A 72089-nucleotide genomic window follows, 5' to 3' on the forward strand; every position below is an offset into this window, starting at 1 on the left:
AAGAAGTCTGGTCACCACAGAAGTTTCAAACTGCAAAGGCTTTTGTGCATGGAAGTTGAAGAACAAACACCTTTAGTTCTAAACAATCTTAATTAAAGCAGTGTAATTAATAGCAAAACCTCATTTCATATTTTGTTTCCTAGATCCCAGTAGGTTGTCACTGAGTATTTGAGTTTTACAGGGAATGCTTACATCTTGTTTAATATAGTATGTTTTTTTAATTGCATTAATGAATACTATTCAGTAGGATATAATATGATAATTGCTGAAAAAAAATAGATTGAAAGCTTCCAAAATTGGGAGTTAAATGTATTCTTTTTGCTGACATAAAACCTGCCTATCACAAACTACAGCTACCGCCACAGTGTTTTGTGCTTTTGTGTCTACATTTAATTACATGATTGCATTTTTATTTGATCTCTGAAAACTGCTTATGTATCAAAGATATAGCATGAGATAGGTATACCTGAGAAGTGATACAGGGTATTTTCATCAAATACTTGTTCATAATTGCTTTTTAATTGTGCAAATGACTTAATAGCATTACAGGAGAGTAACTTTATCTCTTTCTACTGAAAAATACATTATGGGGAATAAACTGTTCCAGTGAGTTAGAACTCAAGGAGCTCTTAACTCCTCCTTCTCCTAGGGCTGGGAGTCTTGACATTTTGATGAAGGAATACAGTCAAATGCTTATCAATTCCTTAGAGACAGAAATCCAGAAGAAAACTGAATTATTAATCTGTGGTTAGTACACTGAGACTGATAAAAGTGTTCTGCTGTGCCACTTTTTCAGTTCAATCTAGCACCAAGTGAACCAAGTCATGCCTAAATCTCACCTTCCAGCTGTTCATTATTGTTGTTTAGTGAGCTAGTCAGCAGCCTTTTCTTTATCTGGTTTATTATAATAACAGGACAGTCCACCAAAACTTTTTTTTTTTTAACCAAAAAAAAAAAAAGCTCTATTTTCATATAAGCTTACACTTCCAGAAGTAGTCATATTTTCTTTTGAAGCTTTAACTTCTGTGCTGCTGGACACCTCAGTCCTTTGAGAATCTGGCTTGTACGCCAGTGGTGCCGTGTGATATACCTTTCAGTATGGGAAGCTGGAGAACTTACAGAACTACAGCTTGCCACAAATCTCTTTGTGGTTTTTTGTTCAGGCTCCCTTGGTGGGGGACTTTCTTGACTTTCATGGACTCTCTGGTCCAGTCTCCAAGTCCTCAGGAACAGTTTGTTGATACCCCAGGGAAAAGAAGTAGCAAGTCTTACCATTTCATCTTGCTTCCAAAGGTTTGAACAGAAATATTTATATTTTCCCTTTAATTGTGTATAATAGTGTTTTGTTTGTGCAAGATGCTAATTTGCCTCTCAAATGAGGAATCTCTTTGATTTTTTCTGTTTCCTCCAGCACAAATATTTTAAATTTTCATTGTCTGCAATTGCCTGAAGTCTTCTTTCTTCAAGGAAGAATGCAGAGGTTAGAATTTTTCACAATTAATAACTTTGCATTATTATTATTTTTATTGAAATATTATTTCAGACTAATCTTGATGTGGAGAAGGAGAGGAAAGTAGTATTGGTGATACTGTTGCACAAGTATGTGGCATTTATTTCAGGCAATTTTTAGTTTTCCTATAGTGGATAAACCTGCTGCTTCACATAACAAAGTATCCCTTATGTGAAATTCCAAGCTGTCTTGAGCTTTCAATTCTTGCACTGATATGGGAATTGAGTTCCAAATTCTTAGAATAAAAGTCTTGATAAAATCATTTACAAGTTGTTATTCAAGTTTGTTTCTATCAGTAGATACCTCTAGAGATGGTAAGGATGGTGATCAGTAGGAAGTACCTGTCTCTCTTTTATGGCCCTATAGAGCTTAGAAATGTAGTTGAGGGTACAAAGATGCTGGGCTTTTTTTCGCAGAAAGAGCCTCCATCATCATTCTTTCCATAGTTCACTGCCTTTTTTTTTTTTTCTTTTTTTTTTTTAATGTGTCTTTATTACATTATCTTTAAATTGACCATGTCATGGTATGGTCTTACAACCCCGAATCTTCATAGTGCTAGGAGCATATGAACTTTGGAGTTGATGTTGTTGATGTGAAGACTAGTGGTAGAAGGAACAAACATCCTCAGCTGGCTTTGCTGCCGAAACCATCCCATAGTAAAATGGTGCCTTGAGAACATTGTATTTTCAGTCAGATAAAGCTTTGGGAAAGGAATCCTATCTAGCAGGAACAAAACCATGATTTCTATTCTTTTTTATTGGGAATCATAATGAATTCTCATTACCCTGTGGGAAAACCAAAACCAAATCCACAACATCTAAATAAATTAATAGGGTAGGTAAACAACATCATTAAATCTGAGTGTTGCTGGACAGTTAGAAGAAATAGGAAGAACACATGAAGAAAAGAACAGTAAGAGAGTACAGAATGAATTGAGGGAGAAGTGGAAGTAATGTTTGCTTACACAGACCTTTCTTGAATAATTCTCTTTCTACTTCTTCATTCTTGAAGAAAGACTTGATAGCAAAATTTAGGGCCAGGATAAAAAGACTGCCAACATTTTGCTATTCTCCAGCCAGTCAGTACAGGACAGGAGATTCTACTTAGTCTCATTCTTTTAGTGTTTGCTCAGGAGATGAAGGATGTGTGTTAGTGTCAAACATATAAGGGAGAATTTGGTGACTGGAAATCTTTCATGGTTTAAAAAGAGGGTAGGTCTAAGCAAAGGCTTAAATAAAGAATTTTTCCTTAGTAAAATCCATGCTATCAGAAAGTGAACGTTGTGTATAAAGCACTGTTAACGCTTGTAAAACAAGCCAGAACGGCTCTTAAGGCTGGAGGTATAATGAATCAATTGCAGTGACTTGCCAAACCAAGGCTGACACAGTCTTTGGAGAAGTCACAGATTTCATGGTTCTTATGTTAGAGCACTTATTTTTGTTACTGTGATAATTTATAATGGACACATTGATACCATGACACTTTTGTCCATTCCTTCTTCAGACAATGTATGGATTTTCCATACTGTTCTTTGCCATGACAAGAAACTCCAAAAGCCGGGCTGTGTTGGATACACTGAGTCATCTTTACTTGTACCAGTTAATTAAACCTTGTCCTGAGTGAATAGAATCTCCTTCTGGCTTCATTTTCCTTGCCAGCTCTTCCTTGGTATAGGAACTTTGTGCTGACTCACAAATTCTCCTGTTCATCTGCCAGTTGTTTTGCACATGGTGCCTGAAGCCCATTTCCAAAGCTTGGAACGTACTTGAGATGAGCACCTTTGGCAATGCATCTTGTTTTGGAATCATGTATAATTCACTATCACTTTATGTTTCCAGTAGGTCTCTTGCACACCAATTTCATAGCTTCCCATTCTTTCTATGGATAGACAAGATATTGCTTATTTTATAAGCAGTTGTGGCCAAATTTATCTTCAACGCTCCTGTAGTAGTGGGATAAATACCAACATTATTTGTGACTGAAATTTTGAAGGATATTTGCTGCCTTTCAAATTGGCTGTTGGTCTAGTTGCATCACACAAAATTAGCTGAGACTCCACTGGTGATCCTGTCTCTAAGCTCAAGCTGCTTTGCATAGCATGTGAATACTGAAGCTATCAAAAGTATTTTTGTGTAGAAATGAATTGTATAGTGTTTTGTCTGCTTTCCTGAAGATCTACACTAAACTTGGGAAATTTCAGAAGATCTTAGGAAAAGCACTGGGATTTTTTTTCCCCTTATTAATTGGATAATGATTTATGCTTGGAGGAAGCACCCATGTCTGAGCTATTATATACTTTGACCTGCTTGTACATTCCTGTTTATATCTTTAACAGCTACCTTTCCCTGAAAATATCCGTTGCATCAATAGAACATTTCTGTTCATTAAGTGTAAATATCAAATGTAAAACTTGCATTAGAGAAACAAATGCATATTAAAAAAACATTGGACAGAACTAGAAGGGGGTGGGAAAGAGTATGCCATGCATTCTAATGAGACCTATTTTACAGACTGAGGCTTTTCCAGATGTGGCATGTATAACTTGCCTTTAGCCAATGTTGTGCACATTAAATATGCACTCGTAATAGGTCATACAACAGCCTGGTATAAAGCGTTCTGGACTGTAGTTTGAGTTGGAGGTCTTAGTTTGGATTTTGGGAAGAATATTGATTTTAAAAAATGCATTACTAAAATATGCCCTTAAAACTGCTCTAAGAGACAGTTTCACAGAATGAATGTCGTGTTTTTGAAGGTGTGTAGACTGGCAGAAATCATATTAAATGGAAATCAGCTCAAATTTACACCTTAAAATACTTTGCTTCATTTGTAAGGCCTGAATCCTGTTCCCATACATGCATGCATTTTTCCTTTTGATTTCTGCTTTTGTAGTAATTGAATCATTGTACTGCACTCTACATAATTCCCATTATTTATTCATCAAAACTCTTACAAAAAGTGCTCTTATTTTAACTGTAAAAAGAACATGGTTTAATAAATACTAACAGCACTAGAATAATTGCCTAAAAATTAACGTTTTTTCATGAATATACCAACTTAAATTTTAAGACAAGCCATGTCAGTACCATGTGGAAAATTCAGGTGGATGTTAATTTTATTGTGTGAATCCAATTTATAATGTATGTTCCTTGATTTGAAACCTATGGTACTTCAAATGTATTGTGAACTTGAAGAAATAATAGATCAGATAAAATCTGGAGGCTTAAGATTTGCTCTTCTTCACCCCATTGAGCTTTGTGTAATAGGTAATGGAAAATGCCTTTTCATTAGTGCAGTTGATAAATTTAAAACTTGTCTTGATTAATATTCTCTTGCAGAAAGCAGGCATGGCTGTGGATTTATGCTACAGATGTGTCTTGGTGCTTGTAATTTCTTTTGTACTAAAGATACAGCTGATAAAGATTTTATTAAATAAAAATAATTGTTGTTGAAGGGTATGGATGTTTAATATTCCTTAGGTATCTCTGCTGACAAATCAAAAAATTGTGAGAATCTTTGATACTTGACAATGACCTTCAGTGATATTACAGGGATTTATGCAAGTCTTATTCAGGTAAATGGTGCAAGGAATACAGTATTTCATTGTTCTCATGTTGATACATGATAAGAAGATAAGGCCTGGAGATGGTGAGTACTGTGGGTAACCATATTAATCTAAGTTTTCTTTTTGACTATTCTAATTATTAGCACAGTAGATTGCACCCTTTAAAATCCTTACAAATCTTCAACAAATTCTTGAAGCATTTCAATATTCTCATCATAACACAAGTGATTTTGAGATAGTCATTTAACTGTCCCACCAGCTAAAATTAATATAAATTCTATCAGTAACAAAGTAACAAAAACATATATCAATTGCAGGATGTATTGACTATATCTATGCAAGTAAGTTAAACATACCTGGCAACTTTCTTGGGCACTGAGGTCAGCTTGTAAGAAATGTCACATGGTGATGCTAGTCTTAGCCTCCAGAACAGGGGATGCATGCAGTCTGTTTCCTGGAAATCATCTCTGGAATATATTCACTCTCAAACCATATCCAGAAATTGTTTGGGAGCATGCTAGCTGGACCCCAGTCTAGAAGTGTGGCAGAGTCTTTTTAAAACAATTTGATCGTATAGATCATAATCTCCAAGTACCAGGAGATGTTCTGTAGCACTGTCTAATATATTAACAAAAATGTGGCTTATCCATCCCAATTACTCTTGGTCAGATTCTTGGCAGCAGCAGGGCTTCTAGGATTATTAGTGAGAGAAGAATATAAGTAAAGTCTTCTGAAAAGAAAGAGGGAACTTGTATTATTTATGTAATTCAAGAACTCAAGGTAAGACAATAGAGTGACAAACAGGCAAAAAAAAAATCGTAGAATATTTATCTGTTTCAACACCAAAAGCATATAAATATTTGTATATGCTAACGTGTATACTAGCAAAAAAAATTTCTTTGTCTTCTTACATTTCAGTAGCTTCATTTGCTTCAGAGTGCAGGACCTGAAGACCAATTCTGTCAGCAGTCGGTGACTAACTGCTCCACAGCTGATGGGAAATTATTCATAATTACACTGAATAATCAAAAAATGTGAAGACACTTTCATGCTTGCAGAAGCCCTATGTCTGCAAGTGAGTGTGGATACTACACTAAAAGCTAGTTGAGTTATGAGTACTGGCTTCCTCAAGGAAGGCAGGAAGAAGAACTCACTCCTTTTGCATGAACCACCAGTGTCGGAGTTAATAGAAGGTAAAGATTCTCTCTGAAAATATTACTTTGCTGTTCTCTTAAATAGATGTTAAAGAACCACTGGGATGGTTACAGCCCAGCTACTGTAAGATCTTGAAAAAGCATTGAAATCAATAAGCGTATCAAAGTCTAAAGAACATGCTGAAGGTCTGTGTGCTGTTATCTTTTTTTCACTAATCTTTTGTAAAAAATGTAAAACATTCACAGCAATTTAAGGGTTAGCACTTTGGAGCTATACATATTCATTAACTAAGAATGTTTGTTTTCCCCCCTGTTGTCTTTCTTATGGGTAGCTGAACTCTTAGGGTACTGCTTTATATTCAAGAAGTTTAATTCTTTTTTAATTCCACAGTGGTCATATCCTCCACTAAGTTTATGTTTAGCTTTTCTCTCTCCAGGTGTCATTTCATCAGTGAGTAAAATTTGGTTAATGCTACCAGTGAGATGCATTAACTGATTCAGGGACATTTTTCTATTTTCCCAATAATTTTTTTCATATATATATATATGTATATGTTAATACTTAAGACAGCATAATCCGTTGTGGCTGATCAGAACTTTGATTCCGATTTCATTCCCAATCACTCTGGCATTGATTTAACATTATTCTTGCCTTATCAGGCATGCTAGGATAAAAGCTGTCGTGTGCATTCATCTTTGTTAAAAGATGAATGAATAAGACAGGTTTTAAAAGCTTTTTAAAGAGCAAGGTGCTGGAACTGCATTCTCAATCTGCATTCTTTCCTGCTGTTTTGTGGGATGTACTGAAAGTGTCCTTTTTAGAGGTCAGATCATTTTTTTTCTGGTTGTGGAAAAAAAGGATGTAAGCCATAAATTAAAAGACCTATAGGATAAGTTCTATTCCAGCTACAGACACCATATTCCCTTGAAACTTATGACTCATCAAAAGCAAGAGTTATATCTCATTTCTAGAACTCCAGCTAGTTTAACACTTACACATTTGGAGATTGGACTTTGCAATTAATAATAATAATAATAATAAAAACTCCTTTTTTTCTGTTAACTCAGGAAAGAGAATTGCAATCTGCTGGAATGGAAATTACTTAGAAGAGGTCTTACCTGACTGTAAGTATCTACAGGGGCTTCATCTTTTATTCTCCTCTAAATTAGCAGCCAACAGATAGATGTATGACATTTTGTAACCAGCTGCCTGGTGTCATCTTTATGTCAGGAAAAAAAAGAAGAAATTAATGAGTTCCTTGGAACTGGGTGAAAAATACACTGTAACAGAGAATAATACTCAGCATGGTCAGGCAAGCATGTCCAGAATGATGGGAAAAAGTGCTCAATGAAATACCAGGTTTGAAAATTGCCTAGCTTTCCTGGGGGAACTGCCCCTTTGACAGCATCTCCAGTCTCAGGTGAAAAAAAGAGATATTCAAGGATATGTTCTTCACACTCTATCTTCTTTATAAGTGCCAGTCTGCATATATTTTTCTAAACTTGTGGCAAAGAATCCTGAGCTTTTGTTGTTAAAATTAAATTGACCCACATAAACAAGTTAAGTTTGAAATTACTTCTTTGTGGACATTAAGTAATGTTAGAGATCCGTGAGATTATGCTAAGTAACATTTCCTTGAGCCTGTCAGCACCTTTTTCATCAACTACACAAGCTGTTTTTCCAGCGGACACTCTTGTACAATACATATAGAATGGGGATTTGAGTTACAGTGTAATGTAGAATTACATTTGGCACTTGGATTAGGGCCCTTACTTCCAATTCTCCTTTGGTTCACTATAAAAAACAAAAGTGTGTGTCACATCCTTTTCTCTGTTACAGAGATTTTTGACAGGAATAAACCATATTCTTCTGTTATTCTTGTTAGCTGAAAGCTCAGTGATCAGGTGCTGTACTGTTTCCCTCATTTATTTATTCAGCACTGTATTATCCTCCATTGTCCCTTGATTGATTTGAAGTAACTTTAACATTTGTAGGCCACAGAGAAGATTAAAACATTTCTATCTGTCTTTTGAAGACTTTCTCTTAGGATTTTGAGCATGACAGTCTAGTGATGATATTCTAGATGTAGAAGAAAAGTCAGCAACTAGCTCATTAAATGGGACTTAGGCAGAACGTAGATACCAGAAACCACGACCTGGAAACTCATGGTCAGCTGTTGCCTGAGACTTGTGACACTTAAACTTTATATAAAAATTGTTTTATTATCTTTGATGCTGTAGGCACAGAGCCCATACCTTTGCATGTGCCTAAGAGAACCTGGTCCTGACTGATGAGCACAGTACCACCTGAATGGGACTCAGAAATCATAACCAAGTTTAGTTTCAATTAGCTTTAGCCATCTATAGTTCACAGTCAATGTCTGAACTGATCATGACAGATTCTGTCCGTGGTCAGTAGAATAATGCAGGGTGAGATTAATCTCATCCTATACTAAACAACCAAAATAGGTTAGATGAATCATGTATCATAAAAGTATCTTTTTCTCTCCATTAACTGGACAGGGAATCTAAGCAGATATCTCAGGTGAATCCATCAGAATTTGGTTAAGATGGAGACCACCTCTTCATATTCTTCCTTGTAGATTCCAGAGGGTTTAAATATAGGATGCATTCTCAGAACATGCATAAGAGACTGACGCAACTGGCCATTGCACAAATGCAGCTGAGACTGACACTTTCATTTAGCAGAAATCTATGGTTAGTGTCTTCATGTCAAATTTCATAACAGCTGAGTAGCCATGGTAGCCTGAAGTGGACAATAAGTTGGTTGAGATGACTTCAGAGATGCCAGTCTTCTGATGTACTTCCTTGCAAGACCACTGAGCAAGGAAAAAAGCAGAGGTAGAAGACAGATGGATTGTCTCATGTCAGTGCAAGAGGGGAATATTTCCAGTACTTCTGTGTTATAAGGCTTCCTTTTCCCTCTGCTGACAATTGATATATGATGCATTCAGTGCTGAATGACAAGATTTTCATGGCTGATGCAATTTGAAATCCACCATTGATTATTTTAAGTAATAAGCTTGCAGGTTTATCAGTTTAAGTTATGCTCACTCCTGAAACAATTGTTTTGCACTACTGAAAACTGTAATTTCTGTATTCCTATTATTTCCACTGAGATTATAAAGGTATTTCAAACTATTGATGGCATACAGTGAATCACATTTTCTCTGTATTATATAGTGAAAAGTGATTGTTTCCTAGAAGAACCTAAAATAAGTGATATTTTTAGAGTGGAATATGAATAATTAAAGCTTGAATGATAAGAAGTTACTGCTTTAGGCTGTCCCACTTGCAATCAGGAAAGAATTGGTGAACTGGTTTAACCTTTTGGTTTATGGTATCATGACACATCTCTTTGTTTGCTCTTCTGCTGCTATACATCAGTGGAACATTGCTCTGCTCTCTTTTCCCTCAGTAATTACATACTGAAAGCAGGATGGCATATAATAGCTACTATCATGATGCCAATACAGCCTCTTGAAGTCTTTTTTGTTATCTTGTTATTTATAGAGAACTTAGTCATTTTGACAAAGAAGTAAATCCCTTAAATGGTGTTATCCTTTCCATACCCAGTTATTAAATCAATTGATATTCAGAGACAGTGGAGGACTGTTGATGCATGGCCCCTGAAGAAAACCTATGCAAGATAATCATAGTTTGGGTTGGAAGGGACCTTAAAGATGGTCAAGTTCTGACCCCTCTGCCATGGGTAGGGACACCTTCCACTAGATAGTATTGCTTAAAACCCCATCCAACCTGTCCTTGAATGCTGCCAAGGAGGGATAATCCATAATTTCTCTGGGCAACTTTTTTCACTGACTCACCACCCTCAAAGTAAAGAATTTCTTCCTAATGACTAAACTAAATCTACCCTCTTTCATTTTAAAACTATTACCCCTTGTCCTATTGCTACACTCCCTGATAGAGTCCCTCTCCAGCTTCCTTGTAGGCCCCTTTAGGTACTGGAAGGCCGTTATAAGGTCTCTCCAGAGCCTCCTATTCTCTAGGCTGAACATCTCCATTTCTATCAGCCTGCTTTCATAGGAGAGGTTCTCTGACCATCCTCTGGACTCACTCCAACAGGTCCATATCCTTCTTATGCTGGGGTCCCCAGGGCTGAAATCCCCACCCAGGTGGGATCTCCCGAGAACAGAGCAGAGTGGGAGAATCACCTCCCTCAACCTGCTGGCCACACTTCTTTTGATGCAGCCCAGGATACAGCTGGCTTTCTGAGCTGCAAGTGCACATTGCCAGCTCATATTCAGTTTTTCATCCACCAGCACCCCTTGGTCCTTCTCCTCAGGGCTGCCCCCAATTCATTCTCCAGCCAGTTTGTATTTGTGCCTAGGATTGCCCTGATCCAGGTGCAGGACCTTGAACTTGGCTTTGTCAAACTTCATGGGGCTTGCACAGGCCTACCTCTCAAGCCTGTCCAGGTCCATCTAGATGGCATCCCTTCTCTTTAGTGCATTGACCACACTACTCAGCTTGGGTGTTTGTAAACTTGCTGAGGGTGCACTCCAAGAAGCATCAGAGGAAGAAAAAAAATAATAATAATAAAGCACAGACAAACCCTAACATCCATTGGTTTTGATTTTCTTGACACTTTTGTTAGCAGTGTGATTCTACAGGTAGTAGCAAATTTCAACAACATACAGAATGCCATAATGTACATATAGGTATGTCAGCATTGATAGCTGTAGGTTGGTGTCATTCTTTGCACCTAGTGGAATGCAGGGTGATGTCCCCCGGTTTATTGCCTAACAGTGAGTACTCTTGCTGGTAACGTTTTCTGCATTTTCAAGCTCTAATTCTGGGTTTGGCTAAAGATTCTGCCTGTCAGCTGTGGTGACAGGTATGTGGATATCACAGACTGTCATTCATTGTCCCCGTCAATGCCTCTCCTATAGAAATAATGTTAGTAGCGCTGATCTTGCTTTATTTTAGGTATCTACATCACAGACACCTGCTTTTGAGCCAGTCACCTTCTAGATGTGCTACTTCTAGGACACATCTTTGTATGTCTGCCATTCAGTGGAATGAATTTCACAAAGTGCTTATTCTATCCATAGAAGATGTGGGTTAAGAGACTTCAGTAAGGACTATTGCTTGGGGAAAATGTTCTTTTGGACTGATGAAGCCCACTCAGTGAGTCATTACTTTGACCATTCTGGGCTGCATGAGTGGCTTGCAGGAGACTTTTGGCAGGAAATGTTTGTCCAGGAACTGTCTAACTAGATGGCACAAACAGAAAGACATGAAAGCAGCATTAAACTCTGAACTTAGACCAGAAATTATCTAAATAGTACCAAAAATTAGAAAAAAAATATCACCTTGTTTATGCTATGAAGACCACTTCAGAGCTTTTGTCCAGTGGGGCTACATGTATGTTAGTAAATTAAACCATTTCAGGAAAACATTACTCTGTACAGAAACTAGACCGTCTGAATTATTGAGATCTTGGTGAGGTTTTGGACTGTGATGAGAGTTTTTAAATGGGAACAAGGGGAGTCACTATCAGCCAGGAACCCAAAATCTGATCCATGGTTTGCATATGGACACCTGTGGTTGTTTTACGCAGGTGGGCAGCTGAGCTCCACCACAACCGCTCTCTCACTCCCCCTCCTCAAAGCGAAAGGGGGAGAAAATGTAATGAAAAGGGCTTAAGGCTTGACATAAGGGCAGGGAGACCACTCAACCATTATTGTCATGGGCAAAAAAGACTTAGCATAGGGAGATCAGTAGAATTTGTTGCCTATTACTAACAAGCTGGAGAAGTGAGAAACAAAGGAGAGGAACTAAAAACACCTTCCCCCCATCCACCCTCTTCCACCTTCTCCCCCAAGTGGCGCAGGGAAATGGAGGAATGGGGGTTGCAGTCAGTCTCCATCTGACTTTGTCTCCGCTGCTCCTTCACGGTCATTCTCTGCCCCTGCTCCATGTGGGGTCCCCCCCACGGGATGCCGTCCTTCCTGAACTGAGCCTGCAGGGGCTTCCCACAGGCAGCAGCTCTTCAAGAACTGCTCCCACATGGTTCCGTACCACGGGGTCCATCCATCAGGAGCAAACTGCTCCAGCACGGGTCCCCCACGGGTGGCAGCTCCCCCCAGACCCTGCTCCTGTGTGGGCTCCTCTCCACGGGCTGCAGCTCCGGCCCGGGGCCTGCTCCTGCGGGGGCTCTCCATGGGCCGCAGCCTCCTCCAGGCCACATCCACCTGCTCCACCGGGGGCTCCTCCATAGGCTGCAGCGTGGAGATCTGCTCCGTGTGGGACCCATGGGCTGCAGGGGGACAGCCTGCTCCAGCAGGGGCCTCTTCACAGGCCACAGGGGAAGTTCTGCTCTGGTGCCTGGAGCACCTCCTGCCCTCCTGCTGCACTGACCCTGGGGTCTGCAAGGCTGTTTCTCACTCCGACTCATTCTCCCAGATGCTGTTGTGCAACAGTTTTGTTTGTTTGTTTGTTTGTTTGTTTTTTCCTTTCTTAAATCTGCTCTCACAGAGGTGCAAGCAACATCATTTCTTGGCCCAGTTCTGGGCAGTGTCGAGTCCCTTTGGAGCTGGCTGGAACTGGCTCTTATCTAACGTGGCAGCTTCTGGATTCTTCTCACAGAAGCCACCGCTGCAGCCCCCTGCTACCAAACCTTGCCAAGTAAACCCACTACAACACCCTATTTTGGGGAGTAGACAAGTCTATAAGTGTGTTTGTAGACTGTTTCATGCCAGTTGCTCTCAGTGCCAGGGAATATTCCTGATCATGTTTAATTTACTAATATAGATGTAGCCTGAGTGGATGGATGAATGTATTTGTTCCTAATAAAGTTAAACTGACTGCATTTTCTGAAACTTTCGAGAAAGCCTCCAACCCTTCTGGCCTATAGAACCATTCTGTATTCAGTGTCATTAGAGTGATAGCATATTTGATTATTCTTTTCATTTGTGTGTCCTTGTGCCGCAACCAAAATTGCCATTAGCTAGTTTTTCCTGTGTACATTGAGAAAAACAAGTCCATTTCAATGTGAACACCAATTTATACTGTAAACAATGTCCACTGATAAGAAGGGCTATATGAATTTAAGGAAATCATGGAGCTCTGTCCTCACTGAAGTTCTTATGTGTTACAACATGAGCTACTCTATTTACTACTCCCCATCAATTTTTACACAGGTTGATTTCTGAGTTCCTCATGTCTAGCCCTAAGAATATCCCTTCAACACAAAGGAAACAAACAATCAAAAAAACCAACAGTCCTTTGCAACCACAGGTCTGTCGACATTCATTAACACTGTTAAAAACCCATAACCTGTGGGAGATTATTTTAAAAGTTTTTTAAAAGAAATTTCATAACAGTTGGCAGTATCCAATCACAAAAAAGATTCAATCTCATTCTGCATATTTACATAACTTAAAAATCTCTCAGGTACAGTCATTTGTGAGAGATGGAGCTTCTATGAGCAATTATCAGTGACCCTTTCTTGAATACACCAATCAAATTAGCATCTCTGAGGACAAAAACATACTTTTTTTTTTTTTTAACAATGAAAATAAAAATGAAGAAGTCTCAGAATAGAAAACCGTAATGAGTGTCAGTAGTTCTCCCACTGGGAATTATTTGTGATTATGTCAACCTTTTTCCAACAAATTCAAATTCTGAGATAGAGAATGAGGCCCACAGAACTAAAAGCAAAATAAATAAATAAATAAAATAAAATAAAAATCAATCAATTTCTTAAAAAATAAATAAAATGGTCTGACAAGTGAGGTAAGGATTCAGAATTTGAACTAGGAGTGGTAGATGACTCTTACTCATGTCTAATAATAGGGAATTACGTATCTGCCAGGAAAGGAACAAAGGAGACAGGCAAAATATTTAGCATCCAACATTGAAAATGATGAACCAGTTATCTGCCTGAAATAAATGGTTTTAATTCTGCTTGTGAATTTAGTCCCACAAATTTAGTTCCTGTAGTTTCTTTACTCTTTCCTTGTTTGTTTTCACCCAGATACATATTAAGGAGAACAGAACTTAATCGTTATCGTGAGTATACCTCTAATTCCAGGTCTGTTGAGCCTTCTTTTAACTGTGAAGTTTTTTGAGAGATTTCATACTTCCAGAATGAATGCTACAAATCTCAGCACTCTCTGCCATTGTGCCTTCTACATTAAATGCACAAAGTTTAAAATACTGGTCCAGTCCATGGAGCAGTGATGAGAACCCGTGACTCTCCTCCCAGCTTACTGCACTAATAATAGGCTGAAGTTTGTTGCTCTTTCTTTATAGTTCAATGAATCATGGCGTTTTTTTTGTTTGACTGTTTGTTTGTTTTTGTTAGTTTGTTGGTTTGTTTGGTTGTTTGTTTCCACCTAGAGGTGAACAGCTTTGATAATCACAACATAAGACTAATTTCCGTGCTGCAAGCAGTCTGTGAAGTTGTGGAAAGGAAAAAGATACCAGAATGTACCCTGCAAGTAAAACAAGGTGCATAAACAGTCTCCCACATTTTTAACTTGTTTTGTATAAAGGGCAGAGATATCATGAATGTCTCTTCCATCTGCTTTTTTTTTTTGTTACCTTCTTCTTCTTCCGTCTACTTTATTTTAAAATAAAGCAAGTATTTCAAAATACAAGTTATGGGCCTTCTCCTGACCCTCTCTTTGTCACTGAGATGCCAAAGGATGGACTGCATTTTTATATTCTCGTGTTATTTGAAAGTTTTCTAACTCTGTGTTCCAGCTCATGGGTGTTGGATATCCCAGTCTGAGGTGTCAAATTCTCCTCTTGCATTTTATAAGGAAGTTAAGTTCATTATCTTGCTGCCTGCTTCTTTTTCTTTATATCATTATAAGCCATTTGTCTCTGATAATTATAATCCTAGAGGCCGTAGACTCAGAATACTGATGACTGAGTATGCTCCCATGTTTGGTATTTTAACAGTAAAATAATTTGGGCCTCATTTTGATTATCTCGATTTAATTTCACATTAATTGAATTCTTCATTGATTACAGATGCAAAAAGGTAGATCTTTGTTACATTAATCAGGATAATTTTGTTTCTGTTTTTGTTAACTAAAATTGAATACTATGAGCTAGAAAACCTCCATCCTGCTATTTCTGTAGGCAAGAGGGAGTTTTCACTTAGAAGGGAACCAGTGTAACAGTTCCAAGGTTTGTCTTTGTTTGGAGTCGCTGCTGAGATGGCAAAGCTAATAAGCTTACATGATGTGATCATTAGTGTGACAGCAACTTGTACAGACATGATCAGCCTTTCTGCAGCCTAGCTCTCATTCATGCTGCTGGTGGGATAACTGCAACAAAGCAAAACTCAGCAGAGGGCTGCAGACCATGTACACATGGTACAAAGGAAAAGTAGAGTGGAACTGAGGAAGGAAAGGTCGTATAAAGAGACAAAAAGGAAACCAAGCCATCATGTTTCTTAATTAAAATTTTAATTGTCAAAGAGTTTAGATAAAGTTCTTTTTTTTTTTTTTGATCTCATTATTGTTTTCCATATTTGCTCTTGATTATTTTACCAATATCCCTAAATCTGAACTTGTTTGATTTTCAGTTTGGAAAAAGAAATAAAAATGATTAGCACAGTATAAATAATATTAAGACTTCCTCTCCTCTTGCTGTTTACTGGGGGTTTGGCTTTCTAAATCTCAGCTTTCTAAACTTTACTTTTCTAAACCTGAGGAGGCTTACCCACCACTGGGTAAGATTGCCCACTTCTGCTTATGGAGCCCAAAGTGAGAGTCCTGGGCAATAAATAAATCCTTCTGACCATCCTACGTGGTCATAGACTTCATTTACCACACTTGAAGTGTGTTTTATAATATGTGAGTGAAGTGGTTCCTTCTTCTCAGCTTGATGGTATTTCTGTTTCCTTGCATGAGCAGAACTCAATGACCTCTGAATGATGCATCAATTCAAAATATTTAACAGAGGCTCCAGATAAAAGTCATCATCTTGGTCAGTACCCTGTCAGTTTGAATAAACTCTTCACCTTGGTTCTGCCCTGTCTCTCAGTATAATTGAGCAGGTTGATAACTCCCAGAAAAGAAAATGAAGAGAAGACAAGAATGGATGTGGAAAGCTCCTTTGCAAAGGAAATGGTGGGAAGTGCATTCTAAGAACCGTTAAAATTGCTGACAGTACTAATGGACAATGAACTGTATGAAGAATGCCTGCTAGACAGCAAAAATCATGAACGAAATGTATAGGAAGTGATTAAAAGGAAGATAAAAATTTGAGGATCTGCAAACACCTTTTGTGTGAAAGTAAATATTCATCTGGAGATTCATAAAGCCTCTGAAAGGCAGAAACATTGCATATGGTGCACACTGAGCAAATGATGTGAGTGGAGTACAAGGCATTCTAATGTCTGCAATGGGTTGGAGCAGTGAATCCAACAAAGCAAATTAGTCTTATTAATATATTATTGTAGCAGTTCAGGGAATTTCAAAACTTTGAGGAAGGCTGCACACAGGTGGGTGCGGTTATTGATGAGATACCAATGAGTCGATAGCTTCATACATTTCTTGCTAGTTTAAGCATAATTTAAATCGTGGGTTTAGTCATTTTAAATTCTCTGTGAGGATTGTTCTTAGAAGACAAAACATGGCTTTAAAGAACAATGACAGATAAGATGAATCTAAAAGTTTAGGTAGAATACAGCTCAGAACATGTTGATTGCAGGCCTCTGTTAATCCAGTTTAGTGTCAGTTGAAGCAAGTCAGTGAGATTGACGTAATCCTTCTCAGGCTTCCTTCCACCACAATATGTGATCTCCATTTCCAAGGTTATTTTTCTGTTCCTAAATTCTGATGTCAAGTGAAAAATGGATATTGAGCTTTAGTCTCTGAATTCTTGTTTTAATGTCTGAGCATCCAATCATGCTTATATATGTCCCTTGAGATAACTCCCTTTTGTGTGTATACATGTATAAACGACATTTTATGGCCTTATAAAAAGTTAGATCGATACTTCTATATTATCTCAGAAAGCATAGTTAAGGCATTTACTATTTCTCAAGCTATTAGCTAACACAATCCTTCCATAAAATTTATACTTTTTTTTTTCTCTTGAATGAAGTTTTTAGCACACTTGCTTGGATGCTTGGATTTGTGAGATAGTTTTGTTAATAAAGTGCTCTCATAGATAAAGAAGAACCTTTTTGTTGTTGTTGTTGTTGTTGTTTGTTTTTCATATTTCCTAACTGAATCTTATGGGATCCAGCTCATTCCATGTGTAAGTGGGGAATGGGTAAGTGGGGAGGAACAAAGAAATAGGATACAGGGATAACATTCGTTGATAAATCTCTCATTCTGCCTTACAAACTTATAAGCCTCTTCGTCTATTTTAAACAGGTTTTACAGGTTTTTTTTTGTTTGTTTGTTTGTTTGTTTTTCAAGACATGAATATACATTTTCTTTAGCATAAAGGAGAGAGGCTCTGTGAATGTCCTGTCATGTCATGTATAATAAGCATCAGAATTTCCACTGTTTAAGTTTTTTTCCTGAAGTCTAATAACTCTAATAAAGACTAAGTTTAGGCCCCATACATGTAAGAGAATTTAAAAATTCAAAGTAATTGATACACAAATCCATTAATTGAAAAGCTTTATTAGTTCTTCCGTTTATCGAACCACTTGTCTCAAGCAGCTGGTGATGGCTTAGATGCACTACCACATTCTGCTCTATATTAGAAAAACTGTGAGAAGTTCAGTTCTCAAAGGCCTACTAATGGGTCAGATATTTTCTGGCAGTATTTTAAAAATATCCAACACTGATCTAACTCTCTGAAAAAATAATAACAGATTCATGAACTTGTTCATTCTCATTGCTTCTCAATTACCACTTCATGCTAAGACTGCAGTTTGAATTTAGATTAGTAGTGAATGAAACTCATTTCCATCCAGCACAAAAGTTATTGCTTGCTTTCATAGCCTAAGCCTTCTTTTCAGAAAAATAAATAAATAAATAAAGTAAAAATAAAAAATGGAGCAAAAATCCACCCACTGCAATGGGATCCTTACCCATTGTGACAGGAAGAAGTCCAATAGAGGGCACAGGGTACTACTACAGTATTAAAACCATCAGTCTCAAGAATGGATTTTTGCCTTCTGTGTCAGATTATGCTCAGAGATGCATCTACTCTGTTCACATCTAGCCTTTTCTTTCAGACTGATGTGCCCTTTCTATGAAGCGCTTGGCCCTTGGACTACTGGGACCTAAGAAAAAACTTTTCTGTGTGTGTGTTCATGCACAGGCAAGTAGGAGGCATAATGGCTATGTTTCTGCCCGCAGAACACATTTTTTAATGCCATGAAACTGATGCATGTTATGTGTACCCTATGGCATGGCACATGAAATATGAGATTATTCACGGGTGCAGACCTTCCATTATAGTGCCAGAGGACTTTTTGGTGTGGAGGAATTCAAATCTTGTTCTGTTGCACTTTCTGGAGGCTATTCCTGGAGCAAACCAGTCTCTCAGAACCCACCAGAAATTTTGTTCAAAAGCTAGCCAATTGGATAGATGGTGACTGGACGAATTTGTATTTGTGCAGTGTGGATGACAAGAGAGTAGGGGAGCAGAATCTGGGCTGGCAGCATAGGAACATTTATTGCCTCTCAGTAAATAAAGCAGCAACCAAGTTGCATGGCATGATTTACATCCACAAGGCAAAACAGATATCCGGATCCACAATGAAAACTGTTACTGGCACGTGCTGTTCCCTATCCTATGCCTGAACATTGACTGGAAGAGTCAGCATAGCCAGAAGGATGATTATTATTAAAGAATTGAGTAACTGAAGTCCAGCATCTGAACTAATGCAATAATCCAGTTTTTGTTTGTTTGTTTGTTTTTTACTAACATGCATATAAACAACAAAACGTATTTTTTTATGGCTGCTTTTTCAGCATTTGCATGAAAGGAATACTATGTTGTTTTTAAAGAATATTTAAGAAATATTTAATTTTAATTAAAAAAACAGGTGAATTCAAAACAATTAGATGACTATACTTACTTCCTCTCCTAAATGCTGTAAAAGGCAAGTTTTGAACTTTTTTCTTTTGATAACCTTTTCTAAAAGTAATTTCAATTTTATCTTACATGACTTTCCATTTAATGTTCCTCATTAAAAATTGTAAGTAATGTTTAGATCTTCAGTAGACTCCACATACCTACTTGTATTTTATTTGGTAAAAACAAAAAAACAACAAAAAAAACCATAAAATATGGAAATATCATTGTTGTCATGTTATTATCCACAATCACTTCAAATGCCAAGAAAGGGGAAACAGAGACCAAACAGAAAAGTGTGTTAAAAACAACAACAACAAGTAACAACAATAAACTAAATTTAGATAATTAAAGAAAAGAAAAAAAATAAAAAGACTGTGTATGGGAGGGAGGTCTTTAAAGTTTAATTCCTCACAGAGAAAGATGACAGAAACAGTTTCTGGTTATGCTTATATGTATTCTATTAAAAGAATAAAAGAAATTTTGCTTGTGGTTATTTTCAGACGCTTTGTGTGTGTCCAAGTACTTCCAAATACTTGAGGAGTTTGCTCTTTCATATCATCAACTTATAGCCTGCGTGTTTACTGTTAGAACAGCAAAAGTGTTCAGTCTCTGATGAAGCTCAGGGCTTAGTTGTGCTAGATGTTCTCTGCACATAAAGCAGTGTCTTTAGTCCCACTGGTATAGGATATGGCAGGAATTAGTACTTCCTGAAATAAGAGCTGCTGGTGTCTTTTTTGATGTTGGTTTCATATGTCAACACAAATGTTCTAAAAAAAAAAGTGTATCAGAAAAGGGATGTTATGGGACAATCACAACTCTTATGTCAAATCATAGCCTCAACCAAAACATACAAACAACACATTGCCTTGGGTAAAATATCCAACTGAGTGGAATCTAATAAATCTTTAGATTCAGTTTATTATTTTTCTCCCTGAAGTTACTGTTAGTACCTGAGAGAGAATACCAAAGAAAGAAAGAAAGAAAGAAAGAAAGAAAGAAAGAAAGAAAGAAAGAAAAAAATAAAGACTGTATTTTCAACCTTGTTGGTAGCCTGCTGATTTTCCATACTCTGCTCTGCTTCCCTGCTTATCTTCTATTCTACCTCAGCAGTTTTAACAGGTGTATGTGGATCATTGGGTTGGCTGCTTTCCATGTGTTCTTGTCATACTTGAGAAGGTGCTCTGCTATCTGCATTTTGTTTTCTACTGCAGAAATAAGATCGCATTTTCCATTAAAAACCATCTGTGGCCTCAGAAAGATTCACCTAAAAAGCAACATCAAAAGAACTCTACTGGCTGGCCTTCAACTGCCAAAGAATGCAAATTCACGGTTAAAGATAAAACCTGTGAAACCTGAGTTCAGCAGTGCACTCTGTGGGTAGTCTTAAGGCAATGACAAAACATGAGTAGACAGCACGGCTTTGATTTTTAGCTGTGCTATCTAGTTTGTTTCAGTCAGCAATGTAATATTCTTTTCATTAAATATTTAATTTGAATTTTCCATGTTTAACTGCATTTTTTTTTAACTCTATAAAAAATCTTTTGTGCTTGGGGCTATTGTGATTGCACTATCATTTTGTGCTAAATCTGCTCCTTTCTTTCTTTCTCTTTCTTTCTTTCTTTCTTTCTTTCTTTCTTTCTTTCTTTCTTTCTTTCTTTCTTTCTTTTCTTTCTTCTTGCCTTCCTACCTATCCTTTCTTTTCTTTCTTTTTTTCTTTTTCTTTTTCTTTTTCTTTTTCTTTTTCTTTTTCTTTTTCTTTTTCTTTTTCTTTTTCTTTTTCTTTTTCTTTTTCTTTTTCTTTTTCTTTTTCTTTTTCTCTTTCTTTTTCTTTTTCTTTTTCTTTTTCTTTTTCTTTTTCTTTTTCTTTTTCTTTTTCTTTTTCTTTTTCTTTTTCTTTTTCTTTTTCTTTGTCTTTGTCTTTGTCTTTGTCTTTGTCTTTGTCTTTGTCTTTTTTCTTTTTCTTTTTCTTTTTCTTTTTCTTTTTCTTTTTCTTTTTCTTTTTCTTTTTCTTTTTCTTTTTCTTTTTCTTTGTCTTTGTCTTTGTCTTTGTCTTTGTCTTTGTCTTTTTTCTTTTTCTTTTTCTTTTTCTTTTCCTTTTCCTTTTCCTTTTCCTTTTCCTTTCCTTTTCCTTTTCCTTTTCCTTTTCCTTTTCCTTTTCCTTTTCCTTTTCCTTTTCCTTTTCCTTTTCCTTTTCCTTTTCCTTTTCCTTTTCCTTTCCTTTTCCTTTTCTTTTTCTTTTCTTTTTCCTTTTTTCTTTTCTTTCCTTTTCTTTTCCTTTTTCTTTTTCTTTTTCTTTTTCTTTTTCTTTTTCTTTTTTCTTTCTTTTTCTTTTTCTTTTTCTTTTTCTTTTTCTTTTTCTTTTTCTTTTTCTTTTTCTTTTTCTTTTTCTTTTTCTTTTTCTTTTTCTTTTTCTTTTTCTTTTTCTTTTTCTTTTTCTTTTTCTTTTTCTTTTTCTTTTTCTTTTCTTTTTCTTTTTCTTTTTCTTTTTCTTTTCTTTTTCTTTTTCTTTTTCTTTTTCTTTTTCTTTTTTTTCTTTTCTTTTTCTTTTTCTTTTTCTTTTTCTTTTTCTTTTTTTCTTTTTTCTTTTTCTTTTTCTTTTTCTTTTTCTTTTTCTTTTTCTTTTTCTTTTCTTTCTCTTTCTCTTTCTCTTTCTCTTTCTCTTTCTCTTTCTCTTTCTCTTTCTCTTTCTCTTTCTCTTTCTCTTTCTCTTTCTCTCTCTCTCTCTCTCTCTCTCTTTCTTTCTCTTTCTCTTTCTCTTTCTCTTTCTCTTTCTCTTTCTCTTTCTCTTTCTCTTTCTCTTTCTCTTTCTCTTTCTCTTTCTCTTTCTCTTTCTCTTTCTCTTTCTCTTTCTCTTTCTCTTTCTCTTTCTCTTTCTCTTTCTCTTTCTCTTTCCCTTTCCCTTTCCCTTTCCCTTTCCCTTTCCCTTTCCCTTTCCCTTTCTTCTTTCTCTTATTTTTTTCTTTCTTTCTTGCCTTCCTGCCTTTCCTTTTTTTTTCTCACTACCCATCTTCTGCTTTTATCTTTTATCTTTTGCTTTTATCTTTTTTCTTTCTCTCCCTTTCCTCCCTTCTTCCCCCTTCTCCCCACTTTCCTCCCTTCCTCTCTCCTTCCCTCTCTCTTTGCTTATTGACCTCTATCTCTTTCCCGTGTCTCTGCTTCCTTTCACTCTATCTTTTCGATTGTCTCTCTCTCTCCTTCTTCCTTTGCTACCTATTTCTCTTCCCAGTTAATAGGGGTTTTGTTTGTTTGTTTGTTTTATATCCAAAACTGTTTGAAACGAAGTATAAAAATGTGCTTATCTTAGGAAGGCTTGTTCTCCTCTCTCTTCTTGTGTATTCTGTTTTCTCCTTACCTCCAGTGAAGTTACCTAACGCTTGTTTTTGACCTTATTGATAAAACCTATTTGAAGGCAAGAAAGTTAAGGGGAAAATACTAGAGAAAACATTTGATGCCAACTGTTCTTGGCTACACAAGGAAAATAGGCAAGAAAAAGGCTGGAGACCAATAGGATATAGGCTAACATAATTTCTTCATTAGCGCTTGAATTTCTATCCTCATGACCTGCTAATTTGTTCTGTCTCCAGCAACATCAGTAATCCACAGAAGGGAAGATACAAAGGTGATTTTTATTAGTCTCTTGGTAGATCTGTGAATGGCTTTGCCTGTCAAAGGCTCCTTTTCATTCATACCAGCAATAATTTGTTCTGCATTAAGTAGTCCATTTGTATAAGTGGAGGTCATTAAAGCTCCTATGAGAACCTGGTGAAGTAGATTTGGATGAGTTCCATTTGGATATGTTGCTATTTCCCATGTCAGATGTGGAATATTATTTCTGAAAAATGTTTACAACACTGGAGATAAGGGAAGAAGAATGGTATTGTCATACTTTTTTCAATGTTTTACGCAATGCTGATAAGGATTTACTTTATACACTGGATTTCATTTTCATAAAAAAATATCCCCGTCTTTATCTTCTCAGACTTCTGAAATGAAATTCTGTACTTCTGTAGGAAGATATATAAAATATTCAGCCTGAGGCTGAAAGAAGAAAAAAGATATTTTTAATTATGGTTGTGTCTTCCTACTTCACGGCTAGGAAGACCCCCCGTATTGTTTATGTATTTTTGAAGGACCTACTTTTTCATAATCTCAGCAGATTTTGAGGTATTCTGTATCAGATTCTGCAACTTGGAAACCCTGCCCAGCTGAATATTGAATGTTTTGAGTTGTATAAAATGTCCTAAATCCCTGTCCTGATATAAAGAGGGAGTGGATTAACAACATCCATGGTAATATTTTTTTGTGTGTCAATGACAATAAATTTGGCTGAAGATATAACTGAGAACTAAATAACGATATTTAATGTATCTGAAAGTTCTTCTGATATTGATGGAGAAGACATCTAAAATAAAAATAATTATTCAGATTGCTTTAAAACAGTGTCTTCTGTTTTCAATATTTAATCATATCAAAGCACACTTTATTGCTCTGGAAACCTCATATGAAAATACTGTTACTCATGGTAATAATAGTAGTGCCTAAAGACAATGTCTGAGTCATAGAATCATAGAACATCCTGATTTGGAAGGAACCCGACAATGTCCACCTCCTGGCTCCGCAAAGGACCACTCAAAAATCAAACCAATTGCCTGAGAGCATTGTCTAAATGCTTCTTGACCCCTGGTAGGATTGGTTTCATGACCACTTCTCTAGGGAGCCTGTTCACAGAATCACAGAATCACAGAATTGTAGGGGTTGGAAGGGACCTCAAAAGATCATCGGGTCCAACCCCCCCTGCCAAAGCAGGTTCCTTAGAGCAGGCTGCCCAGGTAGGCATCCAGACGGGCCTTGAATATCTCCAGAGAATGAGACTCCACAACCTCCCTGGGCAGCCTGTTCCAGTGCTCCATCACCCTCACTGTGAAGAAGTTCTTTCTCACATTGGTGCGGAACTTCCTGTGCTCTGTCTTGTGGCCATTACCCCTTATCTTATCCCCACAAACCACTGAAAAGAGGTTTCCAGTCTCTAATCACCTTCTTGGTGAAGTACCATTTCCTAATATCCAATCCGAACTCCTGATGCAGCTTCATGCCATCCCCTCAGGTCCTATTGCTGATCATCACAGAGAAGAGATCAGCACCTCTCCCTCTGCTCCCCCTCACGAGGAAGCTGTAGGCTGCGATGAAGTCAACTGTTAGTTTCTTCTTCAGGCTGAACAAACCAAGTGATTTTATCTGCTCCTCATATGTCTTCTCCTCCAGACCCTTCACTGTCTTTGTAATCCTCCTTTGGACCTTCTCTAATAGTTTCATATCCTTCTTCTGTTGTTGCACCCAAAACTGCACACAGTACTTGAGGTAAGGCCACACCGAGTAGAGCAGAACAATCACTTCTCTTGACCAGTTAGCAGTGCTGTGCTTGATGCACCCCAGGATACAGCTGGCCTTTTTGGCTGCCAGGGCACACCATTGACTCATATTCAACTTCCCATCATCTGACTTGCTGTCAATTCCAAAGAGCTTACTATATAAATAGGAAAGACACAGAACAGAGAGTAACAGATGACACAATCATCTCATACTCATATAATACTATGCTTTACAGGCTGCAGCAGATGACAGTTACTAATTCAGGCTTCTCTATACTTTCCAGATAAACTCTAGCATGATAACAAGTCTTCTAATTTTGATGCTGTATTCGTCTTCCTCTATACCTGGTGATCTCCTATTTTTTTTCTTTGTTCGCAGAACCACAGAATGGTTCAGTTAGAAGGAATATTTGGAGGTCAGCTGATCCAACCCCCCCCCCAGCTTAAGCTGGGCCACCTAGAGCATGTTGCCCAGGGCAATGTCTATGTCCTCAAAGAGGAACAGGGTTAAAAAACCCTTTTATCTGTGCTATTGCTAATCTGAACAATTCAGCAGTCAAAGAACAATTGATTTTCATTTGACTTGAGCTGATAATTAACAAGTCCTTCATGGATGCTTTTCAGTCTTACTTGAAAAATGTGCCTTGATATCTCCTGTAGGGCTGGATCAACCAAATACGGAAATCTAGGTTTGGTCCTGAGATATGAAGATTTTTTCAAATTCTGTAGGAAATGGTTTGCTGTCCAGAAAAGTGACTCAAACAGCCTATTTTTAAATGCAAGGGAACAGCTCATAAAATTGCTTTTCAGAACCATCTAATTATGGAAGTGCACATGTTCAATAGTTTCTCGATTTTACAACAAAAACGTCCTTTGGACTGTCTTGATACTAGTTCCTGGGCACAATATATTGTTTAAATTACTTTTAACTATTTAATTAATTAATATTCAGTTATGGTTGTTATTAATTAGTATTATCTAAATGGTATTAAATTATCACTCTCCCATATCATTGCCAGACTTGTTCAGGACTTCAGAGAAGCTAGGGACAATGGCTCTATGGCTCTTTTGGAACAATTAAGATTTTAGCTAATATTCTAATGTTTCTTGGACTCAGTGTCAGAGAAAAGGTTTGGACTTATTTAGGTGGCTAGTACACATGTAACCTGTGTGAACTAATCTGTGGTTTCCATGCACACCCAGAGGTGCATTGTCAGGTGGAATTAGGTGTTTCTTCTAAGCTTCCTTCTAATGTCCTTCCCTCTAAGCTCTAATAATTCACCTTATTATTAGAGAAGATGTCCAACATTGCTTAAGTTCCTGGAGGGGGTTGGACAAAGAGAGAAAAGTCCTGGCATACAAAGATAGCACAGTAGTCCAGTTTTTCAAAACACAGTGGAGAGACTGATGATTTCTTCTCTTGGTCTGCATAGTAGCCTAGTGTCTAGAGCAGTGACTACCATGTGAGAGACATTAGTATTAGTCATCCTCAAACTCTTATTTCTACTCCACTAAAGATTTGATAATGTAAGTGTTGAAAATTTCTGAATCAACCTACTCAGTTTGAGCTGTTGTGAATGTAGGAGTGATTGTCAGAGTTCAGAAATTAGAACAAAGTCTGTAGTTTAGAGAAAAATAGAACCCAAATATAATGAGGAAAGTTGAATTAGTTGTTTGTATCCCACAAAAGGGCAAGTGTTCAAACACAGCTTGTTCATAATTATTATTTCTTTGAACTGTCTTGTTCAGCATAACTGTAAGCCAAGCCTTTCTCTTACTATTAAGTTATAAATAAATAAATAAATAAAAACAGTCTAAGTATCTTATTCTAACAGCTTGTATGATCCTGTGGGGATGACTCTTTTAGTTTTCAGTGCATTATGGTACTCTGGTTCTGGGAAGGATTCATTTGTCCATCTTGGCTGGTCATTTTAGGATAGTTCTAAAGTCAATGGAGAGGTGCGTTTATCTTAGCCTGTCTGCATTTGACTCACATCTCAGACATAACAATTCTCCTTAGTACCTCCAAAGGAAGTCTAGCTCACATTTATCCATTTACATTTTACGTATTTTAAGTGATATGAATCCCATTCTTTGAATATGATTGCAGATGTCTAAAAATGTGACCTTAAAATGCAATGAAGAAAATTGATTTCTGGATTATTCTGCAGTTATTTGAAACATATAGAGTATGAACCTGTAGGATAGTTTGACACGCTAATTTCTGCAATTGCAGCTTCAGCTTTCAAAAAAAAAATCAGATTCTGTAATTACTCATAATCACACATCTTAGAATTGGAAATTCCTATTAGATTAAGTTCCTTAAATTTCAGAAGAGCTGAGGCTGTTTTGTGATCTGAACGTTGATTTCCTAAGACTACATAATACTTTATGTTAGCTTAGTAATTGCTTATTTGTTTGCAAACACCTGTGATTTTATAATTTTCATCATGTTAATAGAGCTTCACTTGCTTAAAGACACTCTTAATGCACTCCTGAGCATGTTAAAAAGCAGCAAAAAATATTAATATATTTTTTATCAATAGGAATAGTGATTTGCTTCTTCAATTTTATTTATTTATTTATTTCACTATTAGATCGGAGAGGGAAAGTTTCTAATCTCTCCATTCCTACTGCTTGTTCTGTTCTGTTCTGTTATTAAAATCTGCAGGTCATGACAACAGAATAAGTTCTATTGAAAAACAAAAAAAAAAAAGAAGAAGAAACGGACAGTGGCGCAGTGGCGGTATATTTGCAGAGGAAGCTCTTCAAAGCAATCTTAAAATCAGTTTCATATATTGGGCCTTAGAAGTGTAAGTACAATGCTTACTTTAAAATACTGTAATGAATAATTAGTATAATAACCAACAAATGGCAGCATTAGCATAAATGAACTGGTTAACTGAAATTGTTCATCATTGGTTTTGTCTTCTACTTGGTGAGCAACAGAAAATTGCTTGCAGAAGTATAGAAAGGTGAGAGAAGCACAGCAGGATTCTCAGAGGTTTAAACTTTTCTTCACATTACCACTTTTCCCCGTTCTTTACAATTATACTTTGTCCAAAGTGTTGGCATGTTAGCCTATCTGTTTTGATAGCCTTATTTCAAACTTGAGTTACTAGTGATGTTACCAGCCGATTCTCTCAAGCCCTGTGGAGCGATAAGACTAATAGGAAAGAATGATGAATGAGTGTAGGAGCAAGGCTCTAGACTAATTATAATTTTTTAAAAAAGACTGAGAAAAGAAAGTAGTTCTTTGCCATCAGGGAAGGGAAGAAATATGAACGTCTTTGGATCATGCAGCTCAGATGACTTAAGGCAATTCATAACCAACTACTAAAATAGAATATACTGTCAGCAAACAGAAGTGCAAGGTATGGTAACCGAAAACAGGTTTTTCAATATATCTTTCAGAATTTAGTAGGGTAATAAAATGAATGTGTTAAATAGTAAAATATTCAGAAATATGTGTGAAGTGAAATTGGGAGTCTGCTACAATTGTAAAGTAATCCTGAAAAGAAATCTAGGTCTCTATAAAGGGAAATTGTATGTAATAGGTTAACTCCCTACCCTTGTTGTTTTAAATGCGGAGAGGTCTGAGCACAAGTGCATCTGGGCTTGATGCTGAAAGTCACAAAGTAGGGATCCTACCTTTTGTGTTTTATCTTCCTGGAATCACAGCATTTTCATTGCCTTGTGCTCCCTCCCTCATGTCATAATGTTCAGTCATCAAGAGTCCCTTCATCAAGTTGTCCATTTAGAACTAGTTTGTTTTGGTATAGCTATTCTGTAGTTATGCTTGTTTACAGTGAGGGACTTCATAAGTTTGATCAGTGGTTACTTAGGATCAGTGGTTATTTAGGGGAACTTCAGAGAATATCCTGATGTTGTTGACCAAAAAGAGGACTATATTCCAAATCAGTTTTGATCAAAAGTCTTGGTGTCAGGAAACACTGTGTAGTCAGTTGTTCTTAGTGCATGGAGCACAGATCTGGTGCTGAACCTAGTATGAAATCATAGCATATGGACAGATTGAAGATCAAATTCATAACCTACACAATGACATGCTCTATAAAAGAATAGGTATTAACAAATTGGCTTATTTCTAGAACCAGAAGTAGGAATTCACTTAAAAATGATTCAGAACATTGCTTAGATAAAACATAATTTCTCATCCAGATCCTTGTTTGTTGTATAGTAGTGAGATGAAAAAAATCCCCGCCCCACATCCCTCTCCTCTCTTTTTTTTTTTCTTTTTTTTTCCCAGTCTTAAATTCACTGCACTTTACTGGCAGACAATATGTGAGGTTACCTAATTTAAGAAGACCACATTTAAGGCTACAGTACATAATAAAACATTACTCCTAGAAAAGAGTTGTTTATGTGTTGGATACATGCATACTGGAAAAGCATCCTTATTGAATACAGTGTCACTGGAGGTTTTAGATATTGATAGCATGATGTAAATGTTAGCAGATTGGACTAAATCTGGATTTGATATTAGCACTTTATGGGCTGTGCTCAGGGTAAGAGACAGTCTTTGATAAGTTGTCATGGTAATAGGTAGTGTGGAAAAGCCTCAGGTAGACAAATGAAAGCAGAGTCAGGGTGTGATTCACCAGACAATATAGTAATCTAGAGTCATTTTAGATACACAGAATACTCCTGCTGACCTCCAGCTGTCTCTTAAGAAAGACATGGTCTTCCTATTTGTCCTGGCTCTCAGCCACATTTTTTATCTGAGGTGCATTAGGGTATTTCAGATGTCATGAAATAACATATTTAAAGGCAAATAAATCACTCCATCAGACTCCATCATCACCTCCTCTATCTTGTAGATCTAGGTATGCCTGATACTCTATAGGCCAGTTTCTCTATTCTTGCTGAATGGCTTTCTGAAGTACTGTGCTTCTTGCAGCAGCTCCCATTATTTTTCAGCTGAAGGACTTGCAGTTCTATGTGGACCAAGGTTCTGAATTGCTTTGCACTCACCGTAATCTGTAATATAACTGTGGACGTTACTACAAGACAATGCTTCAAAATTGTACCTCTGGTATCTCTTTAGAATTCAGTCCATCAAATTAGTGCCTTTATAGGTGAATCTATAGAATAATCTATAACTCCCAGTAGATATGGTATAACTTGCTGCTGTACAGCTAATGAATTTTAAATGTACTTTGTGCTTATCTTCATGGTGATCTGACTTGGGATTTAAAAGAACGTAGCATACATACATGCCTTTCTTTCTCCTTTCAGTTCTTAGTACCACCCCTCATATTCCAACAGCAGTCAATGTAATTCATAGATTATTTCATTGGTTCAGTGCAATAACATAAATCCCTTATACTTCCATCTCTGTGGAAGGAGCAAAATAGAACGTGAATATTGTTATAGTGCAGAGATCCTAGGGAAAAAAAAAAAGAAACAACAACAACAAAAAAAACATTCCTAGTGATTGTGAACCAAAAAGAACCAACACTCCAGAATTCTTGACTTCTTCAGTTGAACCCTGTAATTTTAATGGAGTTTTGTTATCATTACAGACGAAATTCAGGCTCTGATGTAGTTACTTAACGCATGAGATCTCAGGGAGCTGCCCTAACTGTTATGATAATATATGAATGATAGGATTCTATCACTGGCAGCTGTTCTACATGGACCTTGTTATACATGGATGTGGCACTACATCCATGTCTAACAATTTGTCCTGCCAGTCAAAAATCTTGTCAAATATTGATCTGACATCAGATTCATGTATAACAAGATTTTTGATTGACAGCTGAGCAACTGCCCAGAACTAAAACAAAACTAAAACTGTTTTTAAAAGCTGACACTGCCAACCAGTAATCTGGATTTGCTGTAGTATTTATGCACATATACATGGTCTTGTATCTTTAATTTCACATTTATATACAAATAAAAAACCTTTGAAGGGGTAACATTAAAATTTCATTAGGAAACTAACTCCAATCTTCATAAAGACAAGCATTTGTCTCTATGTTAACAAATGAAATAGAAAACCCTGCCTGGCATCTTCAATTTCAGTGCAGCCCAATGGGATATCAAAACAGCAGGAAACAAGTGAAAAGGCCAAGGGGAATTAAGGTGAAGTGCATAAGAAAAGCATGTTAGACATGAGGAGCCTGGATATTATTACTAAAAAAACGCAGTCGTGATTTTTGAAGCTTATGTAAACTTGATCAGAATAAGAACTTCTGCTTGCTCATCTCTTGCAATATTTATGTGATTCTGAAGAAGCTTTCTGGATTCTAGTGATTAGTAAGAAGAAGAGGAGAAGAGAGCAGCATCAGCTTGGCTAAGCTTTTTGCAGGCCTGTGCAAAGGACGTTATTGCAGGCATGAGACACAGAGAATAAGAACGTAAACTAGAGTGAAGAGATTAGGCATTCAGCAGTGAAACTGCCACAAAACCCAAATCAGTCAAGATGCATCATCAGTAACTGAGAATTACTCAGGCAGCATCTGTCATTTAAAGTAACCAATGACATGGCTGAGAATTTTATTGCAGAAATTCTATCAACAGCACAAATATAGTTTTATATTTACCTTTAAAAATCACAGTAGCTAACACCACCTGTCTTAGTCTTTTCAGGCAAAAATAAACATTCACTAGAACTTGTGACATGGAACAATCACACAGAAGTTCCTAGATGTTAACTAGCAAAAAAGCTAACAAAAAAATATTTCAGGTCAGTAGTGTAGACTAAAGTACAAAGGGAAATGACTGAGGCATGCCATTAAATTAGACTAATTATGATCAGCAGTTTAAGACAAGTGGGAATCTTATTACTGATGTCAATTGGCTGTAGATCAGGCTCTAAGGGATCTCACCTACTTCATAGGTTGCCTTCCCTCGTTTACTCCAACTGCTTTGAATTAATCTGATGACCCAAGGCATCCACCACAAGGATACAAAATACCCGTTAATGTAGCTTAACTGGTTGGTTAAGTCAGGTTTATGGCTCCTTTGTGTTGCTCAAGCATTATAAAGCATCCAGTACATATCAAGTTTAAAAGCTATAGAGACAGATTTTTAAACACATATAAACATGTATGCACCATTTCTTCTGTGCTTATGTTCAATTTATTCAGTATTGTAAGCCACTTAAAAACATTAATTGAACATTACAATAGCTCTACATGTACTTTAAAGGGAAGAGCTTTATATCTGTTTTATGCTTCACTGAGCAGTTGCACAAGGATGAGACAGCTTGTTTGGTGAATTCTATATTTGCAATTAAATTTCAATGTTGTCAGTTTCCAGTTATTGTTACTCCTCAAATAAAGAGTAGACAGAAGTACAGGAGAAGGGAGATGTGCACAAACGTAGGCAAAAAAGTATGTACATTTATTTCTTTTTCAAAATAACAGATGCAGTGGTTGAATCTCAAGAAGATGTCTGGAGTCGGAAAATTACAGAACTGCAGAGCTTGAAGCAGAATCCGTCTTAAACTACTGGAAGCCAGCTCTCAGCTTTACTGGCGAGGTTTCATATTGTTAAGTTATGAGACATTAATTCATTGGTGGGAATATGAGTTATATTTGTCTCCCTTAGTTGCACGTGCCTCAGGATTGGGGAAAAGTAGGAAAAAAGCTTTGTCAATGTGAGGATTCCTGTGTGCTATTTGTGTTTTATTCACTGTGTTGTGGTTTAACCCGGCTGGCAGCTAAACACCACACAGCCGTTCGCTCACCCTCCCCCCTCCCTCTCTGGGATGGGGGAGAGAAACGGGAAAGTGAAGCCGGTGAGTTGAGATAAAGACAGTTTATTAAGACAGGAATATAATAATATAAGGAATATAAGGAATATAATAATAACAATAATAATAATAATAGTGATAATGATAATAGTATTAACAATAATAATGTGTAAGAAAACAAGTGATGCACAATGCAATTACTCACCACCTGCTGACCAATGCCCAGCCTATCCCCGAGCAGCCGGCCCCCCCACCCCGGCCAGCCACCCCTATATATTGTTTAGCATGACGTCAGATGGTATGGAATACCCCTTTGGCCAGTTTGGGTCAGCTGTCCTGGGTCTGTCCTCTCCCAGCTCCTGCTGCACCCCCAGCCTGCTCGCTGGCAGGACAGAGCGAGAAGCCGAAAAGTCCTTGGCCTGGTATAAACACTGCTCTGCAACAATTAAAACATCAGAATGTTATCAGCGCTCTTCTCATCCTAATCCAAAACATAGCACCCTACCAGCTACTATGAGGGAAAATTAACTCTGTCCTAACTGGAACCAGGACACACTGCAATCCATTATTAACTTCTACATTCCTAAAACCTCCAGCAATGTTGAAACCAGCACTTTCAACTTCAGCCTGAGCCATACTATCTATTAAGTGAGGCCTTTGAAATCTCTACATTTGAAACCGCTCTCAAATCAGACAATCTGGTAAATCTCCCTAGCCTGTGAATGCGTCTGTGAAAAGGCTTATTTCAAAGAAATACATTTTTTCCTCTGGGTTGAGATTGGCTTCAGACTGAGTGCTGATACTTCAGAAGTTTCAAACAGTCAGCTGTGGCTGAGGCTGAATTCGAGGTCCTAGTTTCAACAAAGAGTAAAACTTTGAGTTCCTGAGACTTTCAGTTATTTTAAAATTAATAATAAATTGCTTGCTCTGGTACAATGCGTGAAAAAGGGTAATTTTTTGTTGTTGTTGCTGTTGTTCTAGAGTGGTGAATGCGATTAAAACACATGGTAAGCAATTGCAGAAAACATTAGAAAAATGAAACAACAACAACAAAAAAAAACAACCTAAGACATATTAATATCGTTTCCAATAGAAGGAAAACTTTACCGCACAACCTAAAGAAGTGTTCTGGGTGTTCCACCTACCAGTATCCTGATCTAGTAAAGACAATAGCTGAAGTATCTTTTTTTTATTATTATTATTTTTTTTGGCATTTATGTTTTCAAAATCTTGGAATACAAACAGGTGTATTCCAAGAACTTGTCACAGTATGATTTTATTTGGAATTTCTTTAGTTCTTCTGTACTGTGGGGTTTTCTTTCATTTTCCTGGGTTATAACATCTGTCAGTTCTGTTTTATGATTTTGTTTATCTACAGAAAACAGAAAAAGTAATGATTGTACCAAGAGACCTCTTTTTCTACCAATATCTATGTATCATTTTATATGACCATGAAGAATGGTCATTTATGACTTGCTTACAATAAAGACAATGGGCCTGATCCTGATATCAGTTATGCCAGTGTACAATGAATGAAGTTCCACTGGATTTCACCAGTGTAAAATTAAAGTAAGATTTGACAAAATGCTTTTCAACAACAGGCAAGATATAAAGAAATGTTTGCGCAAGTTCAAATATTGTTTTTAATAAATAATCTAAAATGAGTTTTAAATCTGTACTTTCTCCCCCCAAAATGTTATAATTGGCCATAAGGGGGATAACACACTCTAGCAAGGCAGTCTTTCAGCTGCTTTGAGAATACAAGGTTTCTCATGCCTCACTATGTATCCAAGCTGTGTAGTTCTCTCATGACAGCTGCACATGCTGTCTCGAATTATTAACTCCAGTAGGAAACCTGAAGAGCTGCTGTGTAGTTTCTCCTCTAACTGTGTTTCTACACTGGCTTTGTTGGGATCCCACATGGGAAATGGCTAGTATAGAAGAAGCCTTTCTTTTAATAAGAACTCTTTGGAATATTCAGATACCAAAAAATTTTTCTCACCCTGATATGGGCTCATAGTGCTTAGGGAACACAAAGGAAATAAAAATGTGCTCCAAAAAAATAACTCACACTTTGTACTTCGGTTGCTTTGGTATTTGTGGGTATTAAGTCTTTGGAAAATAATAATAATGAGAAGAAGATTGGCTGGGGAGTAAACTGTTGTGCAGTAGGTTGTCTCTGTGATCCAGGGTGAAATGTATATGACTTTTCTCTCTGTATTCATCTGTCAGAATAATGGTGGCAGTACTGCATGTAGGTCACGTTGACACCTTCTGAGAGTAAATAATTACATTTGGGGTACTCAGATAGTAAAATAACAGGCATTTACATGAATTGATATACATGTTCAATATTTAAAATTTGCTAATTGAGCTGTATATGTGGGCAGCAAATTATACAGGGTATATTTACTGTTCCCTGAGTGAATGACCTGATTTTCAGTAGCTGAAGTTGGGTATGTTGAAAACTTTAGACTAATAAATTGTCTTAAGAGGCAACAATAAAGATTTGGAGTGATAAATAAGGCAATGAAGGAACTTTAAAAGTATCTTAGATACTTCTTCACTATCTCTGCATTGGAAAACTTACATTGAGTCAGTTTTGGAAAGGAAATAGGTTCTTTACTGATTGTATGAAAGAAAAAATGTACAGTGGATTTATTGTCTTCTTATCATAGTTTGCAAACAGTTGTTTGACATCCACTTACTGAAAAATTATCTCTGTTGCCAAGGTGCTTTATTTCTAACTGTCTAGTCATGGGTCACACACCACATGTACACGGGATGACATTCATAACCACATGTTGTAAAAAATGTAGATATTCCCAAATACGAACACTTCCAGTGGGATAGTGGGATGTACGGTTAACATCTTGCCAGAATATGTGAATCATTTTACCATGTCCTTAGTGAAAGAACCTTTCTGTGTGTGTTCCAAAATGACCTTCACCCTCCTTCACTTACTATTGCTGAAGCAAGGTGTTCACTTAATGGAATGGAATTTGAAAATGACTTACCTTCTCATTCTTCTTTGTTCATTTTACCTGAAACAAATTTTTCCATCTGGTTCTTCTGTGTAAATGCAAACTAAGCTGTCCAGGTGAACATTTCTGACTATTATCTTCTTTCTAAATACAAAAACATTTCCCCTTTTGTGCTGGCATCAATGCTCAAATGAACAAATGAAAAATGGACAAATGAAAGAGTCCTGGAATAAAATATATGCAGAATAATATTATGCAAGAATAAGTCTGTCTATTTTTTTTTTTTAAATCAGACTTTGATCAAATCTTTGAAGAAATATAACCTGTATATTTGATGGAATTGTATTAATCCTCCACTGTTAAACTGAAGGCATATTGGCAAAATTCAGGTCTCATAGAATTCAGTGACTAACCCGTAATTGACTTCAGTGTGTTTAAAATTTCAAACTGCATCGTGTGTATGTTGATTACATGTTCATTCAAATTCAGAAATAGTTTTCTACATACTTAGAATATTTCTGAACATTTAAATCAGAACTCATAATAAGGAATGGGAAAAAAAAAAAAAAAGCCTTCTGCTTCTATTTTGATCTTGTCCAAAACAATGGAGAAAGGTCTGGTTTTGTTGTGAGAATTTACATTTTCATTCATTTTTATAGAATGTGAAAAAGAATTGAAGGTGTGGCTAGGTAGCCCATAGCTATGATTGAACTCGAAGATGAGACTATCAGCAACAACTATGGATGCTGATTAATCTATTTTTTCTCCCCAGAAAGGACAACTTATCTTATCTATGCAGTCATTTCAATACAGTTTTATTCAGCCATTTCTATACTATTTGGTTGTTCTGAATTCTTTACATAGAACACTATGTATAGGAGTGAAATTTTGCCATATATCATTGATTAAAATGATGGTGACTGAGAGAGATGACAAATGTCTGATGTTAAGTAAATGTAATGCAATTTTTGATAGAACTTACAATTATGTATTATGTTCTGGACAATCCTTTCCAGACTTATATAAGTCTTATGTTTTACTGGTAAGATATAAAGGTTGTAGAGATGTATATGCCAATCATGCACTGTACAAAATTGAATGATGTTACATAATAAGATTGTGTCAACTATTATAACTTTAAATATTTAATGTAAGTAATTTTTTAGAAATTGCAGGTAAAGGTCAGAAATAACAGAGGTAGAAAGTACGCTAATTCTATTAAATTTCTAAAAGAGTTACTTTTTAAGAAAGTTCTGATGGTATACTTTAAAGATTATTACAAATCAATTGCTCCTTTGCCTGGAAGAAAATAGTACCTGTAATGTGATTGCTATGTCAATACCAGTCATGAATTAGGTTTGGAAGTATGTAGAAATGCAAATCTCTGCTACATGCTGAGTATTCATCCTGAAGCTAATGAATATTCACTTGACTCTTGTGACCTAACCTAATTACCCATAAAGCCTCAGATAGATTTCACTTGACCCTAAACTTTAAACTGTTAGCTTCTCCTTTGCCTGATAACAAAGTGATAATGCAATTAGTTGTGTACCAAAGCAGAAAAAGGTTGATCCCCATTAATATGTCAGTGAGGTACATAACATGGAAAAACTCAACAGTTTTGGAGAAATCCCATTACATTTTTAATCACCTGCTTAAGGAGTGTAGGGGTCTTTTACACATCCCACTGAATAGTACCTACCCTGGGCTTTAGCAATATAAGCAGTGAGGAAAAGGAGGAGAAGAAAATAGATAAAAAAACAATGAGGGAAATAGAAAGAAAAACTCTCTTCACTTGGACTTAAACCAAGCTACTACATATTTAATTTCATTCCCTGCTTAAGACAAAATCAGAGGATATGTGCCTGCATAAGTAAAGAGTCAAAACTGAGAAAGGTCTTTTGATTTGAATTGTTTAACTAGTGAGACAAAGGTCTAAAAAGTAAAATGCCCAAATGATGACAGCATTAACTAAGAGAAATTCATAATAAAAAGAATCTGTATCTTAGGAAAGCTGCGAAATTTCTTCTCTACTTTCTGTATTTTCAAATCACATTTGTATTTTCTAGGAAATGATTTTGCCCTCTCACTTTATCAACTACAATTTGTTTCTGTATGAATAAAGATTCTCCATCTGGCCATATTCCCAATGACAGTAGGTAACAACTGGAGAACAATAGAGTTGCTTCAGCTTAGAGTTCCTCATGTTCATCTGGCAGACACATACATATATATATGTATTTTTATTTCTGGACTTGGTTAGAAAATGATCTCCTGTTTGGTTTTCAGCTGTAATATAATGGCCTTCAGTAGTAATGCTGGTGGAAGTTGCTCCTAGTCCTTCCTTCACTCTTCCCTGCTTGTTCTTTTAGAAGGGTTATTTTTTCATTCAGGTCATTTCCATGACCTGGCCTGACTCCTAGCTTGACCGTGGAGAATGGTGTTTTACAGCACACAGAATAAACAAACAGCACAGGTTGGCATAGTCTGTGAACTCCTTTGTGAAGAGATTATGATTCCTCTCCTGCTGTAACACTGAAATTTGTGAGAGATCCAGACTTACTGTTGTCTTGTCTTAATCCTTCTGAGTACTGACTTTAGTCACTTTAGTACACTTCAATCTTGTTGTAGTAGTGAATTTTTCTGGTTTTATCCCACCCTTATTATCTGTATCCTGGAAGTCTTCATCTTGGTTCTATACCTTATTTCTATTTGTTCTACTGACAGTGACAGGGAGTGCAAAGGGTACAAAACACCTGAAATATGTTTGTGAATTACTATGACAGTAAACAAAACTGCTGCTTTGCAAGAGGTGCAAGTGTCAAAAATGCTCTTCTGGCCATTTGCACTAAAGGGAATTAAAACAGTAAATCTGGGGCATGATAAAAAAACAGGATGACATTGTCAACTTTTCTGTCATGATTAGTATTGCTGGAACAGGGGGCTCTTCAGTTGATCCCTAAAGGAAAGCTAAGGATTGCTGTCTTTCTTGCTTTTCAAATTGGGTAGCGAGAAGCTTCCAAAGCAAGTGCTTATATTTTTAATTTTAAAGTAGGGTGGTTTCCAATTGACATGATTCTGGATAACACAATGAAAATATAATACAGATCCTATGCAGCATCAGGAAGTATGGGAAACTAGCATCATTAAGCTAGTTAAACTTCTCTTTTTGTGCATCTTGTGCTTCACAGGAAGAGATAACAAAGGGCATTGTCAAAGCTAAAACAGTGTTCATTCATATTTAGGATAAACTGATCAATTTTATAGCTCCAAAAAAAGACTGTCTTGCCCAAGAAATCCCTGACTGCTCAGCAGTCTTGCACAAGCCTTGTTTATTAACTAGGCTTGATGAGACCTGATAGATCATTTCATTCCTAAATAAGCTAATCTCTTTTCCACCCAGTTTAAGACAAGTACAAGAAAGAAAGAAAGAAAGAAAGAAAGAAAGAAAGAAAGAAAGAAAGAAAGAAAGAAAGAAAGAAAGAAAGAAAAAAGAAAGAAAGAAAGAAAAAGAAAAAAGAAGAAGAAAAAAGTTTATTTTTGACAAAATTTGGGTGGAAACACAAATGAAAAGTCATGCTGAGAAACAACAAAAAATGAATGTGTTGGCTTGAATCAGTAAATTTCAATTACTTTGCATGTGTGTCTTGAAAAGAGCAAAGGTAGAAATCTTAGAAATCTAGAATAGTGATTTGAAGATCTCTGTTTGCTAAAGAGAACAATTTAAGAAATAATGTTACAAAAGTCTATGGGTCAAATTCAGCTTTGGTGTAGGTGGGCATAACTTCCATTGCCTTCAAGGAAAATTGCACTAATGTAAAAATAAATGTTGCCGTATTTGTCGCTTTCCTTTTAAACTGAATAACTGGGAAATTATTTTAAAAGCAGGAAACTTTTCAGATTACCTGCTGCTGATGTTGAAGAAATGCATGCGGTATTCTGGCAGGTAATTTATGGAGAGGTGTTTTTGTATTTAATGTGTTAGGGATTTCAACAGAGACACTGTGACCTGCAGCTAAAATAAGTGTGAGTCCTTCTACTTGTAAATGACAAGGTGCCTCCTGAAATTATTTCTTTTGTACTGTCTTCATAAAGTGACAATATTCTCTACAGGCAAACAAGGAAGAAAGAATGAAAGGAAAAAAAAAAAAAGTAATGTTTCAAGGCCAAAGAATTCATCTTTTTCCTGATGTAGCAAAATCCACTCTGCTTAGTCTATGTAGATTTATGAATTTAAAGACAGAATTTGTAGGAGAGGATGTTAAAGAGTGCTTTTCTTTTATTGTCCAGAAGAAATTAAGGCTCCAAACAGAGGAGAAAAGATACTTTTTTTTTCACTGATCAATGATGCCAACAGGCTATTTGATATTCAGTTTAGACCATATCAAAAATTGAACCTATCAAAGATGACAAAAGAATCTCTACATATTGCCTTACATGCCAAATGAACAAATTCCACTGGATACCTCTGGAAAATGTCATATAAGAAAACAAAGCTAAAGATTCTTCCCTTTCACCAGTCTTCATTTCAGCAGAGTTCTTTAGGGTTACCCTGGTAAAACCCATAACATTATGAGTTATGTATTAAGATAGAAATTAGCTGACGTAACCTGTTATCATGCTGCAATAATTCACTAGGATGTGTGACCTCAGCCTGGATGGTACACTACAACAACTAAGAAAAATGGTGTGATCCAGGAATAAAAATGGTTTAAATTGGCTCTTTTCCATTCTTCTACAAGTCTCCTTAGAATTATTATGTTAGGATTGGGAAGAATATGAATAGGTCAGCATACTACATAGCCAGTTTGTATGGGTAGGAAATATTGAAAGCAGCTAAATTATGCCATTCTGTACCCTTTCATACATTTGTAAAGCATTAGAGTTACTAATGCTTACAATTTCTTTCCTTTTATGAAACTTAAAATAACCCCAAGATGTCAAATCAAAATAGTAGATAAATTGTAAAATCAGGAGATAGCTCAATGGTTTCTACAAAATGACTGTCTACTTAGAGTATGAAAGCTTTCTTATGTTAGGCAGACCTTTTGTGTTGTTGGTTAGGAGATTGGACTAAGTAGAGTACAAATGGCTAGCTCGATGTTCCATCACAATTTTATAGTGATAGAGGGTTGTCCAAAAACGTCGTGTCACATGTGTTGTACATAGATCAGGATTTTTTTTTTTTTCTGTAAAATTAGGAAATATGAAAAGTTTACAGAAGACTTCATGGTTTGGTTCCTAAAATGCATTCTGGAGTGTGACAGTTGTGTCACTTTAAAGGAGTGTGACTGTTGTTCACCGTTGATCATGAACATGGGACAATAAAGAGAAAAGAAACACAAGGTGTCACTGTATGAAGGCAGATGAAGCTTGTGTTATTTTTGGTTGACCTGACAATGAGATTCCTCTACCTAAGGTGTAGTGTTTCTTTGTATTTCTGTTCCCTTTCTCTTGCAACATTTTCAATCCAAAATCTGAGATTCTAACAAAAAGTCAGTTTTAAAGGGTTTTCTTTGGTTTTCAACTCTGCTAGTAATGAAGATTTTTTTTCAATCCTGTTAAATATTTGGAGGAAGTTACTACATTAAATGACTAATTTTATTTATTCATTTATTTATATTTTGTTTTGTTTGTAGCCATTCCTATATATAAACCATATATTCTGTCTTTAAGTCCAAATGTGGACACAGATTTACCAGGGAAGAACCTCTACACAAGTTTCTTTTAGTCTGTAAGGAGTATTTTATATGACATCTCAAATATCTTTTGAAAATATTCTTTTTTTTTCTTCTTTGACAAAATACCTGTGAAAAATGTTACAAATAAGAGTGAACCTTGCAGATACATGTATTCATGCTGAAATTCATGGTGAAATTTGAAACAGCAACTGAAACATTAATTACATTTTTGTTTATCAGTATTACATACTATAAACTATTAAAAAATTAACAGTATAAGTACTGTTGATAAATGTGGAATTGACATTGATATTAGAGAAAATTCATGAAAATTGTTGCTGACATAGTCTTCACTCACTACATGATCTGGATATGTCTATGATGCTCTGTAGAGCACTCCTGGAATACAGAATCTAACTAACTCCTACCTGTCTTTAAGTTTTGAGGCTACTAACAGTCCTTGTCAATATCTCATGACATGAACTGTTGCCTCCACTCAGATGGCTATCCTTTTCTTTCCAGAGTTTTCCTTTGACTAACAAAACAGTTTTATTCTTTTACTGTAAGATTGTCTGAACTAGCAATAATGTCATCTCTACCTGTAACAGTGATCTAGAAAATGATCTGCTTATAACTGCTGTCATTTGGCCCTGCTATCCTACCTTTGCTCCATGCATAGGTATCGTAGCACCTACCAACTGTAAAATCCCACACTGCAGATCCATGCTTACAGTGTCGTCAGGAGCAACTGTGCTATGAAATATTTTACCTTCATTTTTCATCAGAGGCCTAAAAAAAAGAGCTTCTTATTTCTTCAGTTACCAATCAACACAATTCCTTTCATGGCTCCTGCCTCATTTGCCACCTCTCCAATCAGCAACCAATAGCTGTTCTTGTCTCTCTAATCATTGCTCACAACAATATCTCAACTGATTTTAATTTGAGCACAGTCCTGGTGATAGTACAGAAATTGCTTTCCTTCATCTAGCTAACAACATCCTTGTTCTTTTCTCCTTTCCTTCTAGACTCTGACTGACCTTTTAACTTTTTGGACTGATACATGCTTTTGCCTCAGTTCCACAGGTATTTTTTGTTCTATTTTCCCACAATTATAACTTTCCTTTAATAAAAAATGGTTAAACAGAAAGAACAACAACAGAGAAAACATGATTTTTCCTTTTTTTTTTTTTTTTTAATTATTATTTTTTTAAGGCCTTTAGCTACAGAATTGTCTTTGTCAAATTCTGTCACTTGCTTTCTTTATTTATTAGTAACATTCCCTTTACATCATCTTGAATACAATCCACTAAAGAAATCACTGTAGTCTTTAGGATCTCATCCTATTTCTTAAGGTCCATTTCACCTGTTATAGATGTCTTTTGTACAGATGTCTTCAGTTTCGGTTCTTATCTGTTTCCTGTTTCTGGGCATGTCTAGGATGAGTATTTATGATATCCTTGTCCCACCCCACACCCCATAAAAGACAGAAAGCCACATATATTGTTCCTTAATAGGTGAAGAACATATATATTTAGCCTTTTTACCTGTAGGAAAGTGAGATGTAGAATTCCAGACTGAAGGCAGCCTTCTTACCTTCTTTTGCATTCAGTCATTCCTAAGAGAAAATTTATGCTGAATTTATTTATTTTAATTTATTTTTGACATATTTCTTCATAATTTCTTCATTTGAAGGTCTCTTCCATTAAGGACATCCACTGTATAATCCAATTTAAGAAGATCTGACTAACCAGGAGTAGAAGCCAATTTTGTCTGGATTCCCTAATCATCAGACTAATCTCACATGATGGGAATAAGAGTTTACGTGACTCAGTCAACATCAGTGATGATTATCTTCTGCTGAGACTGTTGCGGGGAATAATTTACAGTGTATCAAGCCATGGAAAGAGAGAATAACCTAGATCAAAAATAAGGATTTGATAAATTTCCACTTTAATTTCTGTTCTTGATCATACAGTGGGATTCAGTGCTCAGAGTGAGATTTGCCTTCCCACATAGGACCTGAAGATAGCTAAGACATTTGTAATTAAATCCAGAAAATCTCTTCTGCCCTCCACCCCCCAGGAGCTATCTTGACGTAAGCTTGGGAATCACTGAAGACAGGTGTATATCTAACAGCCTAACCTTCTCCTGCTGACTGAAAGTTCTTCGGAAGATGCCTCCAGACCCTTATGATCACTTATACAATACGTTTCCTACAAGGTAAGTTGCTTACTTACAACTCATCTTTCAAAGAACGAGACAGGAATCACCACTGTGATAATTAGATTAATGCCATAGTTTTCTATTTTTGTAGGACTGTTGAACAGACATTTATGAATTGTGAATACTACAGGTTCAGGAGTTTGTTTATTATTATTATTATTATTATTATTATTATTATTATTATTATTATTATTATTCTCAGCCTGAAAGAGCCAAACCCACATCTCTCTTCCTTTTCTTCTTGCTTTTATATTGAGTAAGTTTAACAAGACACTCTCCCTTTCATGCTGAATGTCCCTAAAGGAAAGTTTAAAGATCTGTTGAGACAGAAATAGAAAATTATGAGGAGTAGTCCCATCCTGTAGACCATGTACTTGAGGTACTTGTCTGGTAGGTTAAAAAGTTTACCAGCTTTATCACGTAAATATATAGAGATTAATTTTGGCACTGCCAAAAAACCAAAGAATTTGTTATAAAGGGCTACAATCCCCAGTGAACAAAATACTAATGGTCTAGTCATTAACTTGTCATACCTGTTTCACCTTGCCATTCCCATGTTGCAAAGAAAATTAGGAAGAATTTGTATGTTTCTGTACTATTTGGGAAAAGGGTGATTGTCCTGGGGATCTCTGATTTAGAGGTTATGGTTGCTTTTCTCTGGAGATACTGGATGTGGAACACCTAAGAATTAAATATATCTGATTAAATACAGGAATGTGCAAGATAGAGCGAATCATCTAGCAGAAATGAGCATTTCTAAGGAGCAGTTCAAAGCACTATTCCAAGCTAGAAGTCTAAAACAGGTCAGGTGTATTGCACCCTAAATAAGTGTTTTTCTCTCATTTGCTATAAAGGGAAACAGATGTAGGTACCTACACTGTAGCATGTTTAAAGTAGAATCTGTGTCATCATACTTACCCAAACAGCTGCTAACTGTTAATTCAAGGTACATACATTTCTCTGGATTGCTAATTATAATTACTATATACTGGCCATGTTACGTGACTGGTCACTTGATATCTATGTCTGTTGTTTGAAGGGGTGAAATGAGCTTCTTTTTTCTAATTAAAAGAAAGAAAGAAAAAAAACAGACAGCTAATAAAAAGTATTAAAAATAACCAGTTAAAAAATCATGCACTCCAAAACTCAAAATATCATTGGGATTTGTGAAAATATTTGCTAAATTCTGTTAGCTGTGTACTCAAGCAAGGAGCAATGTGCATTGAGAGCAAAAAACAAAGTAAGCTCATTACACTTTTCTTGCTCCCTATTCTCCTATTCTAATATTTATATGATATTACAAGATATGCCTGGTGACTTTGATGCTACAATTCTGATATAAACTTTGAAACTTCTAAATAACTATATCAATAGAAAATCAGTGAGAAATTACAAACACAAAATCTGTTTTATATTTATATTTTTTTCTATATTTATATCCAAGAGCAACGTAGAAAGCAACCTTATCTAACAGAAGACAAGCCACTAGAAGGATGGTTAAAGCTATACCTAGGAGAACAGTATCTTCTCTTTTTGCTATAGTTTGATAACCCTTTTCAATATATTAGAAGGAAAAAAATCTGGTCCCTGGTTTTGTAAATACAGATTGAAGCAATATGAATTTGACACAGCTCAGGAACATATCCAAAAGTGAACTTCAACAATGCTTAATTTCTATCCATTCCTGGGGCTTCTAAGGTGTTAGTTATTGATAAGACCAGGGAGACTGACGGCTGTTTTAGAAATAAATTTGCTCCTAGTCTCAATGGGGTTTTAATGAACAGAGTTCACTGCAATGAAAGGATACCAAAGCTAATCTGAACCTCGTTACTAGAGGAATAGCTAGGAATACCTAGTTTCCACATCACACACCTGTTCAGATCTTACCACAGTTCCTATTTCTCCACTCACTTTTTTTTTGTTGTTGTTTGTTTTTGTTTTTGTTTTTTTCTTGGTGGGAATCAGAACTTGAAGCTCTCTCTCATTGTGGTAGTGCAGGGTAGTGGATGGGAGATGGGGAGCTGTATGAGTCCCAAACCAACAGGGAGTGTGAACAGCTTGTATGTACATCCAGACCTGGGAATTAAGAAAAGTTCCCAGGTAGTATAGTATAGTATAGTATAGTATAGTATAGTATACATGGACTGTGAATATGTCTACAAGTCATCGCCATCCTCAGCGTGAGCCTGAGTCTATGTTGGCTTTATGTCCCACTTCACTCACAGGCCAAAAAATAAACATCATAAGTCCAGATTATATATCTTTCTATCCAGGGTTTCAAGGCCTCTGTTGCATAGATTGACTTAGATAATTTCCTTACCGTACTGGGTCGGGCTGGGATGTTAACTTTCCCTGCAGCAGCCCATACAGTGCTGTGCTCTGCACTCGTAGGTAAAACAGCAATGGTATCACATCAGTGTTGTGTCTGCTGCTGAGCAGTGCTGGCACAGCATCAGGACTCTCTCTAGCCCCCTTAGGGGTGGGCAAAAATGTGAGAAAAGAAACATCACCAGGGCAGCTGACCTAAACCAACCAAAGGGATATTCCATACCATATGTCACACTCAGCAATAAAAGGTGGAAAAAAGAGGAAGAGGGGAGGGGTGGGCTCTCGTGAAAAACGTCTGTTCTCCTCCTGAACACCGGCTATGTGCGTTGAGGCCCTGCTGCAAGGACGTGGTCAAGCATCACTCATTTGTGGGAAGTAGAAAGTAATTTCTTTCCTCTGCACTTCCACATAGCCTTTAATTGTTTTGTTTAGTTTTCCCTTTCCCCCTCCCTTTTCCCCTTTCCTTTTTTTCCCTTTAGTTAAATTGTTAATTGTTTAGTTAAATTGTTTAGTTAAATTGTTTAATTCATAATAATCTTTCCTTAATAATTATTTTTTTCCTTCCCTTTAATTAAATCATCCTTATCTCAGCCCGTGAGTTGTTCTTTCCTTTTCTTCTTCCCCTCCTCATCTAAGGAGGAGGAGTGAGAAAGTGGTTGTGGTGTTCAGCTGCCTAGCACGGTAAAACCACCACAGTCCTGATTTTTTATTTTTTTTTATTTGACATTATGATAGAAGGTAGTAAAAGAGAAGCCTCTATTTATCTGGTCATAGCCATGACGTTGCAACTCTTCAGGTTGCAAGACCAGAGTCTACTGCAACTTATTTGAGTTTGTTGCTGCTTATCCATTAGACTCACAAGCAAGGCTTAATAAGGTCTGAGTCAAAGATCAAGGCTTATTTATGCCAGTATACTCACTCAGACAATACAATTTGTGTGATTTTTATACCTTTCCTTTTCACTTTTCCACTATAAGATCTTGATGTATTACATTATAGATCAGATGTTGGAACTTATATAATATTTTATAAAATATATCTTCATCTCCTTCTAATAAATTAAATTGATGTAATCAGCACAACACTTAATAAAACACAGTAATTGTGGTAATCAAAGCACACCTTTGAAACAGTCCAGTACAATTACCTCTGCACAATAGTCTTTTCATGGAAGTACAGTAATTATCAAACAGAAATATGTGTTCATTATTCTAATCCAATTACCTTTCAACAGTTGGAACAGTGACTGCTTCTCTCTCTGATTTCTAAATTTTAACTTTGTTCTAAATTCAGTAAAAACCACAAGTCTTCCTTATTCTAAGTACTTTTGGCTTCAGGACTGATGATAGTCAGAAATTATAACTGAAGTTTTTGAAAGTTTTTCAGGGTAACTAAGAGGGTTGTCTGAGTCATTGGTTAAATAGCAAGATACACTTCTTCTAAAACAGCAAGATGCTTCTAGCCTATATCAATATTACAGAAATTACATGCAGCAAACTGATTTTCCTAGCAAGAATAGATAACCTTCTTACATTCTGAATGTTCTTTTCAAATTCTGTATACTTACTTCAGGAGTAATTTAAATAAAGAAGCTATATAAAGGCACATGTGTTTAGATAAAACACCACTCTAAAAACACATTTATAACAACTATCATGAAGGTAGCAGAAAAAAAAATCATTCAGATCTGTAAAACTGCAATAATATTCAGTTATGAAACAGAAAGAAAATGAGTATATATTTTTATATATGCATATACAACAAATGTAACACAATATGTCATGATACAATATATAAAAACATACTGTAATGGCTTCTGTCCTATATCACCTCAGAATTGTGAATCTTAGAACTGCTAAGAATTACAACCTTTGATGAATGTCACATGAATCCTTGACAGAAAGTAGGAGAGAATGATAAATTTATTTATTTATTTTAGGTTCTAATATCTGTCACTACATTTTGTGAAATGAGTAATAATTCAGAATAGTTACACTTGTTAACTTAAAACTACTAACCTTTTTTTTTTTTTAGTGTCAGTCATAGCTAGAAGATCATGAGCTGAATAAACAGTAGATAGACCTCATATGATTACAAATGATTCAAGTAATTCTATTTTACATTGTGTAGGAGAAAATATCTGTTATCTCAGGCTAGGACAGAAGAATGGATTTAGCCATTGTAAATTGAAGAGGATCACATCCTAAAATCTGCAAACCGAAGGTGCAATTCTAAAAAGGGTTTAGCCCCTTTTTACTGGGGTAAATATATCATTGGATGAATGAGGCATACATTTATCATGAATAAAACCACCTATCTTTAGATGCAGAGTCAACGTGTTTCTGAGTATCTGAAACTGCCTGCCCATCAGCATGCTGCCGTCATAGTTTGTTTTTTGAATTTGCCTTTCTCTTTATATATTCATTGCCTTAGTCCATGATGATTCTCTTCTGAAAACACAAGATAAACACCTCTGGTCAGGGGTATATTTCAACAAAGCAAACAACCTTCACTTCTGAAAAACTGTCTTGAACATAGAAAGTAGAAAATAAAGATTATGTTTTTTCCACATTACACAAAAGTTTCAAGTATAAAAATGACATCTTGCAAGTGAAGGTGCAGTGTTGCCTTTACGAGTGTTAATTGAACTGTGCAGTATACAAAAGAGAACATCACTAATTATAACAGTTATTAAATAGTTGTATATAATTAGTTATTAAATAGTAGTATATAATTATGTGTAAGATAAAGACAATTGTTTATGTCCAAGGCTAATAGATTAATACTTTTCTTACTTTTTTTTTTTTTTTTTTAGGAACATTCTGCAAAGACTCTCTTGTTCTAATTCAGTAGTTCAAGGGTGAAGTTCAGGACAGTGGCTCTGCTTGAAGCCAATACACTGATAAAATGCTCAAAGTATAAGATATGTGTTGGCTTGTGCCAGTCATCAGGACAAAAGGAGAATTTTATCCCAAATGCTATTTATCTAGAGAGCCTCAGTCTAGAAATACCACTAAATTATATAGCTGGTTGCTGTTATTGGAAATGGTTTTAGTATTGTGATGCCACCAAAGAGCTACAGTTCACAACCAACTTCAGTATTACATATTCAGCATTTACTTATTGTTAGTTGTTGTTTATTAAATAATTAATTGCTGAAAAGTGCAGTGGTTTGACATTCAAATGACATTTCTGAAGATATTTGTCAGACATGTAGCTTATATTTTATTGTATTTCCTTTGCTGCGAAACATGTGGTTCTATGTTTTCCAGACATTTCAGTAGACTTTTATTGGTAATTTCTTCTCTAGTCTGGACAGGTTTGCTGTTTTTATTGCCAGTTACAATTTACAGCAACAAGTCTGCAATATTTTTCTACTTGAACTTGGTGGACCACATCATGTCCTGGTTACATGTGTCTGACCCCAAGAACTTTTTTTCAGTAACCCAGCAGGAGATGTAATACACAAATCTGCAGTTACGTGCAGTTTGGTTTTATTTGTTATGATTTATAATGACATCTGTAGTTTAATGATATCTCAGCTCCTTGGTAATCATTTTCTTCACTGACTTCTCATCCCTCATTAACATTTGTCTCTGTTCTGTCTTTCTTATGGTTGTTTGCATGTAATTCAGAATATTTGAAAATCTATTTAGTTTGTTTTATACGACATCCTACATTTAAACAGACCTGATTCAAGGGTTCTGCAGACCTTTAGACAGTTTTCTATTATGATATGCCCACTCAAGAAAAATCCAAGGGTTAAAAGAATCTGTCAGTCAGCAAAATATTTGAGAAACAAGACACTGGCAATAGTTCAACTATATGAAGAAATATTCTTTTATTAGTCCCAGGTGCTTTAAAATGATTGAAAGACATACAAATATTAACTATAAAATAGTGTTTCAGGCAGTTGTTGATTAGTAGCTGTTTAGTTTTTAATCACTGTCATTTCATCTTGAATTGACCATGAATGATTCACTGTAAGCCATAATGATTTCCATTGCCAGTGTTGTGCAAACAATCAATCTTGTGATCAGGATTATGCTACTTAGGAGCTAGAAAGCATTCAGGAGCTTTGTATACATTGTATTTCAAATATATATGTAAGTATGTAAGCAGACATACTGTGCTTAGTAATATTAAAAGGATTTTCATTATATTGTATATGGATTTTGAGGCATTATTCTTCACAAATGACAAGCTATTTCTGTTCTCTGTAGTACGCTAAGTTTCTGTCTGTGAGCAGAGGGTAACGTTTGCTGTGTTCTACACTCAGTTCAGTGGCCTGATCTTGCAAATAATTATGTATGTATAGAGCTTTACTATGTGAATGACTCACATAAAGTTACTCATGTGTAAGTGTTTGTAGGAATAATTTATGAGAGACCAAGACAGTGTAAAAATGGTCTGTTTCAATAATGAAAACAAAACTAAAAGCAACTATAAACTGGCTTCAGGATAGTGGATTCAACTGTCTGAAAATTGCTTATGGGGAAGCCTGCTTCTTAACATTTGACACATGCTATCTGCTCTACTGAGACAGTAAGTGGTATTTTGTTTCTTTTCGTCAGCTGACAAATCCAGCTGCTACAGTTCTTTTTCTATTATATGGTGTTTACTGTATTTCTATACAGTTTTCACAGATAGCAAAACTGCTCTTGTATACCTTTAGTGCCATGTACACCATATTAGAAAACAAGCGTTGACTGGAGGCAAGAGGACTTGTTGTAATTTTCCCATACATTCTCCCCCTTTCTCCACTTTTGTTCCTTCTTTCTCTCTTTATCATGTTCTCTCTTTCTTGTGCTCTCTCTTGCTCTCTTGTGATCTTTTTTTTTTTTTTAACTTTTAAATTCAGTTGCAAGCCTTTTCAACTAAAAATATAACCTTTTGAAGTTGTTCATTATTTCTGAGCAAAATAGAAAAGTGTGAATATGATAAAAGCTATCCAAAATGAAAGATAAAAATGTACTCAGTTTGAAACTATAGAACAGAGTATCTGTTTTGCATAGAGAATGTAGTTTCCTCATATATTTGATATGTATAACCATTATGATATATTTACTTTTCATATATGGTCTTGTCTTATAACAGCCTCCTCATTTTTATAGAAATGAATTAGTATCTAGGTAGAGTGGTCATTTTGTTAAATGTTTCTTCATTCTACAAATACACTGAAACAATAGACAAAAAAATGTGTTGGTCAGCACAGTAAATCACAGTAAATGTATATCAAATGTTTATCAAATCAGTAACATGGAAGACAAGCATATTGACTACATGAGTTTAAACTGCTCAAGAATATTTAAGTGTCTTGCATGGGACTTTACACTGGATATTTTTTAACCTTTCACTTGAGAATACATCATTATTCTACATGATATTTATAATCATACCCTACAAAAGTTAACTGAGCTCAAGCTTCAAGAAAGCATACAGGCTCAAAGGAAGGCCTTTAAAACTTCTAAATATAAGTTTACTCAGGCACCTGCTTCATTTCAAAAATGATGCATTTTAGAGCTTATAGGGGAGAAAAAGCAGAGCTGGGGAGAAAAAAGAAGAAAAAAAAAAAAAGAAAGCAGTAAAGTTACAGCCATTTTGGCCATCAAAGATATCCTTCACCAAATAATTTCTTAGGAAGAGTTCATCTTTTGATATGAGGTATGGAAGCAGTCCTCATGGGCTATCTAAGAGAATTTTTGTCAGTGCCTATCTTGCCTGGTCTTTCACAACTTATGTGGTCTAGTTCTTTTGCAGATCTAAGTACCTTTTACCTTCAGATGCTGATACTTTGTGAGAAAGGTATGCTGAATCTGTAGTGTTCTCCTACGTCTTGTGCTACAGCAAAGTAATTTCAGGATTTCAGCATTTGCTTGTGAAATAGGAGATTGAAGTTCAGTTTTCCATTCTTTTTAATGAGTCAAAACTTTCACATTCCAGTTGAATGCTGAAAGTAATATCCTAATATTCAGGTGAAACCATCTGTTCTGCTCCTTCTAAGCCATTTGAAGAAATATCTATACGCAGATTTTGAAAGGAAGTCCTGATGTTCCTGAAGAAGCAGCAGGTTCAAGGACTTAGACTACCTAATGTGTATAAACACTTTAACTATCCAGACCTGGACCCTAGAAATGCTCTACAAGGACCATCCATCTAGTTCTGCCCATGATGAAGCACCTCAGTTTCTTTACAGGACGGTTTTTATCCTGATGTTACATGGATAGCTCACTGGCAGTTAGGCTGTTAAATCTGGGATCTTTCAGGGAGTAAATTGTAACTGCTTAACCTTCTATACATTGATATTTCATTAACAGCTAGTTTTAACTATCCTACATAAGGGCTTCTTAAAGGCACATTTTCTTCTTTCTTCTAACTAAACAACAGCCTAGTAGTCAACATATAACTTAGCATAATACAAAGTTTCAAATCTGTATGACCAGATGCCAATTACAACTAAATAGGAATGTGTGATTTAATCTTAGAGATGCCCTGCATGCAGTCCTGGGACAATGTGGGAGTGGTGGTTCCTTTGAGAAATAAAGATAACTGCTGTCAGATGGCAGTAAGTCTATTAGTTCTGGTTTTGTCATGTCCTGGGGCTCAGTTGTTTCAGCTGACTCCAGCTGTTTGCCACAGCATGTGGAGCATCATGTTTTAGTTTCAATACATTCTGACTTTGACCTTTGGATGCTTTTCTGCCTCAGGTGTCCTTTCTTGCAGTATTTTGGATTCTCTGTCATGTCGGCAAGTCTTGAGGCCCAGTCTGCAGTCTATGGATTTGTCTGGTCTCTGTAATTCTCGTTGCCAGACAAATTCTAATTGCTGGTCAAGAGTTAAATCTGAGTCTTACATGAATTTCATCTTTTGTCTGTTTTGTTCCAGATTCCAGTCATGATCTGATATTATCAAGGATTCAGTTTGTGACTGAATTGCTACATTAGCTCTTCACATATGAACACTTCTATGTTTTCTGTTTCCTTTCTTTTTTCTCTCTGCTTAGAAATGCATTGCTGATGTGTTTCATTTTTATGTAATGAGCAGCATATCTCTGTGGTTAGCCTCCTCTGCCTGAGCCTCATCTACCTGAATAAACTGCAAACTACTACAAACATGAAGTGCTTCAGGACCAGCTGTTATCAGCGTTTTTCCTCTGTCTTCTTTTCCAATGGTAACCATGGCTTGCAGAAATAAAATGAATCATTACTTTTTAAAGCCATTTACATCTCTCTTTCCAGGAATTTCAATTTTGTCTGGTCTTTTAAATGCTCCATCAGAGACCAAATCCTTTTACAGAGATCTATTGTCTTTACGGTACATCTAAATTGATCTTTTTGTCACTAGAATCTCGAGGGTCCTTGTCTACTAATAGTACAGACCTGAAATTTTGTGAAATTGCTGTGCAGTTCCCTTTTCTTTGATAACCCCAAATTTCTTTTGTGTGGAAATAAGTAGATGTGCTAGGATAAGGCAGAGAGGAGTTGATGCTTCAATGGCTGAATGCAGTGTCCAGACAGGGTTGTATCACACTATTTGTTTTGGGTGTTGTCAGTGCCTGAGGTGGTGGTTTGATCTTCTGAAATACAGCATCTGGCACTTACTGGTAGTTCTGATTATGTCACAAGCATAATCTGAATATTAGAAATACTGCATTAAAATACAAGCATGACAATCCCAATATATGCAGAAAACCTATGGTTGCTATACTCTCATTCACTCCCCACATTTTGTATCATTTCCTCCATCTTATATGGGATTTACCTTTTTTTTTTTTTTTTTGGTCCTCTCTGGAAATCCTTTCCTGACTGACTAGTTTGGATGAGGCTGAGCCGCTGAAGCCCTTCAGCAGACACACTATCTGTTGCAAATGGTTTGCTTTTTTTTTTTTTTTTTTTCTGGTGAGGTAAATACCTGTTTCATTTGAGTTCCTCCTTTCTTAGAATAATGAGATTCTTTTATCTTTTATTTGATAATTTTGTATTTATCCTTTAAATAGCTCTTTTTCTTTCTCTGGTCATAAATCTTGTCTAGTATAAAGCATAAACTTATCAGACCCAAGTTTGTTTGTCATCCTCCCCCTCTCTCCCCCCCCCCCCCCCCCAATTTTAAAACCACTGTTAGTGAACTGCAGGTAGTGCAGGTAGAGAAGGTCATCTTTCCGAACTTGAGTTATTCTGTGTTACTAAGTTGTCTTCTACAAAATAAAGTCGGCTGCCCCCCCCCATTTTATGTTACCTAAGCATTTAAATTTATCCAAATTTATCCATTACTCCAACTTTCTGCACCCTCAAGAGTTCTTCTGGAACTCAACTCGTCAAACTCCTCTTTTGGTGACAGATAACCATTCTGTTCTATGATTAAACAAAACTGTGAAAGTTTAGTTTCCTGAATTAGTTTGGAATTTGAAAGCTTCAGATTTAGGTAATGGGTTTTTAGTTGATACAGATTATTGCTATTTTATCTGGGATACCTGGCCTAGAGAGTAGAGTAAAAGTTGATAAACTTCCTGATCCAGCTCCATATTAATATCCATAAGATGCCATTGGCATCTACTGTCAGGCCTGTGTTCTTCATCTGGAACTCAATATGCAAGGAAAAGGAAAATGGAGATTCTTTTTCATTGGGAATTTTTTCTTGTGGAAGAGAAAAATTACTTATAAAGCAAAGCATCAAATGTGTCTATAGTTTTTCTTCTGGGAAATGTTAAACAACTGAATATATGTTGTCTACATTTTTCATACACTGCCTTGCCATTGTCCAACTGTAAACCAAGGTCATACCCTCTTACTGCTTCTGTGCAGGGAATCCCATCAATAAGCTGGTCTTGGAGGATACGTACAGAATTGGGCTCTTGAGATACGAGAGATGGGAAAATGTCTCAGCTGTGCATAAGGACTAGTATTTCCATCTAAAAAAGAGTCACTTCATGTGTGGTGTTATATCTGGACCACTAGAAAAGTCCTTCCTTTCTTTTTAGATGGCTCTGGGATGTACTGTTAGACTGGTTAAAGGTCACCTGACAGAAGATTAACCACAGGCTTGTAGGCTTGTACACTGCTGTAGTAGTTGCCTGTTGTTGCCTGTTGTAGGGCTTTTTGTTATGTTGAACCTGCTAATATTATTTCAGGATGAAGCAATGCTGTGTAGTTCTAAATATCGAAATGCCTATTTATTTTAGCTCTGTCACTAAAGTGTTGGGTATTTGATAAGATAAACACTAGACTAATAAGCAAGATTTTGGTTATCCATTGGGTTAACAAAGTTAACACAGTCTGTGTTACTATAAGAGAGTGACATGGAAATAATCACATCTAATATCCGATGACATGGGGCATGAATAGAAATGTGGTTCATATAGTGATAATAACTTCAGTGATGCTGAGTGCATGAATAAAATAATTAACCAGGTAAAAACACCTGAAAGCTGCATTAAGATGAATTGTTAAGTAATTGGCAGCTATCATTTTGATTTAAGCTGCTGCAGAGTGACCTTAATGTGTTTTGCTTGGTCACTACTGTAAAGAGTTATGTTTACTACCCACCATATCTGAAACCACTGTTGTGTACCTTATGTTAAATGAAGTCTGTAGTTAAAAGTTATTTAGTGTTTTGGGGTCTTTTATTGGAGTCTTTGAAGCAGTCAATATACTTAACATCTAAGCAGTCCATCTGAAACAGCAGAGAGAGAGTTCTTGGGACCCAGAAGCAAGAGCCAAGAAGCTGACTTTGGATGAAATAGCCAACTGCTTTTATAAATAGTAGCTTGTATATTTGTGACTAAGTTTGAAATCTGCTAACTATGAAAGTGTGATTCATCTGTAAACTCTACTCCTGTTATAGATACCCTACATAGAGTTTCTGTAGTGTATGTAAAGGAAGATCCAGTTTATCTCATTATAATACAGAGTTCTAAATTAGCTACGATTAACTGCTTCCTAAAACTACTATATTTTTTTTTTGATTGACTAAGGTAGAGTGTAAATAGGTAGGTAGGTGTCTTGTGCAGGGAGAAACCATTCTGCCTCACTTGTGATTAAGAAACTGAGACAAGATGTTTGTCATCTTCTGGTGCACAAGGAGAACCAGGATGCACAGACTTCACTTTAGGGCTGTACCTAAACTTCATGACTAAGACCTTAATAATAATGAACATGTTGTGGTGTGTTTTGTAGCTCATCATGAAATTTTCAAAGCCAACTGATGAAGCTGTGAAGAAGCTTCAATCTACATCTGAAAAAATGTGTTTTGCAGGAGTGAGGTGCATTATAGAAAAATAAGAGAGCTGTGCAACTGAGTCATTAGGTGCTATAGCTGAAGGAAGGAGAAGTTTTAATGAGAATGTTAGCAAAATGACCATTCAGGTTGTTTAGAATGCTCGTCCTTATGAAAGCACAGAAGTTTTTAGGTTGGAAGGGACTTTCTCAAAGCAGGGTTAGTTTTGGAATAAGATCAGGTTGCTCAGTACCTGGAACTCAGGATGGATATTTAACATTTGGGAAAATTGTTCCGTTCCAGCATTTAGATATGATCATAAGGAATTTATTTTCCTTGTATTTAGTGGAAATTATTTTGCTTCAAGTTGTTATCATTGCCATTTGTTCTTCATGATACATCTCTGAGAACTTACCTCCGTCTTTTCTGTAGCTCACTATTAGGTAGCTGGGGACAGCTATTAAATCTTCGCTGAACCTTTTCTTTTTCAGTCTGGGCAAATTCGGTTTACTCAGACTTAGCTGATATGTAGTATTCCAGTTTCCTATGCATTCCAAAGCTTCTTTACTATACTATCTCCACTTTGTCAATACATCTTTCCAACCAAACAGTTCAACACTTTTTCCTTTGACCTTCTGGCTACTCAGCCCAATATTTGGTGACCCTTCACTGCTGCAAAGATGTTTTCCACCATTTGTTTAATGCTAAATAGTAGTTTTGATTTATTTAAATTATTGTTCAGTGCAAATAATCATGATAATTGAAGAATGCAGCAAGTTAAAGAGGAAGCGTAGGTATAACAAAAATAATTTTCCCAAACTTTCAGAAACTGAAGTAGTCTAAGTTATACTCTAACTTGATGGAGTGAAGAGTAGGATGTTTTGTGCTGCTGTAGACTAAACATTTTTTTCTGTCTTATGAAGACTTGCCTTGTTGAGAGAGAATTGAATCATTGACTTTTTTCTGAAATGTTTCCTTCATAACTGAAATTTCCCGAGAAATTCATAATGAGTCATAGATAGGTCAAACTAGCGAATTCCCTTTCCTTGCAAAGGTCTTTAATATTGCAGAGCCATAAGATAGCTTTGGCCCTGAAAAAAGTAGCATGTAGGATACACTGAAGCCTTACAACAAGAGAGTTTTTATATATTCCATATTTTTTTCATGAATAATAAAAATATTGGGGTCTAAGGCCATTATAAATAAATAATTAGGCAATAATATAGATATTTTTTCTTGTTTTCCTTTTGTGCCTTGTAGAGAGACACAGATCATGTACTCCAAAAGCACCACTTATTCTTCAAAGAATGTCTGTTTATGGTTATGGCTTTTTCATTTTTTTTTTCTCAAACATCTTTTATCTTATTATATAAATTATCTTATAAAGTTTCTTACTGCTAGCTAACGTTGTTTTTATTTTATATATATATATATATATAAAAAAGTGGGAAATGTTTTATGCAACAAAATAGTATTTAGAATAATACAATGAAGACCTAAGCATATACTGAGAACATCTCACTATGGGTGATTTCCCAAAACACTTTTTTGATAATATAACTGGTGAGGTAGGAAAAGGATTACATAATTACACACTGGCTGAGGTTGGAAGAGACCTGTGGAGGTCATCTGTTCCAAAGCCCCTGCTCAAGCAGAGCTGCTTAGAGCAGGTTGCCCAGGACCACTTCCAGATGGCTTCATGCAAAACATATCACTAACTGCCTCTATCTCTGGGAGCTTTTGTATGTGTGTTATGTGCTTCATTATGTTTTCCTCAGTTCTTCTTGATGCATTGCTTTCTCTCTCTCACTCTCTCTCTCTCCCTCTTTCTCTCTTTTTATTGGCTACTTTTAACACACAGATAAAAAAAAAAAAGAAAAAAAAAAGAAGTTCACAGATCAGGAAAGTCATGGCTGGCAGGGTATCAAAGCCGACATAAAACAATAAAAAATACATTTGAGGAAGCATTACTTCAAAGACCTAGATCAGGGCTGTAAATGTTTTTCAGCCTGTATAGTTGGATTTGAAAGGATTGCAAATAAGATATAATTATAGTGAAAAATGTCCATTTTCAGGGAGCAGGTGAAATGGAAATACTGTGATAAAAGTTTCAGATTTTTCATTCAAAATAATAGATTGTTTTATAATCCTTGTCAATATGGTCCTTTTAAGTAAGCTTTTGAGGAAATAATTCGTTGGTTGTGTTCAAAGAAATTGTAGGTGATTTTTTTTTTTTTTTTTGTCAAATATAGATTAGAGGCGCAAAGCTGATCTCCTTGAGTATTATCCACATAGACACCATCTACAGTTTTTATCTGTTACAAATGAAGAAGTACACATTATGTGACTAAGGGAATTACAGTAACATGCACAATTACCAAAGGATTAATAAACTTACTACATAACAACACACATCACAAAGAACATTAGTCAATAGAATATGATATTAAACATAACTGAGAAAGAGAGTAATAGACAGGATTAGAAGAGGTCTGAAGTCAGGAAAAGAACTATTTTAACCTCAAAAAGTGGTTCAGATTTGAAGTGACAATTGAGTATGGGGGAGAAAAGAAAGGACCATATTCAACATAGGTGTGACTCAATAGAAATCAACACTGTCACTCCTGGAATGAACTTGGTACAAAATGTATTGTAAAGGATTAAAAGATAGTGGAAAAAGGTCTAGAGTATGTGTGACACACACACAAACACTTATATACACATACGTATATACATATGAACCAGTCTTGTTTGGCCCATGACCTATTTTCAAACACTTCTCTGTCTCTTTGCTGTATGCAGAATTGATGAAAAAAATGTCAAAATTGAACAATATACATATCCTTTGCCAAATGAGTTCAGAGGATTAGTGAAGTTACATGATAAGCTTAGCCTGGTATGTTATATAAATGGAGCTATTAATGTAAATGATACTTCATTAATAACTCTATTTTTGTCATGACATTTCTATTTCTCTGGGCAGTGTAAGGTTAGATTTTGTATGATATTTAGCAGACACCACATGATGTAAAGACTTGTCTAAATAGAACATAACAAGATATGAATTCAATTGTCTTTTAAATTCTGAGTTATCCACCTAAGACTGGTATCAATTAACTGGTCATGAAAATATTTTCAGATCTGTGTGTAAAGAAGCATAATGTGGCACTCTGGTAAAGACAACAGATATATGACTACTACATAAATTGTGCACAGCTGGGCAGATTGGATTATAATTCTGAACCCTAAGATTCTGTAACAGGAAAAGGTTGTATGAGTAAAATGCGTAGTTGTGGAAAAAAACATTTATTTATTTATTTATTAATTCTCAGTGCTGTTAATAGAGTCATAACTCTCTCTGTGGGTCAGACAGCAGAGGTCAACATTATGATATACACAAGTGTAGTGGATATCTTGTTTTCCTTTTAGCCTTCCAATGCTTATTACGATTTTAGCACATTCCTGGAAATGTAATCAGTAAGAATTTTAGTAATGATAATGAACAATTCTGAGCACAACCCACAAGTAATGGCATTAGAGAGAACACTTTGTTTTTGTTTTTTTTTTTTTTTTTCGCTGAAAACACCATCGTCCTGAACTGGGTTCATCATTCGGAACCAGATTATAAAAGCATTGTGAACAGTATTGTTACAACATTTCATGTCTCATCAATAAAATGACCTATCAGTTTGGTACCTCTATCCAATGCGACCAACGTTACAGAATGCAATATTGGGAAGATTCATCATCTTTGCTGCCTTTTCATGTATTTCAGATATCACTGGAGTTTTCTTATGACTTTCAGGAAGGAAAATTTTGTTGTTTGTATGTATATTATGAATAGTATTCCTGAAGTCTGTTTCCTTCCCTCAAATTTAGTCTTATATCCTGATTATCTGGTAATTGGTATTTTGCTCCCATGCCTCTAAATTCACACAAAATTAGCATCTGTGATCATGATTTCATCAGCCTTTATGTGCCCAAGATTGAGACATGATTAAATCCTTGATAAATTTTTAAATTGAGAAGTTTTAAAAGAATGAAAAATAGGAAAAATAGAATATTGATGCAAGCTAAACAACATTACTTGCACTGCCAGATTCCTGTCTAAAAGATTTTAACCAAAGATTTAACAATGAACTAGGAACTGTTGGCTACATAACATTTCTTTATGAAATAGATGAAACTATGGGGATTTACAGATGTTTTTGTAGGTAGCTATAATTTGTCTGAATAATGACTAAGATCCTACAAAACACAGTAATCAAAACGTAGTACTTCCTTAAATCACTTTCTGTCATTATTGTCCCTGATCTACCTTTTCCATTCCTTTTAGTGGTAGATATAGGAAATGTAAAACAGACAATGTGATTTTTGTTTTTAGAATAGAATACAACAGAACAGAACAGAATATTTCAATTGGAAGGCACCTTCAAAGATCATCTAGTCCAATTGCCTGACCTCTTCAAAGCTAACCAAATGTTAGAGCATATTATTTAGGACATTGTCTCTTGAACACTGACAGGCATGGGGCATCAACCGTCTCTCTAGGAAGCCTGTTCTGGTGTTTGACCACACTCTCAGTAAAAACAAACAAACAAACAAACAAACAAACAAACACACAAAAAACACCTCCTAATGTTCAGCCTGAACCTGCATTGGTGAAGTTTTGTGCCATTCCTGTGTGTCTCGTCATTGGTTACCAGGGAGAAGAAACTGGTACCTCCCTTTTCACTTCCCCTCCTGAAGAAGTTGTAGAGAGCAATTTTTAGTACTATCTAACTAATTCTGTTTTATAAAATGAAATGTTGAAATAAAATTGATTTTTTTTCTTTGAAAAGTAAATCAAACAAACCTAGATATTATTACTTTACTTTCATAACTGCAGTCTGTTTATGCTTCTGAATCCATTATTATGCTCATAAATTAACAATGAAGTGAACCAGATTGTTATATGTTCTTAGTGTTTTATTTTGTTTTTTTATTTTTATTTTTATTTTTATTTTTATTTTTATTTTTATTTTTATTTTTATTTTTATTTTTATTTTTATATTTTTATTTTTATTTTTATTTTTATTTTTATTTTTATTTTTATTTTTATTTTTATTTTTATTTATTTTTTTATTTATTTTTATTTTTATTTTTATTTTTATTTATTTTTATTGCCAAGTTTCATTTCACATATCTTTGTTAACAAAGTAATGTATACAAGAATAGTACTTCCCATGATTTTCCTTAGAAATTTTATACAAGAAACTATTCAGAATGTAATGTAGGACAAACCCAGTAGTTCCATGAAAGAGACAGTTTACTGGGAAAAAGTCAACAAGCATTGAATAATATCTCATTGTTAGGAAAGGCACTGCAAACAAGAGCAATATACTGTCATGTTTTTAATTAATTTGTGTCACCTGGGCATTTGGTGTGCGGTTTGTTTCCCCTTCCTATAAAGGATATTGTAGTGTTGGAAAAGGGTTTGCATTTCACAAAAATGTGAAGAATTAAACTATTCACAAGAATTATCAAAAATATGGAATAGCTTCCATGATAAACATTACTACAATGGCTAGAATTTGTCAGGAAGGAAGGAAGGAAGGAAGGAAGGAAGGAAGGAAGGAAGGAAGGAAGGAAGGAAGGAAGGAAGGAACAATAAAAGTTTATAAAATTATAAAGCATAGAGAAGATGATTAAAGATGTTTTGTTTATTGCATCTTTTTAGAAAAGCATTAAAAGCAATAGAACTAAACTGGTGGACAAGCTTTTCAAACAAAGAAAGCATAACTTTCAAACAGTCAACATGGTTTAGCCATGGAACTGCTAGCTGCATAAAGTTGTAGGTGCTCTAAGATTGCATTGGTTCAGGGTGCTTCATGGACACTTTCATGGAAAAAAAATCTACTGAGGGCTACAGACTACATGGGAACCACTTCTGTCTCTGGAATTGACCAAGATTTACTTTACTGGGGATAATTGTATGTTCTGGACGGGATCATGTATGTCAGCCTTGTTCTTACAGTCTTCCTCAGGCATGCTACAGGCATTCAACATACAAAAGGTCTCTCATTGGCAGGAAGCTGGACAAAATCTATTTTTTTGGTCTGACCTGAATGTTATTATTTTCCTTAAACTTTGGGATAACATAAGTTTTGATAACAACTCCTACAGGCCACTATAATTATTTCCCTTTCTTTACAGGAAAGAAAGTGGATTTGTACAAAGAATGTTTGTCAAAGTAGTAGATTGCAATACATCCACAGCAAAATGATGGCTACTGAACAGATGGTGGTCTACCATTACATTACAGAAGAATAGTGTGGGGATGAAGTACCACAGAAAACCTTGCCCACTTGAGAAATTGCCTTTTTAATTTCTTAGATGTGATACATTTATTTGTTTATTTTTGAAAGTTTACCATGTCACCTCACATTTTCTGCTGCTGAAAAGATGGGATGCCATGTCAGAAGTATTGAAAACCCCATATTGGCTTGAAAGGCCACTGTACCAAGTCTTGTTTTCTAGCTGGGGATGAACAAGAAACATTGCACATCAGGCCTAGAGGGGGAGACCTGCTGCACTATAGCTAATACGTTATTATTATACAATTACATGCTAATGAATAAGTAATGAAAAGACATCTTCAACATAAATGGAAATAAAAATGCTTCTTTGGTTCAATTCAAAATGTTTGTAGAAGCATAGCGTTTTGCTGGGGTGAATTTCCATTCTGCTGAAATCTTCATTTAAATCTACTTGATTTGAACCCTACCCTCAATACATCATCTCTGCTTTGTTCCTGACTCAACGGTATTTTTCTGAAAAGTAGAGCATCCCGGGTCAGGGGTGGCAAGACTAAAAGGTATATGTTTCAAATGGAAATAAATGGAAACATGGATTTCTGGCATATGGATACCAAATTACTATTTGGAATGCCATGAGTGAAATATTACTTTGGTAATGTGTATGTGTATATCTGTTGGCTACATGTGATTCTCCTGTTATTTTCCAATGCAAATAAAACATTCCTTTGACACTATATCTAATTTTCATGAATTGTGTAAGGACTAGGCATGTTTAGATCTCTAGGGATTGAGTGGGGTCTTCCTTACAAATAAATATGCCTTCTTCCTAGGGGTTACAATTCAAACAGAAGATGTTTTTTTTTTTGAGTTTTTCGGTTTTTGAGCCTGGGGATTGTTTCCAGAAACAGATTAGACTTCCTGGCTGTATTTCTTGTTTACAAAGTGCTGTATACATTGACATTTAAGAATTTCTGTGCACTTTATTTCAGACTATCATACATCACACCATAAAATTAACGGCAGTTAGTTAATTTACCACAGAACCCTGTGTGAGACCAAAATTGTTCTGCACTCTACTGGTTGTTGTACAGTACTTCAAAAATACATCCTCTAAAAATTACCTGTCTGAATTCCCCATTGCTTTACTGACTACTTCTGGTAATGATGATGGACTTTTCTGTCTTTGTAGCAGGAATCCTGATTGAAATACAATTTAGTCATTTTGACCTTGCATTTTTATGTTCTGTAACAAAAAGTACAGGGTGATCTAATATACTTTAAAGGTGAACTTTATATTATAAGCATTAACTTCTTTTGGGAGACGCTTTCTAAAATCCTATTCAATAATGTTAAATAAATAAATATATAAATAGCCAACAATGAAGAATTTAAAAATAAAATAAAATAAGAAATGACTTTGAAACCAGAAGAACTGAATGTATAAGACAGATGAAATCTTTGAAGATAAGCTGAAAGAAAATATGATTAACACTGATGAAGTAGAATAATGCCAAGTATATGTCACTACCGAGCCAAATGTGTTATACAAGGTGGAAATTGAAATTTCAAGACTCATGTTAACATTTTACTCTTAAACTTTATCAAGGTAAGTGAGAAAAAAAAATAAGAAAAAGGAAAAAAATGCATAATGATTAGTCTGTTGAAAGTTAAATATATGTCAACACTGCTGAATGACATCATTTTGCAAAGTAACTACTGGATTATGTACTAACTAATTTCTAAAGGCTGGTAAATATTAAGGTCAGATACCTTTTGTGGGTCAAAGCACAGGCCTTATTTTTTTTTTTCAGTATATTCTTAACTTACATTTTGTTTGTGACTTGTATAGAGATCTGCATTAAGCTGATTTTATACATTCACACAATGCAAATACTTTTCATTATGCACTGCTAAGGGGAAAAAAATCTCCATAGATCTGTCCTTGATCTTACTTCAAAATGATAAATCTGCTTTCATGTCACTGTTCTGAGATTATTGCAATAATAACAAATTTCTCTTCAGTCCATATGGTATAACCTCTCCACAGAATCTGCACAGCTATGTCTGTTTAACACTACTGTGCTTGTTTAGGATATAAATTATCATAAAATAATTATTTGATTATTTTTATTTCTGTTCTGCACAACACATAATAAAATGAAGGATATGTGGTTTTGTATGTAAATAGTAAATAATAGCAATGTAAACTGCAAAGATAAATCATAAATAAAGACATAATATTATCAGGCAGTTGAATCTCTAATTGACCTTTGTGTAAATTTATACAAAAATAGCTGATCAGATCAAGTTAGTTTATGCATATGTAAGTTTATTAAAAATATGATTATTTTAAATGCTTCCTCATGTTCTCAAGTCATACAATTAAATAAGGGAGAACTTGTCAAATGTACAAATTTCATGAGGTGTTTTGATTCCTCTGAGTTTACATGTTTGAAATAATCACCCTAAACTCAATAGCATATGTTTTTTGTTGGTTGATGTCTTATAACATATATCTATATTTTGTTATCATAACATAGAGATATATCTGATTATAAAAGTAGTAATAATAGTAATCTGTTTGACAAAGTGTAAATTACAGGATTAATTAAAAACAAAGTAATTTCTTTGGGGAGGGTGGGGGGAAGACTAAAAGACATCAAACTTTTTTGAATTTAACTATTTCTGTTTTCATCACTTTTCATTTTTTTTCCATTCTGTTAGTGTCTTCAATGCAGAAATAATCGAAGGCTCAGAAAAAATGGTTTTGATATTTAATGATACATTTGGCATCTTATGGCCAAACCTCTTTGCTGAGTCTTACTACTGTCTTTTAATGAGTCTGTATTGCTCTTTCAGTTATTGAATTCTGCCCACCCTCCTACCTCAATTTTTTTTTTTAACTGCGTAATTACATAGAAACATTTCTGTATCCTTGTTTCAGTTTTGTACCTACCTCATGGTTTCTACAGCAGCCTGGGGGATGATATTTTAAAACGCTGTTTACAATTCACAGAATGCCAAGACCTGCTTAGGTGAGAAAACATGCTTCCATGTTGAGAAGTTTTGAAGCTTTTTAAGTTGTTTGACCTAGGTCATACACAGTGTAGAACCAATTAGTGGAAAATAAATCTCTGTATCATTTCAGAATCTGGAATTTCTTTTCTGAAATAATCTGAATTTGATGGTCTTTCAGAAACACAGCAAGATCTAATTATCTAATAGTTTCTTGCATAAAGGATTAAATTCTGTCCCTCAGTATGAGAAGTGAAAAACTTCTTTTCGTTCTTCCTTTATCTGTATTCAGTAAGTTCAGGAAAGCTGTTGTCTGCTTTTGAGTATTTAAAACTGTTGACCAGCAAGGTTAGTATATTCTGGATGGCGATATATGTGTGCTGTTGCTTTTAGTAACGTAACTTTTGCCAAACACTGAAAAAATATATATATAAATAGATGCCCTTTTAATGTTATTTTTTTTTTCATTTATTGTGATTACTTAAGCCAAATTTTCTAAGCAATATGCCAATGCTATTGACACGATGGGATCTCTAAGTCAGTAGCATCTCCCCTATTCTCTTCCTTCTTTTCCCAATTTCCCATTTTCTCTGCCCAAAAAAGGAAAAAGAAAAAAGTTCACTAAAGACAATCAGATATTTGGATTACTTGACTGTCTCTGAAAGAGGAAAATGTCTTCAGCAAAGAAACCACTTGCTTAAGCTTCTCTGTCATTGATATTTTACTGGAGAATTTTGATCGCTTTATGATTTTATTTTCTTTTCTGTGCAATATATAAACCTCCACTGAGGCAGAGACTGAAATCTAAGTGTCCCATTACCCAAGTAAATATCTTACCAAGAAGTCTAAAATACTTTTGAATGGAAGATATTTAATTTTCTTATTATTCCTTAATTTAAGAATTAGGGAATTTATTTAATGTAATTTATATAAAGAATACAATATTAAACAATATTCCTATATTCCCTAAATATAAGCATCTTCAGGTACTTAGATATTCCTTGATGAATGTCCTACTTTTTAGCACCACAGGGTATTTAAAGTAAGATTATTTCCACCTCAGTACTTGCAGTTGTTTTTTCTCCTTTAAAATAATTCATTGCTTCTTGAAATAGAAAGTGAGAAAAACATTATTAGGCAGGTAGCTAAGATATTCACATAAATTCTTGCTCCTTCTCCCATGGTTTAACTTCTTAAAATTGAACAGTGTCAAGAAGACAAAGCAGGGAAGTGGTCATGGCACCAAGCCTGACGGAGTTCACGAATTATTTGGACAATGTTGTCAAACATTTGGTCTGATTTTTGGGTGGTCTTGCATGGAGCCAGGAGTTGGACTTGATGATCTTTGTAGGTCCCTTCGAACTCAGGATATTCTATGATTTTATGAATTGTGAATCCGTAACCTTAAAATATGTTCCCTCCCTCCCTTATTTAGGAAGTGTTAGAAATACGCTATAGTCCCTGAAAACCAGAGACATTATTTAATAAAATAATTACTTCTTCATATTGGAATTGCTGCGGTGAACATGTAACAGCCCCTAACAGATCAAGTTAAAAAAAATAAAAAATCTTTTGGTTATTGCAATATAAAAAAAAATGTCATCTACTTTTTAAAGTATCTCAGGTAAATCTTTCAGGGTCAGTAGCCTTGAAACTGATTTCTAATTCTAGTATATTTTATTTTGTTATATTATGTTTTAACCAACAAACCTGTAATGAGAAGTAAAGGCAAAACTGCCACTGTAAATTACTGGATGTCAAAGCATAAAGGATTTCAGGAATCAGATTGATGGTATGGACAGAAGAGAGGAACAATCATAAAGACTTGAGATTTATGTTTACAAGCTTGTGATACTCCAGCACTATAAAAATTGTAGATTATTCTCTTTTTAATTTATTTTATTCATAAAACACCAGTGATATAATAAATTATTTTTATGTTTAACAAGTATTTAATTAACTTCTCTAAAAAGCTACAAGTCACATTTTGTTAAAACTTCTTTCATATTCTTAAATGCAATTATCTAAAAATTATCAATCATTTTTATTAGTTAATACTCGAAAATGCATGCATATCCAATATAATTATTAACGCCAATCCATTTACTGGTTCATTTAACTCTGGCTATGCACAATTATGTGTGACATTTTGAAAAGAAGCACCATTTTCATAATGATACAATCATTATTTTTTCTGAAGATCAACAAAAGATTTATTCATTTTAATTCTATTGCTTATCTTTCTACTGTCTAGCTTATGAGGATAAGAGGAACCAGATGGCAATGGAAAATATAGCTGTTTCAATCTATATAATTGCTACTCATAAATTGTTTTTCTTTCTGTACTTTCACTACAGTACAAAATGAGGACAAAATAAAACCATCTAAGCAAAGATAAGACAGACGTCCACTTCTCAGAGGTGAGAAAGTTGATTTCCTGAGGGGTACAGTGAAAAAACTTAGTTTTGGACTGCATCTGTTAATCAAAGAACAACGTTGGTTATTGTTTTTCAAAAAGTAAAATTGCACAACATAAGTTAATGGAGAAAAAAATATAAAAGTGTTTGGGGCTTGCTGAAGATTGTTGCAGTGTGTGTTAGATCAGGGTTTGGTGACATGATTGCTGGCACAGGACTTTGGTAGAAGAGAAGGTATTTTTCCCTGTTTTGCCTCAGACTTGGTTTAGACATTGAAGAAGTCACTTAAGCTAGAATTTTAAAACATATACTTAGGTTCTTAGACTATTTTAGAAGTCCTTTTATTACTTGGATCTATTAGGAAATACAGATAGCAAAACAGTTCACATAAGATCTCAGCTTATCTTCTGTCTGGTGGTAAAGTGATGTATAGGTATCTGAGGGTACTTTAACTACCAGCGTTCCTCAGGTGCCTAGAGACTTTCCCTCAAAAAGAACTAGTAGGTTTAATCTTGAGGGCTAGAAACATTTTGGTGTCTAAAAATTAGGTATTTCTTTATGCCAACTACTAATGGAGAACAATGTTATAAACGATGTTAAATACATCTAATATTAAGCAAAAAAAGACATTATAGTGTCTATCCTGTTCCAAAAATTATTTATTCCGCACGTTAAATAAGAATCTAACTTATATGGTGCTCTGTTATCTTTAAGAGTCAACGTCTAATCAATAAACTGGACATTTTTATTTCCCCTTTATTGATAAGGATGAGATGGACTGGGAAAGGAACAATCAGCAAAGGAAAGATCAAGTAGAGATATGGGCATGTGGGGTGGAATCTTAGGGAGAGACTTATCAGTTAGACTTTTTATTAATCCTACACTTCCCTTAGGGTCAATAGAGTTAAAAACTGTTTTTAAGCAGATGTAGGTCAGACATATCATACGTTGGAGGTTGATTCTGTTCTGTTCTATTCTACTCTACTCCTATTCTATTCTATTCTATTCTATTCTATTCTATTCTATTCTATTCTATTCTATTCTATTCTATTCTATTCTATTCTATTCTATTCTATTCTATTCTATTCTATTCTATTCTATTCTGGTCTGGTCTGGTCTGGTCTGGTCTGGTCTGGTCTGGTCTGGTCTGGTCTGGTCTGGTCTGTTCTATAGAATTGGTAGACTAAGGTGTTTTTTTTATTGTTTTGTTTTGTGTTTTTTTTGGAGGGGGGTGGAGGTAGAGGTGGAGGTGGGGGTGGTTAGTAGCTCAGACAATTATGCCAAAATATTAGACCCCTTAAGTGAGGTGATTATCGCCCTTGGGATCTGGAAGAACTTTCACTGGCCACTGCTTATTTCTGTCAGTGTCATTTGTGCATTTTCAGTCCTTTCCAACCCCTTTCAAGCTGTTATGCTTGAAAGAAACAATACTTCTCTTACGTGGTTTTGTATTTGTGGAAGTAAATAAAACCATTACTAATATGGCCATCAAGTTTGGGAAATTATCAAGTTTTGGGCAATAAATAATTTGAATGTATGTATTTGAAAATATGAATGGTTTCTTGTTATTCTTGTTAACCTTCCTTTCTTTACAAAATATCTGTACTATTTTTTCCCAGATACCTTATGCTCCATAGTATAGTGTTAATATCCAATTTATTTCTTTCAAATTACTACCATAATATCTTTTCTGCTTTTCAAAATAATTGTTGACTGTGTTAACCATACAATCCATAGGCAGTCAAAATGAGGAAAAAATATTTCCCTGTATGCTTCAGACTTAAGCAATATATATATTTTTTTCTTTTAAATCAGTGCTGATAAGGATTTTAAAAAGTAAAACAATTTTGCAGTGTGTGGGTTATGAACAAAAACATTGAAGTGCTATTAGTTCCAACTTGTCACTTCAGAGACTTGGACAGATGGATTCTATTTTGTATTGTTAATGGCAGGTAGAGTTGTAAATCTCACCTTGCCTCTGAACAGTTGTTTTACATTTTCCCCCTGTTTATAAACAAACAAACAAACAAACAAACAAAAACAACAACAAAAACAGGCATAGATTCTGCACCAGAGAAAAGTATAACACGTGTATTATTTAGATGCTGCAGAAATTTTAACTTACATATCTACCACTTCACATGTATAAGGTAGATAAAAAAATACTACCTGTATTTCAGGTCTAGGAGAGGCACAAAGACAAAATAAATGAGATGTTCAAATATTTATTTAAAAAGTCACAGAAGAAAATTAAAACAAGCAAACAAACTAAAAAAGAGAGCTTAAGGTCATCTGTTTGCTGCTTCTGGATTCATTCCCCATGGAACAGAAATGCAGCAGGTTTCAACACCAGTGCTTAACAGCAATTAGCACTTTTCTCATGTTGTGTGTCTCTTCTCTAAGTCATGCATTAGCCTTTGGAATAAAAGTCTGTTCTGGATCATTCTGAGAGCATACAAATGTTGTAATGTATAAGTACATAAAGACTATGCTTCTGCTGTTTTGCTTAGGAGTTCCTTAACTTTTTTTTTTTTATTTTTTGAAGTTTCATTCTGAATTTAATGCCTTTTTACTATAGCAGATGGATGATACTGCATATGCAACTCCTCTTGCAGTACAGGTAGTGAATGAGCAATAGCCAACAACCTTCCTCCATGTAGACTTGTCTATATGCTTGTACATAGGCGTGGTCTTCTAACAAGGTGGTAGTTTTGTATCTATATTCCTTCTGTCCTTCCCTCTTTTTTTTTTTTTCTTTCCATTTTTTTTTTTTTCGTTTCTGTTAATTTTGCCAAAATGACATGAAATAGGCTTGTTCTGGGGATACCAGTCTTGCTGGAACTGGCCTGAGAATTGCAAGTGAATCTTTACATATGTTTTCCTCATGGAACAATGAATTTAACATAACTCCTCTAACAGTTCTCCATTTATTGGTGTTTTGGAATTTAAATTATGATCTTTCTCTCTCCCTTCCCTTCCCTTCCCTTCCCTTCCCTTCCCTTCCCTTCCCTTCCCTTCCCTTCCCTTCCCTTCCCTTCCCTTCCCTTCCCTTCCCTTCCCTTCCCTTCCCTTCCCTTCCCTTCCCTTCCCTTCCCTTCCCTTCCCTTCCCTTCCCTTCCCTTCCCTTCCCTTCCCTTCCCTTCCCTTCCCTTCCCTTCCCTTCCCCTCCCTTCCCTTGCCCTCCCTTGCCCTGCCCTGCCCTGCCCTTCCTTCTCTAGTCTCGCAGTTTACATTTGCCATCCATTTTGAGTCTTGAGCAGTAGAGCATGATTAAGTCTGCTGGTATGTGACAAATTACTGGACTGGTAACTGCTCCATTCTGCACTATGTTGCAACTTTGGACACCCTGCAAATATAATGTAGTAATGTTTATAAACAGCTAATGAGTTTTTAGTCACAACCATCTCACTTTTTTTTTTTGGCCTTGCAACAAAATATTCAGCGTCCCATTACTGAACACCTCCCCATTTTACCAAGATATTAACTAAATATCTTATTTAATTTTAAATGAATAGTTATTGCATCACAAAGAATCCTGACCAGGTTACATTCTTACTTAATAAGGAAATTACTCTAAAGCTGTTAACAACTGTACAGGGCTTCTCTTGGGAGAAAACATGAATTCTTCTCTTAAAAAGTGACTGAACAACCAGATGGGCACCTTCAAGGCATACATAGCTTCAAGGGGGATGCTTCAAGGGCCTCAGCTTGCCAGCAGTAAGGGTGCTTGTTTACCATGAAAGGATTTTCTGTGTTAGCTTGTTTAAATTTATAATTTGGGAATCATCAAATAGCAGGAAAAATATATGTTAACTGAGGTGAATTATGTTAAACTCTTCAGAGCGTACAGGCATGAATATTTGACTGAAAAGAAATCAGTGGAAAAAGTCAGAACAAGTTCAGAGCAGTGAGTTTCTTTTTGCCTGTTTCTGCAACATTTATTAAAAATAATAATAATAATAAAGAAATATTCCTGCAGCGGTTGTTTAGTATATAAGAAACATTTTTGCACTGCTATTGTTGCATGATGCTGCTAGACTGACTCCAAAATACATATTTTCAATGTTGTAATTTCCTAATAGCACAGCACAGAATATCAGTGACTAATGAAGATGTTAGATTTCTAATCAGAATGCAAAAAGGAAAAGATAACCCTCTTCTTAAAATATGTTATTTTTAATATTTGTCTGTGAGCACTACCTAAGAATTATTCAGCTTTGATATTGTTGTAGCAGTCATGTAAAATTCTGTCCTATTTTAGAGGCAGTGCACATGAAGATAATATTTCCAGTGCTTTAATATGTTGATATTTTAATTATGTCTCAGAACATTCACAGTTTTTGTATGCATATGTACCTCAAAAGACTGCTTTATATCCTTAAAAATACAGTGGATAACATTTCCCAATTGTATATGTTAGTTGTTTATTGAACAGTTTGAATTTTAGAAAGCACGTTTGTAGGATGTGCTTTCACTAAGAAGGAAGACCTTCTTAACACTCTACAGTAAACAGGTGAGATTTGGTCACTAAATTAAAAAAAAAAAAAAAAAAAAAGAAGTAGACC

At 35.5% G+C, this 72089-nt stretch overlaps 1 long non-coding RNA gene across 1 annotated transcript; it reads left to right on the forward strand.

The window, feature by feature from the left end:
- Nucleotides 1-30745: 30745 nt before the first annotated feature.
- Nucleotides 30746-32215, forward strand: LOC310892494. The gene is made up of 2 exons (XR_014578181.1): nt 30746-31716; nt 32037-32215. It is a non-coding gene; the product is annotated as an uncharacterized lncRNA (long non-coding RNA).
- The last annotated feature ends 39874 nt before the right edge of the window (nt 32216-72089 follow it).

This window comes from Anser anser (assembly GCF_964211835.1).
Source record: "Anser anser genome assembly, chromosome: 1".
In the NCBI taxonomy this organism is placed as follows: domain Eukaryota; kingdom Metazoa; phylum Chordata; class Aves; order Anseriformes; family Anatidae; genus Anser; species Anser anser.